Here is a 72,089-nt window from a genome sequence, read left to right on the forward strand (position 1 = left end):
TGAGATTAATTCTTTGTCAGTTGCTTCGTTTGCTATTATTTTCTCCCATTCTGAAGGCTGTCTTTTCACTTTGTTTATAGTTTCCTTCATTGTGCAAAAGCTTTTAAGTTTAATTAGGTCCCATCCATTTGTTTATTTTTGCTTTTATTTCCATTACTCTGGCAGGTGGATCATAGAGGATCCTGCTGTGATTTATGTCGGAGACTGTTTTGCCTATGTTTTCCTGTAGGAGTTTTATAGTTTCTGGTCTTTCCTTTAGATCTTTAATCCATTTTGAGTTTATTTTTGTGTATGGTGTTAGAAAGTGTTCTAGTTTCATTCTTTTACAAGTAGTTGACCAGTTTTCCCAGCACCACTTGTTAAAGAGATTGTCTTTTCTCCATTGTATATTCTCGTCTACTTTGTCAAAGATAGGGTGTCCATAGGTGCGTGGATTTATTTCTGGGCTTTCTATTTTTTTCCATTGATCTATATTTCTATCTTTGTGCCAGTACCATACTGTCTTGATGATTGTAACTTTGTAGTATAGTCTGAAGTCAGGCAAGTTGATTCCTCCAGTTCCATTCTTCTTTCTCAAGATTGGTTCAGCTATTCAATGTTTTTTGTATTTCCATACAAATTGTGAAATTATTTGTTCTAGTTCTCTGAAAAATACCATTGGTAGCTTGATAGGGATTGCATTGAATTTATAGATTGCATTGAATTTATAGTATATGCATTTTCACTATATTGATTCTTCCGATCTGTGAACATGGTATATTTCTCCCTCTATTTGTGTCCTCTTTGATTTCTTTCACCAGTGTTCTCTAGTTTTCAATATATAGGTCTTTTGTTTTGTTCAGTTCAGTTCAGTTCAGTTACTCAGTCGTGTCTGACTTTTTGCAACCCCATGAATTACAGCATGCCAGGCCTCCCTGTCCATCACCAACTCCTGGAGTCCACCTAAACCCATGTTCATTGAGTCAGTGATGTCATCCAATCATCTCATCCTCTGTTGTCCCTTTCTCCTCCTGCCCTCAATCTTTCCCAGCATCAGGGTCTTTTCAAATGAGTCAGCTCTTTGCATGAGGTGGCCAAAGTATTGGAGTTTCAGCTTCAATATCAGTCCTACCAATGAACACCCAGGACTGATCTCCTTTAGGATGGACTGGTTGGATCTCCTTGCAGTCCAAGGACTCGCAAGAGTCTTCTCCAACACTACAATTCAAAAGCATCAATTCTTTGGTGCTCAGCTTTCTTCATAGTCCAACTCTCACATCCATACATGACCACTGGAAAAACCGTAGCCTTGACTAGACAGACCTTTGTTGGCAAAATAATGTCTCTGCTTTTTAACATGCTGTCTAGATTGGTCATAACTTTCCTTCCAAGGAGTAAGCATCTTTTAATTTTATGGCTGCAATCACCATCAGCAGTGATTTTGGAGCTCAGAAAAATAAAGTCAGCCAGTGTTTCCACTGTTTCCCCATCTATTTGCCATGAAGTGATGGGACCGGATGCCCTGATTTTAGTTTTCTGAACTTTGAGCTTTAAGCCAATTTTTTCACTCTCCTCTTTCACTTTCATCAAGAGGCTCTTTAGGTCTTCTTCACTTTCTGCCATAAGGGTGGTGTCATCTGCATATCTGAGGTTATTGATATTTCTCCCGGCAATCTTAATTTCAGCTTGTGCTTCTTCCAGCCCAGTGTTTCCCATGATGTACTCTGCATGTTAGTTAAATAAGCAGGGTGACAATATACAGCCTTGACGTACTCCTTTCCCTATTTGGAACCAGTCTGTTGTTCTATGTCCAGTTCTAACTGTTGCTTCCTGACCTGCATACAGGTTTCTCAAGAGGCAGGTCAGGTGGTCTGGTATGCCCATCTCTTTCATAATTTTCCACAGTTTATTGTGATCCACGCAGTCAAAGGCTTTGGCGTAGTCAATAAAGCAGAAATAGATGTTTTTCTGGAACTCTCTTGCTTTTTCAATGATCCATTGGATGTTGGCAATTTGGTCTCTGGTTCCTATGCCTTTTCTAAAACCAGCTTGAACATCTGGAAGTTCATGGTTCATGTATTGCTGAAGTCTAGCTTGGAGAAATTTGAGCATTACTTTACTAGCGTGTGTGCTGTGCTGTGCTAAGTGGCTTCAGTCGTGTCCGACTCTGTGCGACCCCATAGACGGCAGCACACCAGGCTCCCCCATCCCTGGGATTCTCCAGGCAAGAACACTGGAGTGGGTTGCCATTTCCTTTTCCAATGCATCAAAGTGAAAAGTGAAAGTGAAGTCACTCAGTCGTGTCTGACTCTTAGCGACCCCATGGACTGCAGCCCACCAGGCTCCTCCGTCCATGGGACTTGCCAGGCAAGAGTACTGGAGTGGGGTGCCATTGCCTTCTCCGTACTAGTGTGTGAGATGAGGGCAATTGTGCAGTCATTTGAGCATTGTTTGGCATTGCCTTTCTTTGGGATTGGAATGAAAACTGACCTTTTCCAGTCCTGTGGCCACTGCTGAGTTTTCGAAATTTGCTGACATATTGAGTGCACCACTTTCACTGCATCATCTCTTAGGATTTGAAATAGCTCAACTGGAATTCCATCACCTCCACTAGCTTTGTTTGCAGTGATGCTTCCTAAGGCCCACTTGACTTCACATTCCAGGATGTCTGAGTCTAGGTGAGTGATCACACCATTTTGATTATCTGGATTGTGGAGATCTTTTTCGTACAGTTCTGTGTATTCTTGCCACCTCTTCTTAATATCTTCTGCTTTTTTTAGATCCATACCATTTCTGTCCTTTATTGAGCCCATCTTTGCATGAAATGTTCCCTTAGTATCTATAATTTTCTTGAAGCGATCTCTAGTCTTTCCCATTCTATTGTTTTCCTCTATTTCTTTACATTGGTCACTGAGGAAGGCTTTCTTATCTCTCCTTGCTATTCTTCGGAACTCTGCATTCAGATGTTTATATCCTTCCTTTTCTCCTTTGCTTTTTGTGTCTCTTCTTTTCACAGCTATTTGTAAGGCCTCCTCAGACACCCATTTTTCCTTTTTTGCATTTCTTCTTCTTGGGGGTGGTCTTGATCCCTGTCTCCTGTACAATGTCACGAACCTCCGTCCATAGTTCATCAGGCACTCTGTCTATCAGATCTAGTCCCCTTAAATCTATTTCTCACTTCCACTGTACAATCATAAAGGATTTGATTTAGGTCATACCTGAATGGTCTAGTGGTTTTCCCCGTTAAGGTAGATTTATTCCTAAGTATTTTATTCTTTTCGTTGCAATGGTGAATGGAATTGTTTCCTTAATTTCTGTTTCTATTTTCTCATTGTTAGTGTATAGGAGTGCAAGGGATTTCTGTGTGTTAATTTTATATCCTGCAACTTTACTGTATTCATTGATTAGCTCTAGTAATTTTCTGGTGGTGTCTTTAGGGTTTTCTATGTAGAGGATCATGTCATCTGCAAACAGTGAGAGTTTTACTTCTTCTTTTCCAATCTGAATTCCTTTTATTCCTTTTTATTTTGCTATCCAAAGCAGCTTAACATTATGGAAGATTTTGTATAAAACAAATAATTATTCCCACAGTATGAGAAAACTGAGAAACAGTAAGATTAATTGGTATATTATAGTTTCTAACAAATCTACTAAGCTAGGTATTTTAGTCTTCTAGTGGGGAAGGGCCATATTTCCCATTCATCATTTACCTCTATTTTCTTGGAAAAAGGAATTCTTGGTCATCCATGTGGCATTAAAATATCAGTTAAAAATATAAGATTTTGAGAATAGAGAGATGTCATAAACTGAAAGTAGATATTTGCAATGAATGTACTCAACAAAGGACCTAAAGAAAATACATACTGAGCATCTGTACCTCAACAAGTATGAGATGAATAAAATAGAATAGTTTACAAAAGACTTGAATAAGTACGATGTCCAAAACACAAGCCTTACTCATTAACTTTCAGGAAAATGAAGAATAAAAGCACAACGGTACACCACTTTACACCCAGCAGAATGACTAAATTCAAAACCAAACCAATCAACCAACAAAGAAAAAAATCCATACCTGACTATAAATATTAACAAGGACATGGCATATTCAGAATTGCCATATACCAGCAGTGAAAATGTAAAGTGGCCTGAACATTTTGGAAAATTCTATGTTAATATTTTCTAAAGCTGAATACATGACCCAAGTAATTCCAGTCCTAGGCATATGTCCAAAAGATATCCATACACCAGTTTCACAAAAGACATGAACTAGACTGTTTACAATGTTATAATGTGGCACAATGACAAAACTACCCAAATGCCCATCAGTCTTGGAAAAGATGAATAACTGATGATGTAGTAACACTGTACAACAATTCAAATGAGGGTACTATAACTACTAATACAAGCAATAGTATAGGTGAGTCTCACAAACACAATATTGAATGAAAGGAACCAGACACTAATGAGTAGGCACTGTGTGGTTCCATTTACATGAAGTTCAAAACAAGATGAAAAATGTTGTGTGGTGTTTGGAGTCACAATGATGGGTACCTTGAGGAATAGGGAAGGGGGCAAACCAAGAGATAAGATAAGCCTTCCCTGGTGGCTCGGTGGTAAAGAATCCTTCTGCCAATGTTGGAGATGCAGGTTTGATCCCTGGGTTGGGAAGATCCCATGGAGAAGGAAATGGCAACCCACTCCAGAATTCTTGCCTGTGAAATTCCATGGACAGAGGAGCCTGGCAGGCTACAGTCCTTGGGGTTGCAAAAGAGTTGGATACAACTTAGTTACTAAACAACAACAACAATAAGATAACAGTAAGGTGCAAGGAATATGTTATAATGTTGATCTTGGTTAACATTAAGAGTTGTATTGCCTTGTGAACATTCATGAGGCTGTACATTTATGATCAGGGAACTTTTATATATTGTTGTTTTATATATTGTTGCTAAGTTGTGTCTGACTCTTTGCGACCCCATGGACTGCAGCACGCCAGGCTTCCCTGTTCTTCACTATTTCCCAGAGTTTGCTCAAACTCATGTCTGTTTTGTTGATGATGCCATCAAACCATCTCATCCTCTGTCACCCCCTTCTCCTCTTTATACTTCAATTAAAATGTACTTAAGGTCAGATGTGCTTTTCCTTTCTAATAGAACCTTCTCAGACTTTTACAATTCCTTTAATCTGCCACCCATACAAAATACACCAAACAACCGTTAACCCTTAGATGAGGTATATTCAAGGAATGTAAGTGGGTTTAGACTGGTCAAACAAAATCTTAATTGGAAATTAATATGAGTCAGATATAAACAGTCTCAACATTATCACACCTTTGAGCCACTCTGTAAATATGAGTAACTGAGAGTTATCTATAACTTATTGTTGGAGAGATTTCTCAATTAATGTTTCTATTAAGTAGGCAGAAAAATTAATTTTGCTTGTAATAAAATACTGAGCCTGAGAATTTCTAGCCTATATAGTTAGATTATTCTTTATCCTCATTGTTCTATATTTCTCTTTTCTCTCTTTTTATCCACCGCAGAAAAACATTTCTGTTCACTTAATGAATTTCAGACCTTTAAAAAAAATTCAGATCCACCTGATATTTATCTTGATTTGGACGTCATTCAGAGTGTTTGCAATGCAAGAGATTTTCTATATGCCTTTCTAATATCTAGTGTCTGTCACTGCTGCTAGATTGGTATGCCTTTGGTTTTGTCTTGCCTTTTGATGAAACATTTCATGAGAATAACATCAGATACCTAAATGTGCATTTAAAAAATAATTTCAAATATTAGATTAAGCTGTTAGACTTAGAGACTAGGTTTATTTACCTAGATAGAAGTAATAGCCTGGTATAATTTTAAATATGATGATTTTTGTGTAACCATTTGAAAAGTGATACAGGTGGTAATTAAAGAAACCCATTTGTGATCTACATATTCATGCAAAATAAAATCCCAGAATCAAGCTACTACCCAGATGGGGTCTTCAAAGACTTTGATTTTGCTTTAGTGCATCTAGACCATTCAAATATACATGAAAACGTTTAATATTTGTTTTTGCTGATGATCAAAGAGATGGAGAATGGAAGAGGCAATTTTATGGGAGTATATGACTGTAGTGAAATATTGCTGGTAATTATAGTACCTATTTTGAAAGTAAAAGTGTTAGTTGCTCTATTGTGTCTGACTCTTTGCTACGCTATGGACTATAGCCCGTCATGATCATCTGTTCATAGACTTTGCCAGGTAAGAATACTTGAGTGGGTTACCATTTCCTTCTCCAGGGGATCTCCCCAACCTGGGGTTTGAACCAGGTCTCTTGTATTGCAGGCAGATTCTTTACCACTAAACCACCAGGGAAGCCCCAGTGTATATTTTACTCAAGTGTTGATTTTTTCCATTCTCCCCATGTCTGCCTCCAAACTCACCAATGTTTAACATTCTCTAGCCTAATTAATGGGCTTCCCAGATGGCTCAGTGGGTAAAAAATCTGCCTGAAATGCAGGAGATGCAGGAGACACAGATTCAATCCTTGGGTCTGGAAGATCCCCTGGAGGAGGAAATGGTAACACACTCCAGTATTCTTACCTGGAAAATCCCACGGACAGAGGAGCCTGGCAGGCTACAGTGCATGGGATCCCAAAGAGTCAGACATGACTGAGCGACTGTTCTCTACTGGCTGTAGAGAACATCCTGTGTGTTATCTGGTACACAGACCTCACTCCTCTTTCTCTGGCCTTCAAGTTAGTAGTTCTGGTTTTCCAAATATTTCTGTTAAGACTCTCTTCCACTTCTGGGTGCTTCAAATCACTCCTTCCACTCCTTTCATTGTCTAATATAGGACAAGAAAGATTGGTCTTAGTTTCATTGTCCTTTTCCAAACCAAGCCCTGAGGATCTCAGCATTGAAACCCTAGTGGCCTGTCAAGGTGTTTTGCCAAACAAAAGGCTGTCTACTCCAGAGAGGGATTATGCTTATTCTTTGGAGGTGAAGAGATTTCACTTAGTTCTATTGATTCTCTCATGTGTTACAAATATATGAACATGAAATGTCACAGAGGAATCTGTCATTCCCTTCTTGAGATATTGATATTACTAGTCATACACTCTGCCATTGCTTAACTGTGCTGATTTTTTTCTTCTGTTTACAAATTTGCCTGCTGACAGCTATCTCAAAGTGGGTTGTGGCCGACAGTCATTAGAAGGTGATACCTCCCACCACCTCTTGGTGCCAGGAAGCAGATCAGAAAAATGAAATGATCATAAATGTCTTGTGGAATAAAATATAATCAACTTCATGCCAATTTTTGAGAAAAATCACTGAATAAGATTTTTATTTTATATAACTGAACCATGGGACTATTTAATTAGTATCTGTGTTCAGTTTCTGAATGCTATTTATATTTGGCTCATACTTCTAAGTCAGTGATTCACAATGACTGAGTGGGATGAGATTAAGCTTCTCATGTGTACATGAGTGTGTGTGTATACATCATTTGTGTATGTGCATGTGTTCATCTTCTTGTGTGTGTATTTGAAAGAAGCCTTCCACCAAACTGCCCCCACCAACCACATTTTAATATATTCCTTTTCCCAGTCATCCTAAGAATAACTGCTAGATGCCAACCTTACAAAGTGGTTAGCTATGTGATCAACTTCTTTAACAATTATGTTCAGTGAATCAATTTGTCAATTTTGGCGCAAAATATTAATATTACTGTTGATGCTGGTTTTAATGCCTTGAATCATTATTTGAAAGCATGCCCTTAATTGACCACTCTTATTCTTTTTAATTTTTATTTGGCTGTGCAGTCTTAGTTGCAAAACGTGGGCTCTTTGATCTTCGTTACAGCATGTGGGATATTCTAAGTTGTGGCATTAAAACTCTCAGTTGTGGTATGTGAGATATATTTCCCGAACAGGGATTGAACCTGGGCCACCTCCATTGGGACCATGGAGTCTTAGCCACTGGACCACCAGGGAAGTCCCACCACTTTTATACTTTAAATCTGTCAGAAAGTCTAAAAAACAAACAAAAGGGGGAAAAAAGGGGGAAAAAACCCCAAACTAAACAACCCTACATTCTTTATCAGCTTCCCGAAAATTAACATTTTTTAAATTTATTTTCGAGCATATGGATAATGCATACAGAACAAAGTAAAAAATATAAGACTGTATAGGGAAGAAGTAAGTTTCCCTTCCATATCTGTCTCCAGCTACTCAGTCCCTTTCCTCACAGGAACAACTATTTTAGTTTCTTTTCTTCCATAAATTTTCTATACACATACAAGCATAAACATCTATCTAGCAATTGATCTATCATCTGTCTCTCAATTTATCACCTATTTACATTTCTGTCTATCATCTATATATCTTGTAAAACATTCCAAAGCAATGCTTTAAAAAATTGCTCAATAAATGTCATTTTATTTTATTATAAATTTCTTTAACCAGTCCACTACTGATAGACCTTTGATTTGTTTTCAGTCTTTGGCTCTGACTGACAGCAATGCAGTGAATATCTATTTATATATGTGGAAGTGTGGGATAAATTCCTAGAAGAGGAGTTGTTGGGTTTGCTGAATTGCTTTCCATAGTGGTTACACCAATAACAGTGTTATCCACAATGTAAACCTCATAAAATATGTGTACTCTAAGTTGTAATTATTATTATAATTTAATCATCACAGCTCTTTTATATGTATATATGTATGTTGTTGTTCAGTAGCTAAATTGTGTCCAACTCTTTGTGACCCCGTGGACTGCAGCATGCCAGGCTTCCCTGTCCTTCACGATCTCCTGTAGTTTGCTCAAATTCATGTCCATTGAGTCAGTGATGCCATCCAGCCATCTCATCCTTTGTTGCCCCATTCTTCTTTTGCCTTCAATCTTTCCCAGCATCAAGGTTTTTTCCAGTAAGTTAGCTCTTCATATAATAAGGTGGCCAAAGTATTAGAGCTTTAGCTTCAACATCAGTGCTTCCAATGACTACTGGAAAAGCCACAGCTTTAACTATACAGACCTTTGTTGGCAAAGTGATGTCTCTGCTTTGTCATATGCTGTCTAGATTTATCATAGCTTTCCTTCCAAGGAGTAAGCGTCCTTTAATTTCATGGCTGCAGTCACATCTGCTGTGATTTTTGAGCCCAGGAAAATAAAATCTGTTACTGTTTCCACTTTTTCCCCATCTACTTGCCATGAAGTGATGGGACTGGATGCTGTGATCTTAGTTTTTTGAAGGCTGAGTTTGAAGCCAGCTTTTTCACTCTCTTCTTTCACATATGTATTTATTTGCCTCCCAGGTGTCTCAGAATCTGCCTGTCAATGCAGGAAATATGGATTTGATCACTGGGTCAGGAAGATCCTCTGGAGGAGGAAATTGCAACCCACTTCAGTATTCTAGCCTGGGAAGTCCCACGGATGAGCCTGGTAGGGTGCAGTCCGTGGGGTGGCAGAGTTGGACATGATCTAATGATTGAGCGCACGCGCACACACATACACACACGTGCGTGCACACACACACATACAAATTTATTTTTTTAAAGATAAGATGAAGAAACTGTGACTTAGGCTGGTTAATGTCTTGCCTCAAATCCAACAAGCTCCTGAGTCAGAAGCACTTCCAAGATTGACTCTTCTTTCTTTCTTTTTTGATGACTATCTTTTCCCTATATCCTCACATGGCAGAAGGGAGAAGGGAGCTCTCTGGGTCTCTCTTTTTTTAAAAAAACTTTTTAATTAGTACTGGGATGTAAATGATTAAAAAACAATGTTGTGACAGTTTCAGGTGAATGACTAGTTTCTCTGTCTTTCAAAGATGTGAAAGAAAACGTCAGGTCAGCAGAATTGACAGAAGCCAGAAGGCAGCCCAAGGACCATCCCTGAGATATATACTGTAGCATTACTATGTCAAAGTAAACTGTCCCTTCTTCTCTGTTCCTTCCATGTACAGAGAAAGCATGCATGAATACATGCTTTATGGATATTAAAACACAAAAAAGAAACTTCTAGAGACTAACTGTGGAAGATCATTTCTGTCTCTTCATCTGTAAAATGAAAGATTGGATTAAATTATCTCTTAGAATTGTATTTTAAATATGAATTGTTCAATTGACATGAAGGCTCTGAATGAAAATTTTTTTTTAATTTTATTGAAAAACCCATATTTGGAGGGTTTAAGACAGAAAGGGATAATGACTAGATACCTTCTAGATTTGATAAGATTTGACATTGCTTTCTTTTTTTGGCAACTCAGTATAATTATTTTCTATTAAGGTCATATTATCTTCTTTTTCTTGGCATGTTAAGTGGGGTCACACCTGAGAGGGTAATTTAGAGAGAAGAGGGTATTTGACTGTCTGAGTTATCTGGGGATCACGGCATGCTTCCCATGATGTTGCTCTAAATGATATGCATTTATAGTGAATATATTTAATTGCCATGGCATATGAGCTTTAAAAAACCATGCTGATAATTTTGTGATTGGTTACTTTGCATGTTCCAGAAAAGGTTATAACCTGAATTTTATAAAGTACAGCCATGTTTCCACAGATTTTGCAAATATTGCTTCCACTTTGTCCTCTACCCAACTTTACATTTTTTTGCAAATTAGGGTTGAAAAATAAAAAAGCACTGGTTTTGAAAGAGAAGTGAAAGTAAAAGTTAGAAATGATTCTGTTTTGCTTGGTCTTAATTTTGAAATTGTTTATGAGAAGCACTTGCAGAAAAGGGTTTGAAAGCTAATCATTTCACTCTTCCTCCCTTCCAATAATGTGAAGTGAAGTAACTGTGTGGGTTTTACAGACTTAAGTTAGTAATGTAGTTTTTTGACAGTAAACACTTTTTATTTATCCATTACTTGTTTGTTTATTTATTTTCACAAATAAATAATTTTGTATTATTTTAGAAAAAACATGAATTAAAAAAAGTATCTTGGCCATTTGTTTAGATACTTGAAACACTTTACATATCTGCTGTGAAAACAAGTTTTTTTTTTATGTTGACTTAATTTCCTTAATCTTTGGACTCTGAATAAATTCAGGTCATTGGAGAAATTATAGGTGGAGAGAATCAAATCTAAGAGTCAAATAAATAAAAGCCCAACACACCCAGAAACCCAAATTGGAGATAAGAAGAGCAAGAATAATAACTAGAAAATATTTACTTTTTTCTCTTTTCTTTCTCATTTTCATTATCATTTTTGTCCTTTCTGTTGCCTTATTTAATCTAAACACAGACACACACACACACATACACACACGTATTTCCCCCTAAGTCTCTCCTAAATGGGAAACTGTGTTCAGAAAGAAAAAAAAATTAGCAGATTTACTTCCCTAGTATGCTCTATACATACTTTATGAAAAGTTGCTTATCTTAAAACATATTTCATATGCACAAAGAGAAACCAGTGACAAACTGATCACCACCTTTCCCCCATCTGATTTTACTATTATTTGTGGTAAATCCTGGACCCTAAGGAAAATCTGTGAGTTCAGAGACAAGGAAGAGAAAAAATCTGAGAAGAAGAAAAGCATGGCTGATCACGTCTCAGGATTGGGGCAGACAGAGGTGGTATCAGAGAAGCCTGAGCAGGATCCCAAGCTTGTAGCCACTGAGCCATAAGGATCACACCTCTCCCTCTCTGCCCAATCGAAAGCCAGGAGCTTCACCAGGGTCCAGCTATGAGAAGGGTACTCTTCACACCAGGAACCAGAAATACCTCAATTTGAAAGAGAAAAGATAATCAACAGATGTCAACACTGAGATGAAAAAAATATTGGAATTATTTTATAAAAGACTGTAAATGGCCATCCTAAAACTGCTTCAAGGAGCAATTATAAACAGGCTTTATGTTAATACAAATAAAAAAATAGAAAGTCTCAGTAGAGAAATAAAAGCTACAGAGACAAATTGAAATTTTAAAATTAAAAAGTATAGTAACACAAAGTGCCCAAACAAAACAAAAATCTTATGGGATGGGCTTAACATTAGGTTGAAGAGGACAAAAGAATCAGTGAATATGAAGATTAAAAAAAAAAAAAAAAAAGGAAGCTATTTGACCAGAATATCAGAGAGAAAATCAATGGGGAAAAAAAAATAGAGCCTCAAGTATATCTGACACTAACAAAAGATCTAATGTCTGTGTCATCAGAGTCTCAGGAGAGAGGAGGAAAAATGTAAGGCTAGAAAAATGTTAGAAGAAATAGTGGCTAAATGTTATCCAAATTTGGCATAAGATATAAACCTAGATGGGCTTCCCTGGTGGCTCAGATGGTAAAGAAACTGCCTGCAATGCGGGAGACCTGGGTTCGATCTCTGGGTCAGGAAGATACCCTGGAGAAGGTAATGGTTACCCACTCCAGTATTCTTGCCTAGAGAATCCCATGGACAGAGAAGCCTGGTGGGCTACAGTCCATGGGATCACAAAAAGTCAGACATTACTGACTGACACACTTTCATAAACTTAGATATTCAAGTTGAACAAACCCTAAACAGTGTAACCCAAAGAAATCTTGATCAAACTTTTGAAAACTAAAGATTAAGGAAAAGCTTTAAAAGAAGTAAGAGAGCAATGACATTTTTCCTATAGGGGAAAGCAATTCAAATGACAGAGAATTTCTCAGGAACCATGGAGATCAGCAGAAAGTGTGACATTTTTCAAGTGCTGAGAGAAAATGACTATCAACTAAGAATTCTATATCTGTTGAAAACATCCTCCAGGAAGAAAGAAAGATAAAGCCATTCTCAGATGAAGGAAAACCAAGAGAATTTGTTGCAAGAAGAACTACCATAAAATAATGGCTGAAAGCAGTTTTATAAACAGAAGGGAAATGATATAAGAAGGTATCTTAGAACATCAAAAAGGAAGAAAGGACAAGGGAAAGATTGAAAATATGGATATGTGGATCTGTGCAATTGATATTCCTTTTTCTCTTAGTTTTTTTTAAAAATTAGTTTATTTTTTCTTTTTTGTGTTATTGTTAATTTCCCCTTTCAAGGGGGAAATTAACAATAACACAATAATAGTGGGAGACTTTAATACCCCACTCACACCTATGGACAGATCAACTAAACAGAAAATTAACAAGGAAACACAAACTTTAAATGATACAATAGATCAGTTAGACCTAATTGATATCTATAGGTCATTTCACCCCAAAACAATGAATTTCTCTTAGTTTTATAAATTATTTTTGATGTGGCTCTTAATGTATATATAAGAAATATTTAAGACAATTATGAATGAGGGAGAGTTTATGGATTTAAAGAAAGACAAGCTTTCGATATGCCACTTGCACTGATAAAATATCAATGCTGGAAAGGCTGTGAAAATTATACATGTGAAAGAATGTCATACCTGAAACAACTACTGCAAAACTGCCTAGAGACACATCTCAATGTAGTATTTCATCTGTGGATAAATCAAGATAGAATTCTTTAAAAACTTCAGATACAAACCAGATGAATAAAGAGAGCCTCTGAAAATTATTCAAGGAACACTTGAGAAGATAAAAATATTTCACAAGTTAATGATAATGGTCAGTTATTTGTTTTCTTTCTAAAATCCAGTTGAGGAGCATTGCATAGAGTGAGTGAGTATTTTATCTAGGGTGGAAAAGGTAGTAGTCAGTTCAGGGTTTGGGCTTCTTGAAGACCGAGGACTTGCTTACAGGGACCTGTTGGGTGAGGTGCTTAGTGATGGTTGAGCATGATCCTAAGCACTGGAAAGACTGAGCCAGAGAAATTAGGAGATTGAAAAGAAGCACCAAAAGGAGGTTTAAGCAAGAAGAATTTTACTTATTTAAATTTTTTTTTTTTTTGCCTAGCATGAACTCTTCATCTAAGTTGGAAAGAAGCTTCATTTCCATTCCCTCTTGTACCACCTGTATTGTCACCCACATCTTCTATTTTCTAGACTTAAAAATTCCAGGGTATTATACATTACATTATATAATAGGCTAAGTAGGTTATTATGGAGAGAGCGTGAGCCTAGCAGTCATGAAAACATCACTTTTTTTTTTTTTTTTGACTAAATCAGTTTTGAGTTCTAAATAACAGATTTAGCACTTGTCTTTTGGATCAGCTCCTCTATGGTTGGGGAAATTTGGGTTCTGCTGAATCTCAGTCCTAATGATCAGAGAACAAATTTCTCATGAAATTTGTCATGAAAGTTGTCAGCAAGATTTGAGGAGCTAATTTTTTCAGCAGATTGTAGTGGAAAATTTAGCTACAGACACTTTTCAAATGCAGAGTCAGCAGCTTCAGGGTTCTATAATATATTAAAAGGAAAGCAAAATCTTGACCTTGGGATTCAGAGTTGGAGTGGAAGCCCCTTTGCACTCAGTGAAGGACACCCTTCTGTAGGCTAAATGTAAAGAGGGAATAGAAACACACACACACACATACACTTCTCATGGGGCCAATTATTCTTTTAAAATTATATTATCCACAAAGCATTTTTAGTTTGAGTAAAGTATACAATGACAGAAAACAAGGATCATTTTATTTCTTTCTCTCTTCCTCCCTTCCTTCCTTCTAAAAGAAAAAAGACAATATCATTCATCCAATCTGCTGTTTTAGATCTTGGGAACAGATTGTTTTTGAGTTAGTTAAAAAAGGACTGTGGACATATAGTATAGTATATTCATTTGTGTTGAAATCCACTTATTTCCCTGCTGTCATTAATGATTGGGTCTGTTGCTAAGTTGCTTCAGTTGTGTCTGACTCTTTGTGACCCCATGAACTGTAGCCCACAAGGCTTCTCTGTCCAAGGGATTCTCCAGGCTTCTCTGTCCAAGAGATTCTCATCTCCTGGAGAATAGTGGAGTGGGTTGCCATGCTCTCCTCCAGTGGATCTTCCCAACCCAGGGATCGAACCTGCCTCTCTTATATCCCCTACATTGGCAGGTAGGTTCTTTACCACTAGAGCTACCTGGGAAGCCCATGATTACTGTCCCATAAACTATAATTGTTTTAAACCTGAATAAGTTTTCAGATGACAGAAAACCTATGTAGCAAGATGATTATTTCTTCTCTATTTCAAACTGGGTTCTCTGCTTGAATTCCATAGTTCTAGAATGAAAAGTCATCATGTAAGAATAAAGTGCTTCCCAGGTGGCACAGTGGTAAAGAATCTGCCTGCCAATGCAGGAGACTCAAGAGATGAGGATTTGATCCCTAGGTCTGGAGGATCTCTTGGAGTAGGAAATGGCAAACTTATCCAGTTTTTTTGCCTGGAGAATCCCATGAACAGAGGAGCTGGTGGGCTACAGTCCATGAAGTCTCAAAGAGTTGGACATGATTGAGCACACACACACACACACACACACACACACACACACACACAAGAAAAAGTAGAATATAAAATATTATTATTCCTCATGGTTCTAGAGTCATTCAACAAAACACAAGTTTCAGATACATGATTACTGTGAAACTCCCTAAATGAATTTCTTTAGAAGGTAAACAATTCTTTTGTCTTGCGCATCTGAGAAGCCCAAATATGTAATTAGTCAGTCCTGTGTAGTTTCAAAATAGGAACCTTTCAACTTGAATAGAAGAGAGGCGTTTTCTTGAATAATGGGTGTGTGCAATTTTGGTTTCTTTCTGCAGATAAGAAGTCCCAGGGTGTATCACTGCATTTATAGTAATTAACTCCTTAGGCACTAGTGCCCTGTTGGCTCTAGATCAAATTGTGATTTGTTGGGCCAGACGTCTTTATGAGGAAGGCTTGGTCTTGTTTTGTACTGAATTAGCTAGAAATGAATTGTCCATCATATTCTTCAGTATATAGTCTGAATGCTCTTGGGCACTCAGGCCACAATGGTGACGGAGGGATGGGCAAGACATTCAAGTATTTAAAATTGATATTTTGTATGTGCATTTGGGATGGATAATAATTTTTATATATTTTGAATGAGTCTATTCAATTCACAATGACTAATCACTAAAGATGCTGCACAACTGAACACAGTTGACCTTTTGAGAAGTTCAGGGGTATTTATACAGGAGAAAATGATGGTGAGGGGGAGAGCTAGACTATGGAAATACTAGGAGAATAGTTAAAAAAAATGATAAATTATCACAATGCTGATTAGTGATTTTACTTAAAAGACATTTATGCATTTCAAATTGCATCTTTAAAAGGAGAAGTGTGTTGATGGCATTCTAATGGCTTCCATCAAAATAGAAGAAATGGGTAAAAAAAAAAATCTGTGTCCATTGCACAAGATTCTATACCTACTACATTACACATATGGAAGTTGTGTATTTGATTTTGCTTGTTGATGTGGAATAAAGTTTTGTAAGAACTGCTAGGAGGGGTTTTTCTTTCCTCATGCCAGTCATTGCAATCTACTGATAGCAATTTTTTCTTATTCAAACCCTACCTAATAAGATGTCATGTTGTGAATATGATATATGAATATGATTTGAGTACTTCCCAAATCAGATGGAGTGGATAACAAGTGAGTTCATGAGTCATGAAGAAGAATTCATTTGTCTATGATACTGTTTTCTATCTGAAGTCTTATATTTAACACGTTGAGATAACTTCAGCAGGACTCCGACCTTTGGCGGTAGCTGTTATGATAGCTGTGGCAGAATGGCTCTGACACACAGTGGCTGCTGAGTTAGCGGTCGCATAGCTACATCTCTGCTTATACCTCCTGAGCAGAGTGGAAATGCTCTGTTTCTCACACTTCACCTTCTCCTCCTGTTGTAGCAAGTTTTGCTTATATCTTCCAAAGTTAAGACATGACTCTTTTCCTGGGGGCCACCTCTTTGAGTGAGAAGTGTAGTTAGAAATGTGGCTATAGCTTCTTGGTTGGAAGGTGGTAGAAACAACCAGACATTCCTTTCTCTTCCTCACATAAGACTAAGTGTTCATTTAGTCTTTTAAAATAAAACCACAAGTGGTATTTGATTTTTTGACCATTACAACATGCATTAAATGAAATGGTAAAAATGTAAATATACTTGGAGCAGCAGTAACCTTTTAATTTGGTAATAATGGAATTTGTTTTACAGTTACTCCTTATGCAAAGAAATGGTTTGGATGAAGATATTTTACTCAAGATTTAGTTAACGTTCTGGTCATAATGCAAAATTATATAAGGTGTTGGTGCCTGTCTCATTTGGAATATGTAAAAGACCTGGAAAAAATCTAACGCAATTAAGCCGATTAAAATATGTCATCCTCCTTTAAGTTAAAACCATTTGTTCAAAGAAAAGAAATATTACCCTGTGAAGAGTATGGGTTTTAATAAATATTTATTGAACTGTAATGTCTCATTTGATAAGAGTATGTCTCCACCATGCTCAGCATTTTGAAGACTCTACTGGCAGCAGAATCACTTTGCTTCAGAAATGTAGCAGGTGAATTGTAATTGCCCAGCCAAAATTGGAATCAATTCAATAGGACTATCCTCCATGTCTATCCAATTGCAAGCAATGTCAAGAGGTGAGATGTTTGATGAAGGGGATATGATTTCTCATCTATGAAATGTTATTCTCATTTGTTCCTTTGGGGACTGTAGCTGTCAAAAGGAAAAAAATAGACAAGCCAAAAAAATAAAATCTTTATTTGAAGAGAACTATGGAAATGTCTATTTAATCCAGGTTTTAAAGAAAATTTTATAAATCTCGCTTAAAAAATACGAGCACTTTATCCTTTTTTAGTCAACCACATATAATAAAATATACTGTTGGAGTGGTCACCAGGCATTCTGTGATTAACAAGTCTGTGTTGATCCCTCCTTATGAGTGTAGTGGACTGAGGGCTTTTGGGGAGTCACATTTTATGGAAAACCATTGACTCCTACTTTTTTGCTATCTCCTATCTACAGAATTAGTCTCTCTGGTAGCCCTAGAGAGTCTTCTAGCTCTCTTAGCTTTCCAATTCTCACAAAATATTTTAGCTGTGTTCTCCCACAGGTAAAATATTTTATTTTACACAATTTTATGCTTTGAAAATGACACTTTACTGACAAGGTAAAAAAAAAAATGAAAATTTTATGTAGACCATTAATTTATTTAGTTTTACAATTAGCCAGAATCAAATGTACTTTGCATATGAGGTATAATTAATATTCAATGACACTGAAGGAGCACAGTTTTAATATCTAATGTAAAAAATGGATTCAGTATTCATTTGGAAAGCAGAGGCCTACCTAATTGTTTGTAGATAGGTTTTTAGAAAAAATTTTGTTAATGATATAAAAAACCGCCCAAGCTAATGTCTATTTATCTGGAGAACTTCTTGGCACTTGATTATAAATACACATTTAACGAACCAACAATCACATAGACAGATTAGAATTAAACTATAAAGGTTTTCAATTTTAATCATTTCCAACTAATAATACAATTAACAGTTTTGTTTCAATTCTTTGCTGAAATTTTGAAGATAAACTATGCTGGCAATGATGGTTAAGCATTTTAATGTTTTTTGTTTTGTTCAAAGAGTAACAGTATTAATTTTATCTTGAAATTTTGTGTGTGTGTGTGTGTGCGAGAAAGAGAGAGAGAGAATATGAAGCTATTCCTATCAGTTGCTTTTTGAATAGCACTTTATTCTAGCAATCACTGATAAAGGGGGAAAAAAAAAAATCAGTCTGTAGAATGCCAAAGGAGGAAGAAATATATTCCCTATTTTTAAGATTAAGTGTTCCAATAACATAGAACTACTAAGCAGTTAACAGTGATACTTTCTTATTTGTGTTTCTAAGACTACCTAGGTGCTTTAGTATTACATACTATACCCATAGCATTGAGTGTCCTCAGTCTCTACAACTCTTCCCTCATATTTCTATAGCCAAATTAAGCCACAAGGTCTAAACATACTTTAAAATAGCAAAATTAAAGACTGCCATTGAACTGTTTCTCCTGTATGCCCCCCTCCATAAATTTATAGATTGAATTGGGGCACTCAGTGAGCTTGATCCTTCAAATGGATGATCCACTCCAGAGAGAAACATGGGACTTCCGTTAAGTTGTAAATTTTTTTTTTTTTTAGTTTATGAACAAGCCTTGTTTAGGATAATGAAGCAGTGTTTTAATGAAACTTTCAAAATACCTTCTTGTAGGAACTGTCTATAGGTAATGCTTTAGGCAAATGATCAAACACACTACATATATTTCATCTCTTCCCACGAGGAGAGAATCCTAGGAAACATATACCAGGGATGTATCTCCTTATTCTCATTCTATAGTCAACTTTCAAGAACTGACTTTTTTAAAGTAATGCTTAGCATAGCCTTGAATTCTATGTGAGCCTTATAATTGGGAAAGGCTTTCAAGAAGAGGTGAGAAGTGAGGTGTGGGATATATACCTTACTGATGGGAGAAGCATGGGTATCAGGACAATGAGGATAAAACAGTTCTGCAGGGCATGGGGTTGGGAAGAGTTGAGAACTAATAGATGAACAAGTAACTCTCTGATAGTGTTAAAGGATTATATAAAAAGCATGGAACCCAGCTGTTCTATACTTTATGAAGGGCAGACAAGAAGGAATGAACTGAACTTGAAGTAAGAATTGACAAAGGAGGTTCTTCAGTACTGGAAACACATATGAAAGGAAGTTCTGTCCTTGTCGCTTGACACACACACATACTCAGCTGTTATTCTCAGTTGACAGAGACCAGGCTGCAAGACCTTTTGAGGCCCTTCACAGTTTTATAGAAATTTGAAAACCAACTGAATTGAATCATGTGACTCCAAGAACAAAAAATTCTGGTAAACTGTTCTGCCTTTCCAACCCAGGGTCTTAAAGTCCTCTCAAAACCATCAGGATATGCAAGCATCACTGGAAAGACAGTCTTCAGAGGCTTGTTACTTTCCTCTGTTGTGAGCCAAATAGAGAGTCTACAGTTCATAGGCAGACATCTGGTCATTTGCAATTAAGAGCAACAATTCTTTCATCCATTCTTTTATTCCTTTTCAACATTTTTTGAGTGGCTATTGAAGTGATAGAATCTGACTAATTTCAGTAAAAAAAATGAATAACTAACATTTTCCAAGCACATGCAATTAGGTATATGCACATATAATAAATTAAGATTATTGCCCTCATTTGTCCAGAGCTGAGCTTCCCATCTCAGTTAATGTAGGTAAGCCTGCAACAAAACAGATGAGCATTTAGGATTCTATTATATAGAAAGTTCAGTATTCTAATCTGCTAACATATTTTTTTAAAGCATTGTTTATTTCATCCAGCTGACATTAAAAACAAGATTTTCACTTGGTGGATACTAATTAATGCTTTCTTCCATATTAGAAATTAAGTTGCTTTCATTTTTTCACTGCAATGAATAGAAACTTGGAGAATTACTAAACCAAAAGGTAAGAACAATTTTAGTGCTTGTAATGCTGCCAGATTGCTATCCAGGAATTTCATCAAGAGTGTATGAGTATCTTTTCCATTGAACCTTAACTGGTATTGGCTGTTAACAGTACTCAAAGTTTAGAATATCATTAAATAATTTCTGATTTGAACAGGACTGATGAAATTATTCTTATGGAGACATGTTATCACAGACATGTGGGACTACTTCCCAATCTTTTAAATTAAATACATTCTTCAAAAATGCTTTTGACTTCATGTACTTACATTCATTCACTACTGTGACAGATATTACCTATGTATTCAATAAGCTCCTACTGTGTGCCAGGTTGTGATATCTATTACAAGAATGGATGGTAAAATTTCCATGTTCAAGTCACTATAATATCTTGCTTAATTTAATACACCAAATTTTCTCATATTTCCCTGGATCCCGTGTTCCTTTTTTGCTGACCATTGTGATGGTTAATTCTGTGTGTCAACTTAACTCAGCCATGCGGTGCCCAGAGATTTGGTCAAACATCACTCTGGTGTTTCTGAGAGAGGGTTTTTGGAAGCGATTAATGTTTAAATCAGTAGACTGAGTTGTTTGCTCTCAGTGTAGGTTGCTCTTCCTAGGTGGGTCAGGCTCATGCACTCAGTTGAAGGCCAGATAAGAATAAGCAGGCTGAGGCTCCTCTCCTCCTCCCTCCAGGTAAGAAAGAATTCCACCTGCCTTAGAACTAGAACCACACCACTGGCTCTCCTGGTTCTCAGGGTTTTAGACTCGGACTAAAACTACACCACCAGCTTTCCTGGGTCTCCAGTGTGCAGACAATAGACTGTGGGACTTCTTGGTCTTCATAGTCCGGTGAGCCCATTCCTTATAATCAATCTGTCTCTCTCCTTCTTGTTCTCTGTCTCTCTCTCTAGGAGATACGTGTGTCTCTCCTATTGGTTGTGTTTGTCTGGAGAACCATGACTAATACAATGACTATGGCTAGAGTAATCTCTCTGTAAAAATCTAGTAATTCTGCTTTCCTTCTTGGAATTACTTAGTGGTTGCCAACGGCTTGCAAATAAACCTCAAACTCTTTCACATGGCTTTATGATTTAGTCCCTGCTTTCTACATCTTTACTATCTCTCTCATTTCCTATATTCTCTCCATAGTTATTATATGCATATTTCTTTAAACACTCTGTGCTCTGTCATTGCTCTGAGCTACCTCTCACACTGTTCCAGCTTCTTAGTCATATTCTCATTGTCTCTCCTCTGCCTTATTTCTATCCATCCTTTAGTTCGTAGCTTAAACAGAATGTCTTCTAAGAATTTCTTTCAATCTCTTAAATCTAGCTAAAGTGCTCCAGCTACTTTCCTCATGTTAGCACTTACCATCTATCATTGTTGTCCATTTCCTTACCTGACATTCCCATTGACATTGAGAGTCCATGAAGGCAGCAATGTTTCTGCCCTTTTTGCCCTGGAACTCAGCTTCTAACACAGTGCTTGACATAGTCTAGGCTTTTAATGGACACCCATTGAATAAATAAAGGAAGGTGTTTCATGAGATTTGGGGATTTCCTTTATCTGCTATATGAAATTGTGGAGGTTGCAAATCAATTACTTTTTACTCAATGGGCCTGCTAACACTTTTAACAGATATGAGTCATGCAACTGCCGCTGATCACTATATTGTTGTTGCTTTTTAGTCGGTCAGTCATGTCCAACTCTTTTGCGACCCCATGGACTGTAGCCTCCCAGGCTCCTCTGTCCATGGGATTCTCCAGGCAAGAATACTGGAGTGGGTTGCCATTTCTTTCTCCAGGGGATCTTCCCCACCCAGAGATAAACTTAAGTCTCCTGCTTGGCAGGAGGATTCTTTACCACTGAGCCACCTGGGAAGCCCTAATCATTATATTAGACAAATGTAATTTCAGAAGATTAGCCCTGCATCCAGTAGGTAGATTGTTTAGGTACTGTGATCTAGTATAGGGGTCCCCAACCTCCAGGATCTAGCCTGATGACCTGAGGTGAGGTGGACGTAATAATAATAGAAATAAAGTGCACAATAAATATAGTGTGGCTGAATCATCCTGAAACCATCCCCCCTCTCTTAGTCCAGGAAAAAATTGTCTCCATGAAAATGATCCCTGGTGCCAAAAAAATTGGGACCCCTGATCTAGTGCATTGTGCCTTACTGATGATTACTTTCTTGTAACTATGCTCCATAGCAGTGAGTCTCAGCTGGGGACAATTTTATCCCCCAGAGGACATTTGGTAATATCTGGAGCAGTATTGATTGTTGTGCTTTGGGTTTGAACATGGAGATGCTGCTGGTCTCTAGTAAGTAGAGCCCAGGGATGCTGCTTAACAGTCAACATTGCACAGTGCAGCCCCTACAACAGAGACTCATCAGGCCCCAAATATCTATGGGGCTGAGGTTGAGAAACCCTAGTCTATATAAATCCAGAGAAAATTTGTGAACAGCAAACTGTCTCATGTGATGGTCATGCTTGATACCTCTGTTTGACATAGATTGTTGCATATTATCTGACCAGTTAAGGGAAAACACAAGAAGAGAATCAACCAGGCAGCCAAATGATACAGAGTGTTACTGCATGGGAGCTGTTTTGGTGCTGTATTTTAACTCATTAACATTTAAAAATTGTTATGCAGCAGAAAAATAATTATGTCCTTTTAACGTTGAAACAGAATCCATTTTTCCAAGCATACTTTTTTTAAGGGCATATTGCTAAAACACCAACTGTTTTACAAGCACAGTAATCACATTGCTGTTGAGTTTATTGTGCTTTGTTAGGACACACTTTACAGTGTGGAAAATGCATTTTAGAGTAATTCTTCTGAGTGCAGTTATGGAAAAGAACAAAGGTACGCTTTTTTTTTTTTTGGTAACTGAACAGTTAGCTGCATAGTGACCCCCTCTGGCAGGTGCAATGGTTTCTCCAGGTGGCTTCTGGAAAGTTCAGTATCTGAATCTTTGACCCTGTTTGTAGGAATGAGGAAACTAAAGGAACAAAATGGGAAATGGAGAAAACTTCAGGGGTATGAAGATGTCAGGCCTCTTTTGGAGAATCATTTATACTGTTCACGATCAGTAATTCTGTTGTGGCCCTTCATTTCCCACTTCTATCATCCTTTAAGGCAGCTGTCCCCAAACTTCTTGGCACCAGGTACTGGTTTCATGGAAGCAATTTTTCCACAGACCAGGGGAGGGGAATGGTTTTGGGATGATTCAAGCGCATTACATTTATTATGCCTCTGCTGATCTGACTGACAGGAGGCAGAGCTCAGGTGATCATACAAGCCATGGGGAGTGACTGTAAATATAGATGAAGCTTTGTTCGCTTGCTGCTGCACTCCTTCTGCTGCATGGCCCAGTTTTTAACAAGTTATGGACCGGTACCAGTCCATGACCCGGGAGTAAGGGACCCCTGTTTTAAAGCTTTGGTTCTTGATCTGGTTTCATGGACCTACATGTGGGATTTCAGGGGGTTTCTGAATCCAAAGAAATGTGTACAAGATTGATATATGTGCAAATTTAAGAGCTTTTCAATGAGAGGGGTTCACAGCTTTATCAGAATCTTGGAAGGATCATGACTGAAAAAGTTTGAGACAGTTCTTTCGAAAATTCATGCATCCTACTGTAGCAATTTGGACATTTGTGTGGCTTTACAAGAAGGTGTAATATCTTTAAAAGGGAGCTGCTTAATCACTAGTGGGGTAAATAGCAACTGCCCTGTTTGTAGACCTGGTGTGGGATGTTGGGGCATAAGATTTCCTTTGTCCTTTTATTCTATTGCTACACAAAAATGGGCTCCGAGGGTCACCATCTCTACACTGAGAGATGATTTTCAGATTTTTCACTTCTCTTGTTTGCCAAAGCTGAGTTGCAGCTCTCTTGATACATCCAGCTCTGCCTTTGTTTCAATTTTCCGCCTTAAAAAAACTTCATTTAAATTACACATATCTTTTTTTATATGGGATTTAATGTAGTTTGGGATTAAATATAAAGGAAATTTGTACGTAATGAAAAAAAGAGCAATGCGGCTTTTTTTTAAATGAGGGAATTCTGATCTGATCTTGATTACTCTGAAGGCTCATTTATATGCTCCTTGGGCTTCCCTGGTGGCTCAGATGGTAAAGAACCCACCTGCAATGGGGGAGACCTGGGTTCGATCCCCAGGTTGGGAAGAACGCCTGGAGGAGGGCATGGCAACCCACTCCAGTCTTCTTGCCTGGAGAATCGTCATGGACAGAGAGGCTGGGTGGGCTACAGTCCATAGAGTTGCAGAGAGTCAGAGACTGAGTGACTAAGTACAGCACAGCAATAAAGAGTTAAAGCTGGTCTCTTTTCAGGTGCACCGACATCTCTCTGCATTGTCAACCTATGTGTGGAACAGAAGGGCAGGGCGACAGTAGCTCCTGCAGTTTACTCCGGAAACATGCAAATTTGCTTTCTCCCATGACAAAATTACACAAGAACCGGACATAAACTAATCCTCGATTTCCCTTCCTTCAGAAGTTGCCAGTCATGTCTCTATTCTTGTGCAGTTTGAACAGTCACGTTCTCTAGACTGCTTGCCATGGGGGTTGGGCAAGGCAGAAGGGACTGCTGTGTTATTAATATAGTATTTTCTTACCCTCGACATTTCTGTGTTCTTGAGAGAGGATTATGTGATTTAAGTTTGTATAGTCACAATCCATCGAGGGCTCCTAGACTCATAAATAGGTAAACTTTGATCATCAGAATAATAAAAGGTAGTAAACTTATTTTAAAACAAACTGACTATGGACAAAGGCTGTAAGTAAATATATTTTGAAATGGATGCATTCTACTATGAGATATATTCATTGTGGATTGGAAGTACTTATTTGGTGCTACACTCAGGGAATTTTTTCTTTAGATTAGTTTCTGATTGTAAATCATGGATTTACAATGCTTGATCTGTGAAGAAATTGATGAATATGAATATTAAATGATGGTGCTTTAGTATAGCACTGTATTTTCCTCAATATCTTATTAAGGAAGTTTCTTCTAGGAGTATTGGAAGATCAAATACCACATCATACATTAACATGAAACAGAGTTCAGTGTGGGTCATCAGCATGCGAACCCAGATGCAATCTTTCTTTTTCAATTTAAATACCTTCAAAAACTCCTTTTAAAATTTTGGTTTATGAGGGCCATGATTCAGAATGCTTTATCGCTCATGTTAGGTATGAGAGGGCTTCCCTGGTGGTTCTGTGGTAATGAATCCTCCTCCCGATGGAGGAGACATGGGTTTGATCCCTGGGTTGGGAAGATCCTCTGGAGGAGGAAATGGCAATCCACTCCATTATTCTTGCCTGGAGAATCCAATGGACAGAGGAGCCTGGCAGCCTACAGTCCATGGGGTTGCAGAGTCAGACATGATTTAGCTACTAAACAACAACAACAAAGGTATGAGAAGACCTTTGATTTTAAAAATGACTTTACCTTGGACAATGTTGGAGCTCTGGAGAGAACTCAATCCAACATTTAAAAGTGAGGAAGCACTTGGGAGCAAAGGTTAATTTAGGTTTTAGCTGCATCAGCATCAGGTAACAGGTACTAAGGCTCTAACATCATCCTGGTTGTTCTGCTGGGCATTGCACCAAGTTGGTTAAACAATAGGAGCCACACCAAATTATCTATTTAAGGTCAGATCATGCCCTTTCGACATGATTTACAGCCATGAAAGTGGTATATCAATGAATATTAATATAATGTGTGTGTGCTAAGTTGCTTCAGTCATGTCCAACTCTTTCCAATCCTATGGACTGTGTAGCCTGCCAGGCTCCTCTATCCATGGGATTCTCCTGGCAAGAGTACTGGAGTGGGTTGCCATGCCCTCCTCCAGGGGATCTTCCCGATCCAGGGATCAAACCCACAGCTCCTGCATTGCAGGTGGATTCTTTACTGCTGAACCACCAGGGAAGCCCATTAATAACATTAATAACTATTAATAGAATAAGTTGTAGCAATAATATTCATAATCCTTAGTTGGGGTTCAAATGAATTTAAGAATATATTCTTTTAAGTTGTATTATTCTTAAACGACATCAGTGTGAGGAATTGTGTATTCTTTAATGTTTTAATTTCAATAAATTCTTTAAGTATTTATTGAGTGCTCACTCCATGTATATGTTACATAGACTACGTAGCACATAAAACCTGCTCACAACTTAAAAAGTAATTGGGAAGAAAAAATATATACCATGAAAAACTAAAGAGTAGCATTGAAACATATATGAATATATTATCATATGTAAAATTAAATAGCCAGTGGAAATTTGCTGTATGATGCAGGGAGCTCAAATCCAGTGCTCTGTGACAACCTAGAGGGCTGGGATGGGTGGGAAGTGGGAGGGAGATTCAAGAAGGAAGGGACATACATATACCTGTCAGGTGAGTGTATGGTCCTCAGTTCTGTCTCATCACAACAAAGATTTGGAGCGACGGACGTTAAAGCCCTCAGCACGTCACAGCTCTTGGGTCTTAGACCATGTTATAGCTCTCAGGTCTTGAACGGACCGTGTTATAGCTCTTAGACAAATCAGTGTTACAGCTCCGTGTTACAGCTCTATTTTATTTAGATAATAGCAGGAAAATCTATCCTCGAGGCGTGAAGGCATGTCGACCCAAAGATGCAAAGAACGCCCCAGCGTGCAGGAAAGAGACAGAGAGAGAGAGCGCGCTTTGGCTCCTCTTTTTATATGTTTTTTTCCTCCCCCTGGGCCTGCCCTATGTAAATTGGGTTAGCCAGGAGTGTTGTTTGTTCTACCTGAAGTCCTCACTCTGGTCCTTGGACCTTCCTTTGTCCTTCCTTTGTTCTATTTTTGCAAGCTTTTCCCTTCCTTGTGTTTTAGACACCACCATTTTGGACTCCTCTTTCCTATTCTGAATACCTAACATACCTATGGCTGATTCATGTTGATATATGGCAGAAACCAACACAGTATTGTAAAGCAATTATCCTCCAATGAAAAATAAATTTTAAAAAGTACATTTAAAAAATTTAATTATTAAATATTAAATAATATTAAATATTAAATAATATTAAATATTATTTAATGTCATCGTTAAGGTGACAAAGCAAGAAATGTGACAAAGTAAGACATGCTTAATAATGATAGGGTTTCAGAAGACAGATAGAGAGAGTACTTCAGGCTTTGGTGGAGATTTTATTGATGTGAGGTGATAGGATTTAAGTTTACTTTTGAAGAATGTGTGGATTCTCAATAGGTGAGGTAGAGAAGAGTGGCCTTTCTATTTCAGAACAGCTTGAGCAAATGACATTGTGCTGTCTTGTTGGAGGACAGTGAAAAAAGAAATTCAATAGTGGTGAAAAATTTGTGAAGCTAATTCAGCCAAAGTAGGTTGGATTCTGACTGTAGAAGACCTTGAATGACAAACGAAGGAGTTTTTGCATTTAGCTTCTATTCAATTCTGAGCTGCTGAAGATTATTCAGATTTTCTATGCCTACTTGTGTTCTTTTGGTAACCTATGCATGTCAATGTCTCCTTTTCCTATTGGAATGCAGGCTCAGAGAAAGTACAAAAATCACTCAGTTAAATTAAGCTAGGATTCTATGTCAGCAAGAAACAACAATGAAATTACTTTTTCCTAATCTAAAACCCTGATAGCTTATCCTTCTCAGGAATGAGCCAACCATGGGTACCCTGTTCTCAAGCAATCATTGTCTAAACACACCACTCCATTCACCAAGGTGTCTTGTGTACACAGTGCTGGCTGCGGTGTTTGTTTTATTCCACAGCTAATTGCGCATTATGCCAGCCATCAATCACCAGTCAGAGGTGTGTCTCTTAATTGCCATTTAAAGGTCCTGTGAAAGTGACACATATATTATTGTTCTCTTTCTTCTACAGATGAGTCCTTGTTCAGCGCTACAAAAGGATGCTGACTATGGACTATTACACTCTTTTTAAAGTTGCCCCCTCATTCAAGAGTCAAGAATTGTTGGTGTTGCTCAGGATAATGCTTTCATTTGTAAGACTTGCAATATATTGCCTCAAAATAGGAGAATCAGTGCTTTTCTTACGGCAGGGATCAGATGATTTCATTACCCAATGTCTGACTTTTCTAAAACAAGAAGGCAAATCCTATAGATTATAATCTGTTGACTATGAGGTTATTTCTAAGCAAAATTCTAGAGTGATTTATTCAACCATAATTTTGTGTTTAGAAAATGAACGCTTGATCACTTTAAGCTAATTTACTGGAAATATCTCAAACTGAACTTGTAGCCTGTTTTCCTTTATTTAAGTCTTCTTTCTAAAATCCATGTATTTACTTAACACATATTTATTAAGTCCAGCTCCACAACAGGCATAATACTAAGATATGTATATATATATATATATATGTATATGTTGTTGCACAAGAAGCATGTTTCCTGGCCTGATGGGGTTTATGTTCATGAGGAACAATGCACCCAAACAAAACTGAAAACAATGAGTGCAACCTGCAGAAGTAAACACATGACATGAAAAAAGAATTTTAAAATGTCAATATATCCATGAAAAAGCAAAAAAAAGGGATAAAGATTGATAGAGACCTGTAGATGTTGGTGGTCAAGGTCATTTATATATGGAAATGGTTTATGTTATTTAGCCTCCTTATTAGGGTAGACTGATTTTTGGTAACAAATGGACTTAAAATGTCTTAGGTTCAACACAGTTGGCATTGATATCTGCTCTACTAATGGTCCTGGGCACCATTCAGGCAGGTAGGGTAGCACTGCGCTATGTAGTTGCTCAAAGACCCTGGACTTATTCAACACTGTAGCTCCATCATACCATAGAATGGGGGTCTTCTCAGCCTTCACATTGTTTATTTGAGGGGCTGTCTTGTGCTCATGGGATGTTTAGTAGTATCTCTGGTCTCTAATCACTAGAAACCAGTCGCACTTTCCCTGTTACCCCTTGTGACAATCAAAAATGTCTCTAGTCAATGTTAGATGTTCTTGAGTAGACAAAATATTCACTGCTCAAGGGCCTTGTTGCCATTTGTCTTCAGCAAGTAGAGGTGAAAGTCACAGCACAGAGAAGGCAAACTCCTTCTCTTTAAGTTCAGGTTCAGAAATGAGAGGCATCTCTTCCACTTTTCTTTCGGAGAGACCTAAGTTATGTAGCCACATCTAAGTTCAAGGAGGGGCTGGGAAATAGGATCTAATCATGTGCCCAGGACCAGGCGCACGGTCAACCCTTTCTGGATGTTGTGATAGGAAAGAGTGTAGCCATCTTCCAGCTGCTTGTCTGCAGAAATGAGTCTCTACTGATCAGGGGGATGCCTTCCTTATCCTGTACCTTGGCCTTCACATTCTTGATGATGTCACTGTGCTCCACCTTCAGGGTGACGATCTTGCTGGTCAGTTTTCACAAAGATTTGCATTTTGATCTGTGAGCAAATGTGAAGATACTATGAGAATTCAATCACGCATAGTCATCTCCAAGGCAATGCACCACCACTTGACCATGCCAGTCATCTCTTTTGTTCTTATGAAAGGAAAATCTACCAGATTTTGATGGATTACTAGTGGTCCCTGCCACACATTTCAATGAATTAAAAGTTATAATTTTCTTATAGTTCAAGAATCGATGAACTCTCACTGTCAGCTTGTTATACCTGTGGAAAAAACTGTCTTGTCCTTGGAGCAGCTTCTGCTTCTGTTTCTTCTCAGAGTTCAGTGCAGAGTCACCTGTAGGCTACAGGCTTACAGAAAGTCACTGCAGTCCTGAGACAGCTCTCGAAAGTGAATAATTATGGCACTTTCACATTGATTACAATTTTACTTTGGTTTTGGGCTTCCCAGGTGGCGCTAGTGGTAAAGAACCCGCCTGCCAGTGAAGGAGATGTAAGAGATATGGGTTTGATCTCTGGGTCAGGAAGGTTCACTGGAGGAAGGCCTGGCAACCCACTTCAGTATTCTTGCCTGGACAATCCCTTGGGCAGAGGAGCCTGGGGGGTTACAGTCCATAGGATTGCAAAGAGGTGGAAATGACTGAAACGACTTGCACAGCACAGCATGTCTGGTTTTAACTACTGCCTTCTAAAGGTATGTTGAGAAGACACTACTAGCCTAGAGGAAAACAGCAAAAACCATTTCAGAAAAAGGAAATAGGCTCTCCAAAGCAGATGAAAGATCTTTGGGTATTTAGCTAGTAAATATCTTTTGCTATATAAAGGAGTTTTAGTTTTTTAAAGGTGAGGATGTAACATTATTTCCCATGTAAAACTAAACTATAACACTTATGTTACTATTAGAGTGGATATTAATTTATTTATTTTGGCTGTGCTGGGTCTGCGCTGCTGCACGCTCCTTTTCTCTAGTTTCGGGGAGCAGGGGCTACTCTCTAGTTGCAGTGCTTGGGCTTCTCGTTGTGCTAGCTTCTCTTGTTGTGGAGCACAGGCTCTAGGGCAGGCAGGCTTCAGGAGTTGTGGTTTTTCGGCTCTAGAGCACAGGCTCAATGGTTGGAGCACACAGGCTTAGCTTCTCCATGGCATCTGGGATCTTTGGGACCAGGTATTGAACCTGTGACTCCTGCATTGGCAGGCAGTGTTTACCACTGAGCCGTCAGGGAGGCTCCCTAGAGTGGATACTTTTAAAAATTAAGTTTGAATGAAAAATTTACATATTGTGGCAATAAAAACTTGAGTGGATTATCTCTGAGAAAAAATGGTGAAAGCAGAAGAAGAAGAAAAAGAAGAGGTGGGTAGGGGGCACAGAGAAGAGAGAGAAATATAGCACACATATTGTGACTTGTATTTGAGTTAAGCTAATATCTCCATTCTGACCGTGGTAATCACTCCAGGAAATTAGTGCCTTTGAGAAAAGAGGTGCTGGCTAGCCCTAACTATCCTGAGGGATTTAATATAGTTCCTATGCTTTCCAGTTAGGTTACTTGGAACAAGATTTCTCCTTATTCCTGTCCAGAAATATGTATATAGTTTTTTCTTTTGGCATCAGTGGAATCTTCTCATTCTGGGTATTTTTGTCAGGTAAGTAATAGAATGTACTTTTAACTAAACAGTTGGTGTCTTTTTAATATTAAAGACTTAAATTGTGGCTAAAGTGATTTCATTGTACATTTCCAAAGATAGATTTCAAATCACACATGCTCATATAGTCATGCGCCGGAACTTCAAAATCCACCTCTATTCCATTTTTAACTTAAAATGTTCTCTTTGGCAATTTGCATGCTCTAGAAGCCTACTTCCTAGATCTGCTCTTTCATCTGGAACTAAAATTCTTATTAAGAAACTGTGCCACAGACCCACCATTGGAAAACATCCCTCTTTAGGGCGTAACTTGGCACTTAGAGACTCCTGCAGAGCAACAGGATGTGACAATTTAGGGCAAGAAAACAATGGTATATATTGTACTACAATAGAGTCTGACATGCTAGAAGCAATTTGAAGGGGCCAAATGTAACTTGCTAAGGCACTTGGTCTCTGAGAAGTCAGCACTGATTTTCCTGATACACTGGTAGTGTGTTTATTAATAAATAAAGCAAGAAATGAAGATGCTGAATTTTTCCTTTACTTTAAAATGTAGCAACTGGTTAGAGTTTTCAATTTTTTAACTTGTAGAAGAAGAACAGACCCAAGTTAGTCTATGCTTATAGAATATACATGTCAGTGGGTTAGCTTATGACCCAGAATGTTAATTATCCAATGATTCTGAAAGCAAACCAGGCTCTTCATTGAATGAAGGAAACGCATGGGGAAAATGTCTTCCTAATGGTGAGAATATATGAAAAAAAGCACAGAGTTACAGTGATTGCTTATAGTCTCTCCATTTCCCATAACACATATTTCAAACCTTTTCACTTATTTCAAGATCTCAGCCTGTGTTCTCTGCTTTGCCCAACTCTATTTCCTCTACAAATTATATCAGACACTCCATCTCTAGCTCCCTCAATTTTGCACTCTTGAAATTTGTGTGAACTTTCCTCCTGCTCTTTCTTGACTCTGAAAACCAATGTTCTCCCCCCTCCCCCTTAATTGTATCTTCAATGCCATATTGAGTGCATCTGCCAGGGCACTGGCACTTTTACCTTCTGTTTTCAGTCATTTTCCCTCAAACTTCTTCAAGCTAAAAGTGAAAGTGAAGGTTACTCACTCATGTCTGACTCTTTCAGACCCCATGGACTATACAGTCCGTGAAATTCTCCGGGCCGGAATACTGGAGTGGGTAGCCTTTCGCCTCTCCAAGGGATCTTCCCAACCCAGGGATCGAACCCAGGTCTCCCGCATTGCGGGCGGATTCTTTACCAGGTGAGCCACAAGGGAAGCCCAAGAATACTGGTGTGGGCAGCCTATCCTTTCTCTAGTGGATCTTCCTGGCCCAGGAATGGAACCGGAGTCTCCTGCATTGCAGGCGGATTCTTTACCAACTGAGCTATGAAGGAACCCACTTTGTCTTTTTTCTCACTCTTTTCTTGAAGTTTTCAGCCTCCAGTACCTCATCATTCAAACATTCTTTACTTTTCTGCAAATAAAGTTTCACAGGGTACCATCCTATGTTTTTCTGGAGAAGGCAATGGCACCCCACTCCGGTACTCTTGCCTGGAGAATCCCATGGATGGAGGAGCCTGGTAGGCTGCAGTCCATGGGGTCGCTATGAGTCGGACACCACTGAGTGACTTCACTTTCACTTTTCACTTTCGTGCATTGGAGAAGGAAATGGCAACCCACTCCAGTGTTCTTGCCTGGAGAATCCCAGGGACGGGGGAGCCTGGTGGGCTGCCGTCTATGGGGTCGCACAGGTTGGACACAACTGAAGCCACTTAGCAACAGCAGCAGCAGCATCCTAGGTTTTTCACATACCTGTTAACTATTCTGTTTCGTCCATTTTCTTCTTCTTCCAAAAGCAGATGTTTTCCAAGGTTTAGTCCTTAATCATCACCAGTCTCCTTACTTCATATTGGCAATAATCTGGTACACTCAACTCTTACCGCAAGGTGCATCATTAGTAACAGTGTTATTGCCACACTTTATATCTTACTGAAGATTCTGCCCTATGCTGTCAGCTGCCTGCTGCAAATCTCTAAATAGAGCATGTTTCAAACAAAAATGCAATTTCTTCTCTATCTTCCCAAACTTCTCATATTCTTGACACCCTCAGTTTCTATATGCAATCATTTGCTAAGCTCTCAATAGTTTCACTGCCTCTCTCCCATCATCTTCTTCCACTCTTGGTGCATTTTTAATTAAAATTGGAACTATTTTACTAGTTTGCTAAATTATCTTTCTACCTTCTGTATTCTTTTCCTTCTAATTTAATTTTTTACTCTAATCAAATTAGATCCCTAAATTATTGTTTCACATTAAAAGTTCTGATGGACTTTTGTTACACAATGAGAGTAACTGAAAACCCTTTAGCTTGGCATCAAAGTTGTCCTTTCTTGCTGGAGTGGGCGAGAATAATACTTCCTAAGTGTCCTTGGGAGATTAACTGACCCACCATGAAATCAGGAAAACAAAATGAGTTGCCTGGAAGTATTTGCTCTCTTCATTTATATGCCATGTTTGTCATAATTCTACTTTGAAATACTTAATGAAACCTCTGGTTATAGTTTCATTTACAATTGATGTCAGTTTGGTAGAAATCTTCACTGTTTATCAGCATAGTTGGCAAGTTTTCTTATTATTTGCCCTCAACCACAGCTGTATTTTATTGCTATGGTAACTATTTGAATTCCCTTTTAAGTATAAAAGCAGAATATCCTTTGCTCTAGTGGGATGGTTGTCTTCATGCAAAATGAAAACTATAGCTGAGATGATTATTTTTTTTCCAGGAGAATTAACAATGAGAAAGTCATAGATTACAATCAGCTAATTTTTCTGCAAGTTATAATAAATTATGGTTTTGTTAACTGCCATATTGGATTTAATAATCTGCTAATTCAAAAGATAGAAAATGTTTATAGACACATACAGCCTTTACTCCTTGTTTATTTAGAAAACAAGTGCCTATGAAGTTTGCTTAGAAAAGACAACAATCACTGTTACTTCAACAGGTTGTGCACTCCCTTACCCACTAACTTTCCTAACCAGACAAACTAGAAATATAACCAGGAAAGGAAGGCTTTTCTAAACCAATTTCCATGAAGTAGGTAATTCAGTATGCTTTTTGGTCAATGGGTTGGAATATTTGCCTCGAGCCGTCACTCTTTGAAAATGTACTTGTCCCAGACAAGGTTACTGATGTCACAGCGAGGAGTTCACATCCTGGGAGAGGTTTACTGTTGAAGCGGAGGTGTATCTGATTCAGCCCCGAGGCAGAAAAACTGGCCAAAGCAGTTTTTCCCCCTTCCCTTTTATAGAGTGTGTGATTTATGCAACAGCCCTGGCTTGGCAAATAGGGAAGTGTCAGAGCTAAATCAGCTTTACTCTAAGGGCACAGAGTGCCTGTGTTTCTTAACTCAGTGATACCCAAACCCAGGACCATTTTGCTTCAAGTGGAATACACACACAGAGCAAACATTCTCAAGGTCAGTGTACATGCTCTTTAGTTTTCCACCACAAGAACCATTTTTCTTGTTCAGACAGAGGCATAGAACTCATTCATGCTTCAGAACAGTAAACTCCATGGAAAAAAATGTTCAAAACCACTTCTTTTTAAAGAGAGGGTATTACGCAATCAGTATTTGTGGAACAATCAACTATAGGGGGTGGCAGACTAGGCTTACCTTCCTGAGCACACGGCTGGCAGTCTATTTGTGGGATGGTCAGATTCCTATGGCACAAGGAAGTGAAAAATTGAAGCATGTAACTATATACTTCAAGCAATATTCCATGACTTCCTTCAGTTACAGTGTTTCAAGCAGTAGTAGGGTTGAGGACTTAGTCATTTAGATTAAATTTTCTTTTGGTGGATTAAGTAACAGTTGGATGATGTGCTTTTTTGGGGGGTGTGTGTGTCTATCATTGTTATTGTTATTATTATTTTGCAGTTCAATAGAGCTTGTTTTTGTGTAAACAGGTTCGGGCGACTTGATCAAGGAGACCTGAATTGTCCAGATGCCTGTTGCTGAATGGAGCGGTGTGGATTTTTCGTTTTATAATTGTGACTGTTAGAGACAGTCACAATTACCAATGGATAGGTCTTTTATAGCACAGGTTTGGGAAAAACCCCTGGGTTCCCCTCCACTTCTCAGTAATGAATGCTGCCCTATTGTTTTCCTTTCAGGTTGTGATGCTTCTCATCTCCTACCTTTCCCCACTTTGTTTTATGTAAATTTTGCATGGATAATGGAATGAAATGGTTTCCATGGAGCTGACCAAATATAGGTCATAATGTAAGGAACTCTTCCCCTCTTGAAGTACACAGGTGAATTTGCATATAATTTTAATTATTCGATTTTATAAGTAAGACTGAAACCGTGAACAAGTTGAGCTTCCAGTGAGTTAAACTTTCACTTTTGCCCATAAAATATGTATGTACAGGTATAATAAAAAAGGGCTTCCTAGGTGGTGCGATGTTAAAGAATCCACCTGTTAATGCAGAAGACACAGGGGACGTGGGTTTGATCCCTCGGTTGGGAAGATCCCCTGGAGAAGGAAATGACAACCCACTCCAGTATCTTGCCTAGGAAATCCCATGGACAGAGGAGCCTGGTGGGCTATAGTCCATGGTCGCAGAGAGTTAGACACGACTGAGCACTACTCACACACAGGTATAATAAAAACTCAAACTACACAAAACAAGTAGAAGCTAGTAGAGGGAGAATTCAGATGGGAAATCTATATTTTTAAACCTGTTTTTTAGTACCCACTAGCTGAGTGACTTTTTACTCAGGTTTACCTTTTAGTGCATCAGTTTGAAACCTTTAAGCCTCCCATACATCTAGGTTACTCTCCTTCATTTATTTACACATTAATTCATTCATTCAGTAAATACATAAGCTTTGAATCCACACAGACCTGAAGTTGAATTCTAGTTCCACTCCATACTAACTTTTATTTAGGAAGAAAGTTAGTGAACCTTGCTGAATATTAATTTCTTCATGGGTGAAGATGGGATGATTATACAACCTTACAAGGTTGCTGTGATGCAGAAAGATATGCACATAAACTACTTGATATGAGGCCTGGTGCATGATGGGTGCTATATTGGCTCTGGGCAGGTGACTTTCAGACCTCCAGCTTCAGGGAGTATGACCAACCAAGGACATCAATTTCTGCGATCTGAAATCTACCAAAGCACTGGCAACCAAGGCTTGTGTAGGCTGTTCCTAGCAGGTGACTGGGTGCATCAGGGAAAAGTCATGAAGGTTCATTCCTGGAAGACAGGGGCCTCCTCAGCATGGTCACTTTGGCTCAAGGACAAGGCTTGATGGCCTTGTCCTGGCTGAGCCTTCCTTACTCTGCAGGGCAGTCTAAGACTCTTCCTTGCTTCCTTCTCTTTCACTTGTATTGTGGTCTGAAGGCTCTCCCAGCCTTTCCTGGCTCCCTCCTCATGTTCTCCACAGATGTTTCTCCTAATAAAATCCTTGCATCTTGGTGTCTGCTTCTTGGAGAACTCATTGAATACAGATGTTCATTAATAATAGTTGTTTCAAAGACTATATTTATTACCTATTTGTGAAAAGCACTTTCTGGATTTAGTGCATGATGGAAAGCTGAAAAAGCATATTATTTCAAAGACATGGGAGCATGATACTGATGTATGGTATCATAAGACCAAAAGATACAATATTGAAGACTTTTACCCCTTAGATAAAAAGTGTCATAAGAATTAATGATTGACAAAATAAAATTAAAGGGCACCTTTTAAAATAATATCATTTAGAAGTGTAATGCCAATGCATCTCTAGTCTCCTAATACAACTTTTCTCTAGCATAATTCTTCAGGCAAATGTTTGTGAAGGAAATTTGCAATGAGAGAGTTACAACAGGGGTTTAATTTACTCTAACATATCCTATGCATTTTGATCACTTCAGTCGCTCAATCGTGTCTGACTATTTGCAACCCCATGGATTGCAGCACACCAGACTTCCCTGTCCATCACCAACTCCCAGAGCTTGCTCAAATTCATGTCCATCAAGTTGGTGATGCCATCCAACCATCTCATCCTCTGTTATCCTCTTCTCCTTCTGCTTTCAATCTTTCCTAGCATCAGGGTCTTTTCCAAGGAGTCTGTTCTTTGTATCAGGTGGCAAAAGAATTGGAGTTTCAACTTCAGCATCCATCCTTCCAATGAATATTCAGGAGTGATTTCCTTTTGGATTGATTGGTTTGATCACATGCAGTCCGAGGAACTCTCAAGAGTCTTCGCCAACACCACAGTTCAAAAGCATCAATTCTTCGGTGCTCAGCTTTCTTTATGGTCCAACTCTCACATCCATACACGACTACTGGAAAAATCATAGCTTTGACTAGACAGACCTTTGTCGGCAAAGTAATGTCTCTGTTTTTTAATATGCTGTCTAGGGTGGTCACAGCTTTTCTTCCAAGGAGCAAGAGTCTTTTAATTTCACGGCTGCAGTCACCATCTGCAGTGATTTTGGAGCCCAAGAAAATAAAGTCTCTCACTGTTTCCATTGTTTCCCCATCTATTTGCCATGAAGTGATGGGGCCAGATGCCATGATCTTAGTTTTCTGAATGTTGAGTTTTAAGTCAACTTTTTCACTCTCCTCTTTCACTTTGATCAAGAGGCTCTTTAGTTCTTCATTTTCTGCCATAAGGGTGGTGTCATCTGTGTTTTGATAATCATTTTTCATTTTGATAATCATAGTGATATCAGAGCTATGAGAAGGTTATTTGTGGAAAGAGAAAGAGGATTGGATTAAACTGATTTCTCCTATTTACTGTGACCTTGGGTCATCTGTAGGATCCTTATACTTTTTATTTGTCAAGTTAAGTTTGAACTAGAAGAGCAAAAAGACCTGTAACCTCTGAACTTCTGAGTTTGAAAGTTCTACATCCTTTCAGATAGATTGATAGGGTGGTGATTACAATAACAAGATATCTCATTTTCAGTAACTAAACTAACCATCTCCATTGCTCAACTTTGGAGAGGGGTTTCTGGAAGGAAAGCTATCTTTCCTCTTTCTGTTCTTGCTATCTTACCAAAGGAAAAGTTATGAACATATGTTTATGTATATGGCCATGGGTTTGTATATATTTTGTGGAAATTAGTTTTTAGTTTAAGAGAAAAGAATCATTGCATACTGCTCTTAAGCTTTGGTGATGCTTTAATTTTTTTATTAAACTATAGTTGATTTACAATATTGTTTTAATTTCAGGTACACAGTGAAGTCAGCAAAGTGATTCAGTTATATATATATATATATACATATATATATATATACATACATATATACATATATATATATATACACACACACACACACATAGATATAAGTATATTTTCAGATTATTTTCCATTGGAGCTTATTACAAGATATTGACTATAGTTCCTTGTGCTATATGGTAAATTCTTGTTGTTTATCTTTTTATAAATAGTGGTGTGTGTATCTGTCAACCTTAAAATTCTAATTTATCCTTCCCCTCCTATTTCCTGTTTCATAACTGTAAGTTTCTTTCTTTTTTTTTTTGTAAGTTTCTTTCTATATCTGTGAAACTGTTTCTCTTTTGTAAATTCATTTGTGTTGTTTTAAAAATTTCATATGTAAGTGATATCATACAATATTTCTCTTTGACTTGCTTTACTTAGTATGATAATCTTTTGGTCTATCTGTGATGTTTTAAATTTTAAGAATTATTTTAAGAAAACTTATAGAGCACTGTAGACTTAACCCATTAATTTTCACTCCTCCAGGCAATGTAAGAGGGAAGCTTATGCTATTATTACAATTTTATAGGTTAGGACCTTAAGAAATCCAAAGTTTAGTGGCTTTTTCAGCTTCAGAAATAGACCTGATACATGCTGATACCCAATTTCCATTTGACTCTACAGATATTTCCTGTAATTGAGGAAAATTGTATTAACAAGTCCAAATATCTTAAATTTTTGCCTTTCATCACAACTCTGTATACCAGAAAAGGTTATTAGTAGCTTGACTGTGTAATACACATACTAAAGGGGCAGATTAATAAGAATTATCATCCTTGATGTAAAATAATTCAGTTGTTTCAATCAACAATGATTATTCTTTTTAAGCATCAAAGTTTATAAATAGACTTTTAGTAAATTCATATTTGTAGCATAAACTTTCCAATTTTCATAAGTTTTCTATCTTTCCTTGCAACTCCAAGGTAATACTGTACATCAAACCTGAGACTGCTCTTGGTACTTTGGTTACTGAAGAGAGTGAGGACTGTTGAGTCCGAGACTTGAGTATATTTCAGCCTCATCTTCCCTATTCCCCCTCTGACCACAACTTAAGGCCCTAGACTGACTGTCTGCTTCTGTCTTCCCTCATCATCTTTATAGACTATATTTGGTATACAAAAAAGTATCCAATTTTTTTACACTAAGTATTAACCTTTTGTATCCCCCAAGTTCTCCTCCTACTTTTGCTGGCCATGCAGTCATACAAAGTATCTACAGGTTGACCTTAACCCCACAGCACTTACCTTTAGGAGAATCTTCCTCTCAACAAATCTTTTGTGTAAACCTGAGTTCTTCTTAAATATGTCATTAAAAGTTTTTTCTTCTCCCAATGAATATATAAAACCAGAACTACCTCTCAAGTACTATCAGCCTAATTCTGGAATGAAATTATGTCCCTTATTCTTTAAGCCTATAATATCATTTCAGAACTTTTGTACATATCTCCCCTAAAGTTCTTAGCTCTTATATTTACCTTAAACTTTCTAGCATCGTTGTTGTCATGCTCAACAAACCCCTAGACTTTTGTCCCATAAATATGGAAGCAGAAAAGTGATGTCTGTACTTTCTCAATTTTATGTTTCCTTCTATAAATTTTTCTTAAACCTGTGTCAACTGCTCTTACTTGAATCTGTGTGAGATGAGGTCTGGTTTTGAGCAAAATTGCACTAGTTATTCTAAGTTTAATGTCTAAACACTTACTGGTGTTACACATGACTTTGGGGGCTCTGCTGTCGGAAGGGGGAAGGCTTCTTAAGTGAAGAAGTAAAGATGTCTGGACATTTATTCACGTTACAGACTTGACATCTTTCTCTGAATATACACAGATCCGCTTTGGGGTATTCTGGGGGAAAGGAATCTTCCATGGCCAGATCATTTTAGGAAGTGCTGCATGTTTGAACTCTTCATGTCTTTGTTCTTCAGGTGGAGCTTCTCCTAAATCTTGATCAGAAAAAATTGTCCATAGCCTGTTTTCTACAATTTGGAGAGAGAAGTTCCCATGGGCTCTTTCTGTAAAAATGTCTTTATAGCTTTTCTAAGATGTTTTCTAAGGCTTTTTTCTAAGTTATTTCAGTATCTTAGAAAATTTGTTGGCCAGAAATTCTAACATCTAATCTAAACATCTCTTGTTTTAGAATCTATTGCTGACTCCAATTTGCCACTGATTAAATGCATCTTTATGTAACTGTGTGATACATTGACATATATTAAGTGAAGTGAAGTGAAAATCGCTCACTCATGTCCGACTCTTTGTGACCCCATGGACTATATGGTCCATGGAATTCTCCAGGACAGAATACTAGAGTGGATAGCCTTTCCCTTCTCCAGGGGATCTTCCCAACCCAGGGATCGAACCCAGGTCTCCCGCATTGCAGGCAGATTCTTTACCAGCTGAGACACAAAGGAAGTCCAAGAATACTGGAGTGGGTAGCCTATCCCTTCTCCAGTGGATCCTCCTGACCCAGGAATCGAACTGGGGTCTTCTGCATTGCAGGTGGATTGTCTACCAAATGAGCTATGAGGGAAGCCCTGTGAGAGTAATAGTAGTATTTCTTTTAAATACATTGATGTGAACCAAATAAGAAGTAAAATATTTTTGTTGTATATAGAGTTGCCTGGATAATAGGAAAGACCCTATCAGTGTGGCAGTTCTTAATCTTGGCTGTATTAATATAAGAGAATTACTTAGAGTGCTTCAAAAGAATTGTGATGCCCTGGTGTTACCCCAAACTAATTAAATCAGTCTCTGAGAAGTTGGGAGTATAAGGGGACCCAGGCATCAGCATTAAAATTCGTCAAGAATTCTAATGTGCAGCCAGAGCTGAGAGCCACTAGTTAGAAAAATATGAACTTAGCTCTAATGATTTTCTTTATGAGTGTAAGTTGGTGCCAAATATTTCTGCTAGCAGGGCATCTCTTGAGGAACAGCTATGGGCTCCTGGTACTTCAGTTCCACAAGACACACCTTGGGGTATGAAATGACCTATGTATGCTGCCGAAGAACTGACCTGACCAGTTAGTTAAGGCAATTCGTGGGCAAACAGAAATCTGTGATTACCCCAAGGGAACTGTTTTCTAGCTTCAGGTTCCCAGGAATGGAGTGAAATCAGTTTGGACTCCCACAAGTTTTAGTGTCAGAACAGAGTCAAGAGAAAAGAATCTGTAGGTCAGTTCCTCCCCTTCTTATGCAATCCTGCAGATATCTCTTTCTATAACCCCAGGGTCCAGGACATCTTGTATTTCTCAAGGAGCCTCTGTGGCAGTTAAGTTTGACCAACATCAGTTGGTCAGTTGGTCAGGTGTGGCCAATATAAATTATTAACAATATAATGAGTTTACATGCAAAAAAAAAAAAAAAGGAAAAAGCCAAACCAAACCAAAACTTTCGCAATTCATTAACACCTGAGTAGTATACATTTGGATGAATAAGAAGGAGGTTAGTTCACATCAGAATCACTCCTTGTAAAATTATTGCCTTTCCCTTCCCCTATGCTGTTGATTCCTTTCTCAGGGCCAGAGCTTGGTTTTGAACCGTGGGTCCTGCCTATTTTAGTCTGGTCACTGGGGCCTGTCAGTGTCCTGTACTCCCCATGCTCCCAAAGGCAAACATCTAGGTCACAAGGCAGAGGGGACTGAATGGTGAGATAAGATTTTGATCTCAGTCCCCAGGAAGGCTGGTTGTCCTTGCAGTGGCAGATGCCAGAGGGCAGACTCCTCTGAGACCTCAGAAAACAGTGAAAGTGAAAGTTGCTCAGTCATGTCCGACTCTTTGCAACCCCGTGGACTATACAGTCTATGGAATTCTCCAGGCCAGAATACTGGAGTGGGTAGCCTTTCCTTTCTCCAGGGAATCTTCCCAACCTAGGGATTGAACCGAGGTCTCCTGCATTGCAGGCAGATTCTTTACCAGCTGAGCCACAAGGGTACCTCAGTGTTTACTACAAATATGATCTCTTTCTATGTGTCCCATGACATGAAACAGTTTGGAAGAAGTATGTTTTCATGTCCAAAACTGTATTATTTTCCACATAGTAAATTCTATTTATTAGAAAACAAATCTCTATATTTTATTTTATTTTATCATTTAAACCTTGACATGCATGGGCCCATAATGAGACTTGATTTCCATGAAGGAGTTCCTTTCCAACAGGTCTCAGGAAACTTATGTTTCTAAAAATCGTGAATCTGTTACTGACCCTTTCCAGTTGGACCCCCAACAAAAGGTCCTGCTGCCCAGTGTCACTCATGCCAACAGAAGGAGACAGAGTTCAGTTGAGAAACAAAGGAAGGAGACAGAGTTCGATTCTTTCACCAAAGAATGGAGAGGTGGGAGCTCCTTCTCTAGATAGGTGCTCTCCCTGGGCTGTTTTTAGGGTTCTGGCCAGCGGGAAAGGTGGTGGGGTGCTCACTGGTTTGTGCAGGTGCAGTTGTGCCAGTCTCGGCTGGGCACCACATCACAGTGCTGGTGGCCCACTGCTGTCATCGGGAATTAAGGTGTTATGAGCAGCGCCTCTGCACATGGTCCAGTGAGCTGAGGTGATGCGAGCAGCCATTTGGCACCAAGAACTCTGTTGTGAAGGACCAGGTGTGAGACCTCTTCACGTGCGCCCCCCCAGGAAGAAGTGTGGCTAGACTAAGCACAGAGGGGAAAAAAATGTTAGACTTCATTTTATTACCCAGATTCCATTTTTATTTCCCAGGAATTGTTAATGGACTTTTCCAGGACAAATCCTCAGAAAAAATCAGTTTGGAATACAGGAAAATGAGAAAAAGCATTATAACTTTTCCATGAGAATGACAGCTTAATAATCAAGAAGCTTCTTGGTTTGAAGGAATCCACTGCAAGAGCAGGAAATACTGATATGGGAAATGAAGGCTTCAGCAACTAACTTGGAACAAGGAGGAGCAAAGTAGTCACCATTTCATCAGTCTTACTTGTAGTTGTTGCCCAGTTATAAGTGTGTGTTTGTTGCTCTATTGCTGACATAAGATTTTTTTTGCAAATAAAACAAATATTAATAAGCTTGTGCACAGAGTATATTTTATACAATTTCTATGTGTGCTTGCTGGGATAATAAGCTTTGGAAGAAAAGAACTTTTTAAATTGGAAATTTTGAAGTATGAGTCTACGTAGTGCTAATTTTGCTGCATGATTCAAGTGTTACCTTATTTGATTACTACCCAATAATGTGCCTGGAGTTTTCCAGTGTTTGAATATTCGATGAAGACTACAGTTTTTTGAAAATACTTTGATAGAAAAAATACAAAGAAGAAGTGCATTCAACACTCAAGACAATTTAAAAACAAATCTAAAATTATATTAGCAAAATAGTATTAATTTCAAGAGCAAAACCAAACTCAGAGCAAGCAGACATATCAGACAAAATATTTTCAATTGTTCATATGAAGCAATTTGCACCCAAACACCTAGCTTGAATATGTTTTTGAATGCATTCTGAGCAAAGCAAAATGAAAGGAACTTTTCAACATCTGGAATATTTGTCATAGAACAAAGGTTAAGACTATTTGATAGGATCATTAATGCTTTATGTGCTTAAAATTTCATTTAAAGTATAACAGCTTTTAAATATTACATCTTTATGGTATTATCTTTTAATTTTTAGGATGATTTTTAATTTGCTTTTTTGTACTGATTCCTTCTAATGTTTTCAATTATCAAATGTTTCTATCATGTAGAGATTTTTTTTATGAATTATAAATATATATTGCTTCTAATATTAACAAATCATGAGTTTATTATTTATTCTTTGCTGTTTTACCAAAAAACCTGTGAAAGTTTAATAGAAAAATCTCTATCAGAAAAATGATTTGCTGTGTATTATTATGGTCATTCATTTTTATTTAAAAATATAAAATGTTACAAGCAATGCAGAATGCTTTGATTCCGGGAATTCCAGAGAGTTTCTTGTGTCCTAATTATGAAGATTAATATTAGGAATCCACAAGGCTAAAATATAAACCAGAGATATGCTGGGGGCCAGTATCAGGGAAAGAGATCAACATGAAGCCTGGAGGCAGGAGAGGAGTTGGAGGGTTAAGCCAAGTTCAATTACAGGGTGTCAGGACAAAAGACACTAGGAGCAGAATGGCATGGGTACCAGAATTGGAATCCTGAAGACAGATCAAAGTCAGGAAACATCAGAGGCAAATGAGGGGGCAGAAGAAGGGGAGTTAAAAAGGAAACTAATTCCAGGGGTCAACATCTTCTGGAATCAAGATTGCTTTAAAATGGTTGAGCATGGATCTCTGTGGTCCTTGAGGCAAGAGATTTTAAAGGAACAGCTTATTGTCAAGTGTTGCCTCCTTCAGAGTTTCAGGATTTAAGAATGTATGTTTGATAAATTCTCCTTTTGGTAATAGACCAGTGGGAAACCGTGATAGGGAAGAAATTTATTTCTGTAATCAGAACTTTTCTTATACTTCTATGGGTTATGTATGCATAACTCATGTTCCCTTTTCCTAATTTATAAGCTGAAGACTTGGGGGGTGGGGCACAGGAAGATAGAGAAGAGAAAGGGCTGCGGGGACAGAGGAGATATGTAGAAGAGGAGTCGTTTGTTAATCTAGGGAGGGGAGAGAGTTGAGGCTTTTATTACCCCTTTCTTAGCATAGGAGAGGGAAGGGAAGTATTCTTCATCCAAGTTAAACGAGAGACCTTCAATATAATTATTTGTAGAAATTGATGGTCCCTGCAAGAAACAAAGAGTGACATCCTGGTCTTTATTTAGACTTCTGCTAATCTGATCTCTGTGACTACTTGGGCAGGAGAAGAGAGCTAGAGAGAAATGTCAGGCAGAGAGAAGAGAAGCGCAGAAACTGCAGCTTGGTGTGGCACTGACATGGTTTGTTCCTATGGGTTCCTGCAGTCTGTACAGAGTGGCCAGACCTGATACAGTCAGCTGAAAACCCACCTAAGAGGACTGGATGAACGATCCTGCTGCAAGAAGCAAGGAGGAAGGTCTATTACCAAAAGGAGTTAGAAGGGACTGAGTCAGAACAAGCTCCACATCAGGTATTGTTGAAGTAGGGATGGGCTGCACCCCAGCTATCCAGGGAGCACGAGGTTTGTACACAGGCCATTCATAAAGCTTCATGTAGCAAAATCAGCAGCATTGAGTCCAGTTGCCCATCTAGGGTCTTTCCTCTTTCAAAAAATATTTCTCCTAGGTAGTCATAATCTGTGGATATTTCATTGTCACTTCAGCTGTATCAGTTGCTCTGATCTTTTGCAGTTCTTTTACTACGCCACATTCCCTTTTGTTTCTGGACTCTTACATATGCTGTTCCATCTGCTCAAAACACCTTTCCTCCTGCTCAATGACTTGTTGACTCCTATTAATTCTTTCAAATGTTCAGCTTAATGTTGCTTCTTTAGGGAAATCTTCCTTGAATCCCCAGTGGTTTTGTCCTCTCTAATGTGCTTTCTTATTCTGAAATTCTCCCTTCTAAAAATATTTCAGGAATCAAATCTATCTTATTCAAAATTGTACTCCAGAACCAACCACTGAGCTTAGTGGCATAGGGATAAATAATGTATATTCCTTGTCTGAACAAATGAAGGGAAGTAACTATAGCCACCACTGGAAGAATGAAGAAAGTAGACTTATATTGTGCATAGCATCAGTTGTGGACTATAGGACTATAGATTTATACTTTGGAAGCATTACTATGGTCAAATAAAAAGTTAGTCTTGTCTCTAGCCATTTACCCACAGGCAGTCACGATTCATATATTAACACTGACAATATTGATTTTGACCATCTTATTATTTTTGGCATGGCTCAGGGTTAGGTAAGCAGCTGTGGTTGTACCCAGGTAGGCCTTTCACAGAGATGGAGCTGGTGTGATTTGCATGAGGTGGTCTGAAGAATCTTTTTTTTTTTTTTTTTTAATATTTATTCCTCTGCTCTGGCTCTTAGCTGTGGCATGTGGGATCTTCAGTTGTGACATGCGAGATTCAGTTCCCTGACCAGGGATTCAATGTGGGCTCCCTGCTTTGAGAGCATGGAGTCTTAGCCACTGGACCACCAGGGAAACCCCTGAAGAATCTTGAGGTATCACTTAACTTAAAGATTGCTACCCTACTCGCCTATACGGTGCCAGAATTCCCATAATGATATTAAATACTCCTTTGAAAGTGAAGGTACACTAAGAAGAGATGCATTCTGGGAGTGTGAAGATGAATACGGATGATGAAACAGCTCTCCTTTGGTCACCTTGGGTTCACATGTCTGTTGTCTTCTATTGAAGGTCTATATCTCCTCCTCCAGTCAGGTATGTCTTGCTTGGTGACTACAAAAGGGGACCGGAGAAGCACTTGGGGAGTCCTTAGCCTTGTTGGCGGGAAAGGAGGAGCATCACACAGCTCATTTCCAAGTTTCCTATTAGCTTTGGCAACCCATGGTTTCATCTAAAATAAGGCTTTTTTTTTTTGGTAATGAAACAGCACTGGACTAGGAGTTAAAGGATCAGGTGTTTTGTGTTAACAATCTCAGACGTCAGTTAAGTTCTCCGAGTTTCAGTTTCTTCCTCTGGAAATTAAGTGTTATAATTTATGATCTGTTAGGCCTTTCCCAACCTTAACATTTAATAAATATTGATAATTATTCTCAATAATGGAGAGTATGGAAGAATAAACTTTGAAAATTCTCTTTTGTCATAATGTAATAATTCTGTCTATTCACTAAAATGATGGGAAATAGGTAATAAATATATTAAAAGGAGAGAGACGTTTATCTAGAACTCATCCAAATATATTAAAGAAAAAATATCCTGAACGTGAATTTTTATTGAAATGTTCATCTTTCCTCCTAGGAAATTGAAGGAAGCACCAAACACTTGAGAAAGATGATCCAAATAGCAAAGTCTCTGGCAGGTTAAGGAAAGGGGGTGTGAGAACAAGATTACCTTTATGAAACACATTTAAGGGAGAAATTCTAGATGACCTTGGCTTTGGCAAAAATCTTCCCAGGCATTAAAGGTCATACGAATTTCTCCAATGTATCTGTGAATGGATTGATGTGTCACTGTATTTCTATTACTCCCTGAGTGAACCTCACAAACTCTAGGTTCTTTGCTTCCATATTATGAGTTGAAAGGGATAAGAGGGATTAAGAAAAAGTAAGATTCCCATTTACTCTTTTGTAAGAATTTCAAACCAAGTTTGCTTCCACCATGTACAAAGAGGTATTAGGTGAGGGGCTTATTCTTTGTGTGAGAAGTTGCTGCATGCTGCAGAAATCTGTGGCTGGGCTCTCAAGATGGCCTATTTAAGGCCAGAGGTCCCCTTTCTCCTGAAATTCAAAAGTCTGGCTGTAGGAGAGAAGCATGCAGGGAAGACTCCTCCATAAAAGGTGGGAGTTGGCCCCTCCTCTGAGACAGATACCATCACGGGGCAACAGGGAGTCTCAAGATCAGTGGGCTGAATTTCCTGCCTCTCTTTAGGGGCCTTCAAACTTACAAAAATTAATCCTTTTGATTGACTCTGTCACCTAATCTTGAAGATAAGCTCAGAACATTTACCAGTTTTCAGCACTGCTTACCAGGCCAAGTCTCAGCACCAAATTATGAATTTTGTCATCAGTGACCTTTCCAATCTTCCCTTTTTACCTGCCCACTTGGTAGCTCAAGTCCTCCTCCTTCCTCCTCTGTCAAAGTGTTTGGGATTGTTAAGGATTTAAAGAGATCAAATCATTCAGTCTTTTCATTTTCAGAAGAGAAAACCAAGATCTGAAGAGGTTAGATGACTTCCCTAAAAATATACTTTAAATCCTCTTGATGACTTCACTATAAGGCATCTGAGTTAGTTATCGATGTTGGGGAATCATTATTAAATGATTTCACAGGTAGGTCACAAAATCTTAATTTGGTACCTCCTATCATTTCCAGATATTCAAGTGTCAATGAGGTTGTGTTTCATGATAATTTAAATATCTTTAAATTTATAAATCATCTCCTATCTTTCATTTTTAAAACTTATTAACAAAAAGATTTTGGGATGTGAGTTATTTGCTATAATTTTGACAGTTTTAAACTATGAAAATAAAAATGGCTTCTGCTTAAGGAGTATAGATCTAATAAGAAGTAAATACAAAATAAGTTTGTGAGCTAACACTGAGAACTTAGTGATTTATGTACTATAGAATATGAACACAAGCATCAGGTGGACTTTTGAAAAATCAAGTTTACTTGCTTCTTGGGCTAAGGGTGTAGGTAAGTCTTCTCCGGGTCAGCATGCAAAGATGAACAGACTGGAAGGCAGAGGCATTTGGCCTTGAATCCTAAAGTGCTATCAGTCTTACTCAAGGCAGCTATTACCATCTTCAACACATTTTTGTAACCCTGTTTGATGCAAAACGGTTCCCACGAGGCTTCTACCTGCCAAATGAACTTTAGCTTTTCTGTAGAACCACTGACATGGGAAATCTTACAAACAGACAACCTCAGTGGAATCTTTTATCATTAACACACTGACATCACCTCGTCCTTGTTCCCACTGTAAAGGTTTCACTACCTGCTGAATTGGTCTCCTCAAATTTATTTTGTCAACTTTTCCAGGGAGAGTTATGATAGGTTTTCAGCGTGGATAAGAAATTGTTAGTCTTTTAGATAGATGATGAATCATTGGATATATTAAAATTTCCCTGTAAAATAATTTAGTGCTAAAATAAATGATCTAATTTTTGTGATGTTATTACTTTTCCTCCTAGATGTCAAGTTACCAATTTTATTAAAACAACATGAAAACATTTTCTATAAGTAGTTTAAAACATATTCTTAACATAATGAGAAATAACACTGAATAAAATATTAAACATTAGCAGAGCATGTGATTTTTAAAAATAATTTAATAAATATTTTATACTTATTTTTAATATTCCTTTTTTAAAGACCAGCATATAAATTGCTGGCTAATGTTACAATCCTTAGTAAGAGAACCAGACCACTCAGTGCTCTTGCTTTTGCCGTATTTTCTCTGAGTGTACATTTCTCTTCCCAAGTACAGTGATTTAGAAAACATAACTTCACAGAAGAACCCCTTCTACTTGCTATGCCCCTATCTGCCATTTATATCATTTAAATAATCAGGAACTCATTTTCAGAAGTCTTCTTTAATATATCCTTTTTATGGAAAGGATAATATGTGAAAAGACAAATGCATACAATGAGAATAAAAATTTTAAAACCTGTCAAAAGTGAATCGCCAGTCCAGGTTCGATGCACGATACAGGGCACTCGGGGCTGGTGCACCGGGGTGACCCGGAGGGATGGGATGGGGAGGAAGGTGGGAGGGGGGTTCTGGAAGGGCAACACATGTACACCCATGGTGGATTCTTGTCAATGTATGGCAAAACAAATACAATATTGTAAAGTTAAAAAATAGTTAAATAAACTAATTAAAAAAAAAAAACTGTCGAATAAGGTCATGGACTTTCTGCTTTAGATCCATATCTGTGAAGAAGGACTCTCACCTCTTTCCATTCTTGCCAGTAGTGATATGTTCTTGTATTACTGGTATTTATATTACTTTCCTTAAAGTCATCTTTTTATTAGGTATCTTAGACAATGTATGGAACCATGCTAGGCCTACTGCTGCGGATTAGCTGCTACACAAAAACCTTGCTGTGCACTACTGAGAGTGTGAAGACAGCATACTGTGTGCATCCATTACTGAAGATAACAGAAAGTTAGTCTTCTCTTCCACAGTGAATTGAAATGTCAATCCATGGAGAGGAGGTTTCCAAACTTGGAAGACCAAATTCTACCATCTAAGATTGGAAAAACTGAACATGTTTTCATTTCTAATTGACCTCGATGATGCCGAGTCTCCATTGAAAGGCTAATGGTGAGGCTTTCAAAAATCTTGGTTCATTTGGGAGAACAAGATGCCAGTGTGGATGAAATCAATAACTTAGACTTGTTCCTTTTTATTCAGAAACATGTGCAGTGGTACATTTAGATAAGTTCTTATGCCACAGTCCACACCCAGAACTCTAAATATGAAAGATGAGATAGGCTTAGGGACAAGGCTTCAAAATCCTGCTGTATTGCTGGCTGTGTCACGCTCATCAACCCCTCTTGTGTACTGGTGTGTGTTGGTGTGTGTGTATTTCTGTTCCTCTGAAATTAGCCTCTGTAGCATTATTTTTTGTGTAGTGCTTGGAGACATCACAAAGAAAGAAAACTAAAAACTTTAAATAATTAGAATTTGTCTTTGTATTGTATGCACATTCTAGCAATACAGAAACACTCACTATATGCAAAATGCTAAGCTAAGCCATAGGTGGGGTTCAAAATAGAATAGGATACCCTAGTCCATGGAGTTGCAAAGAGTCGAACACGACTGAGCAACTTCACTTTCACTTTCATGCATTGGAGAAGGAAATGGCAACCCACTTCAGTGTTCCTGCCTGGAGAATCCCAGGGACGGGGGAGTCGGACACGACTGAAGTGACTTAGCAGCAGCAGCTACCCCAGCCTTTGTGGGATATTATAAGCTGGGATGGTGAAATAGGTAAATCTAAAAGTATATCTTATGCAGGGTAGATCAGGCTGAACAGTCCAGTACAAGTAAGGTTCAGTGTTGAAAGCATGGGCTCTGGTTTCAGATTGTCAGGAAATTCAGTTCTTATAGCTTAACATGTATGTGATCTTGGGAAAGTTATTTAATCTCTGGAAGCCTCAGTTTCCTCATTTGAGAAATTGCAGTTAAAATGGAACCTACCTCATGGAGCTGTTGAGCAGATTAAACATGATAATTTATGTTAAAATTCCTTTTTGTTTACTATTTTATTTTATTTTTATTGAAATATGGTTGACACAGAGTATTATATTAGTTTCAAGTGTACTATACTCAATTTGACATATACACATGTTATGAAATGGTCACTGAAGTAAGTTTAGTAACCCTCTCTCCCCATACAAAGTTATTACCATATATCTAGCATATTCTTCATGCTATGTTCCATCCCCATGGCTTATTCATTTTATACCTGTACGTTTGTACCTCCTCATCCCCTTCACCTATTCACCCAAACTCCTACCCTCATCCCCCCTGGAAGCCACCCTTTTGTCCCACCCATGAGTCTGCATTCATTTCATTTTCTTTGGTTCATTTTGGTTTTTAGGTCCCATATATAAGTGAGATCATTTGGTATTTGTCTTTCTCTGTCTGAATTATTTTACTTAGTAAGACACCCTCTAGATCCATCCATGTTGTTGCAAATGACAAGATTTAATTTTTTATGGCTGGGTAATATTCCATTGTATTTTATGCCACATCTTTATCTGTTTATCTATTGATACACACTCAGGTTGCTTCCATATCTTGGCTATTGTAAATAATTACAATAATTTATGTTAAAGTTTCTTTCTTTAAACATAGTGCCAGCCACATAACACATCTTATAGATCAATAAATATTAGCTATTATTATAAACAAAGCCCATGGGGTGATAAGATACATGTACCATTAAATAAACAGAATGAAATAATGTAAGAGCAAAATAAATCTGCCTCCATAAAGGACTATAGTTTAAGGTTACCTGCTGCTGCTGCTAAGTCGCTTCAGTCGTGTGCGACTCTGTGCGACCCCCTAGATGGCAGCCCACCGGGCTCCTCTGTCCCTGGGATTCTCGAGGTGAGAATACTGCAGTGGGTTGCCATTTCCCTCTCCAATGCATGCATGCATGCTAAGTCGCTTCAGTTGTGGCCGACTCTGTGTGACCCTATGGACAGCAGCCCACCAGGGTTCTCTGTCCACGGGATTCTCTAGGCAAGAACACTAGAGTGGGTTGCCGTTTCCTTTTCCATTAAGGCTACCTAGAGGTGGCTTTAACTTACACATACAGGTTAGTTATGCAGTTTTCACACATTGCTGAGTATGTTATTCAATGACAAAATATGTACTTACAATGGCATTAACAGAACTTAATGTATCACTGTAATATATCACAGAATACCTTTGTAAGGAAACATAGTTGCTATAGATAATTTTAGATAGTTATGATTTTATGAATATTTTAAGAAGTAAAAAAAAAGCAGTATAGTGTGGTGACAGTATTTTTAAGCACAGATCTCAGAAATCTAAAATTGTGTTGTGGAAGAACTCTAAAAAGCTCCTTTAATAAAGGAAGATGCTTCTCCCTGCATGAAAAGATTTACCTTTGCCTACGCTGATAACTGAATGAAAGAAATTTTGTAACATTTTTAAAAATTACATATTAAGCATTGGCTTCCATATTGTTTAGAAATAAATTTGCAGATGTTTGCTTTTTTGTACATAAATATTATAGTCAGGTCAAAAGCACAGAACAATAGGCAATTTTGAGATGATATTAATAAATATCTGTTTTCTTAAAGTTTGTCCAGGGAGAAGTCAAAAAGGAGCTCTGAAAGTTCTGTGGACTCTATCACAACAAAAATTACTAGTCATAGAAGACATGATGAGAAGTAGGTTTGTTCTCAGTTGTGGTTGAAACAGAGAAACTCACCTTCCTCAGAAATTAATGGAGGCTTTCAATCTTGCTGGCATTGCTACTTTATCATTCATATGACTAAACAGACAATCAATTTAGTGGCAATGTATGGGAATGAAGGGAAGGAACAAATAAGCTATGAATGATGAGAACAGAAACATCAAAACCCCCTCCGTTACTCTTTTTTAATGGCTGATACCAACAGGGACAAGACCAGTAAAAAGAGGTTAATGAATTGCAAAGATCCTTTAGGAAGTGATTGACTAGTATTGAAGCACAGTCAAATCAGTCATAAATATTTACTTTTATTAGCAACAGTGGGTTGCCTGTTATTTTCAATTGATTTTTAAGGCTGGCAAAAATCTACCACTGTGAGTATTATCAAATGTTCCCAATTTTGTCAATATTTCTCTGCTCTAAACAATTCCAGGACTCACACAGCCTCCTAAGCCCTATTTCAAATGTACTTTTTCAGCACAATTTCCAAATGATTACAAATGACAAATTAAAGTGAGGTTCCCTATATCATTAAGAATAATTATAATCTTTTCATTTTGACATTTGTTCAAATGGATTGAATGGCAGCAATTTTGGGATTAATGTTCTCTGATAATCTATATTCCACTGCCATTGACTTGCTAACCTAAAGTTGTGTTATTTGTTTTACTAAGTGAGAATGAACCATAATAGAGACCTCTTTTTTTTTTTTTTTGATCCAGTCGTTGTAGCAGTGAGTAGAAGAACTACAAGAGTTAACAGGACAACATCGTTCCAGTTTCTGAACAGTGTGTAATAGTGCTGTTTACATCATTGGCTAAAATGCTGCTTTATTTTGTAAAATCCAATCCAACATAAGGACATTTTCCTGAAACTTGCTGTCTAGACCATCAAAATGATGGAAATTGCTTTTAACACAGCGTTTGTAACATTAAGATCCAATAATTCAATTCAAAGGAACATAACAAAAGGAATTTCCTACAGATAACAACAAAGAGTTAATATTTCCCAGGGCAGACAAGTTTCCAATTCAATTAGTTTTAATGAACCTTCTGCTCACTGGTTACTGAACTAGAAAGAACAGCAATAAATGCCCAGAGGAAAGAGAGAGAGGATATTAAAGGAGGGTTAGTGTATAGTATATAAATTTCCAAGTTGACTAAAAGAGTAGCCTTGATGTAGTTTTGGGAGCTAAAGACACAGAAGACAGATACAGATCTGTCTTCTGAATTTAGTGTATAGGAACAGCAAATCTCAGCCAGTAGTTCTGTGTGATGAAACTAAGACATTTAGTTTCGTCCCTGCTGTCTGATAGGGAAATACATAATAGAATAGAAAATACAGTCATATAGATCCTTAAAAGATCTATACATATTCTATAAGGAAAACATAAACAAATTTTCTACTAATAGCAAACCAGATTTGTTGGTTTATACACATGTATAGACGTTTATATGTATATATGTATGATAAATGTGTATTTATCTTTCAATAATTTTTTCAAAAAATTAGGATAGATTTTTTTTTTTCAGTTCACATATAACAAATTTTCACTCACACAGACAGCAGCGTAGACATAAAATTAGGAAAGTAAAAGGCTGCTGTATACAAGCAATTTTTAATTTGAGATCCAGAGAATGAGTTTTAACCTAAGAATTTAATGGATTTCATATTTTTATTTGATTCCAATGGTCACCTTAAACCTGTAGTATAGCACAGCACACTTGTATTTCCAGGATCAATCTGCAAGTCATACTGTGGTTAAATATGACTACTCTCACAAATATGATTATATAAGCATACAAATCCCCTCCAGTTAAATATTTGAAATAAATAATAGAGTCCAGCAAGAGCCTCCATGTCTATTATTGTTTCAAGTAAGCATTGTCAGGAATTTTTCAATTTCTTGAATTTCTAAAAAAATTCAGTCCTAGTTACACTTTCATTATGCTGAACTATCCCTTCTATTCTTAGTTACAACCTAGTTCCTACCAATGTTTTGGAAATCATTTTTTGGATACTGAATATGAAAAGTTCTGAATTCATGGTATTAGAAGGAATTGATATTTTCTATACTGCATAAGGATTCTTATAACCCCAGAGATACCTATTTTTTCCTGCAAAAGTGTTGAAAGAATACAGATACATTTTAAAATAACCTGCAGCTTGCATCATTCTGTTTAATAAGGATCATACTTAAGAATATGGCTGCAAGTTTGATCAGCAGCTATAGCATTTCAATGATGCATATTTTTCTTGCAGATGCTTTTCTTTGATTGAGTTTAAAGTTAAGCTTGTGCTTGTGGATGGCTGCTTTGTCAGTGAAAATTTGGATTTTGAAAAGGCAGCACCTGGGTTGATTTTAAGAGAAAAATGCTTTCAGCTTCATAATCACACATTTGACCACAGCCATAACAAAATGAGGGTGAAACTGAACCAAATCGAATGCACAGTTTTAGTTTAATGGTTCAATGTCTCTTAAATAATCTCTAAAGAAAACTGCCAAATAATTAACAAAAGGGGTCAACTTCAGTGTAAAATGCTATGGAATCTGTGTTCTACTGTCCACTTGAAGCAAAGGCTACTGTAATACCTTAAAAGTAATTTAAATTTTGATGTTATCAATGGTTTTCTTTTCTTTTTAGTACTATATTTTTATTATGAAGAGAAAATATCCACTCATTGTATAGTTCCTAAGACATGATTGCTTTAAGTAGGATGGAATGAAAAAGAATAGGAAATAAAATGAAATATAGCGCAGTAATTTCTAGCACAAATCTTTTGTCTTGCAATTATCTCTGTTCTGACCACATAGAAAATTACTACAAATAATCTGCAATACACAAGAGATCTTGCTCTAGTTTAAAAATAGAATATGATAGGGCTAAATATATTTATATTAGCCAAAAGGTTATTTCCAGGGATGGAGTTTAAAAATTCTTTTTCAATTTAGTCACATGTTTTACTTTGTCTTAAATTCATCTGAGGTTCTTGTGTATAAGCGATCGGGTAGATTTTTAGGGTTTCCAAAGGAAAGGGTTAGGGAATGCAAAATTCACATTTGTCCTCTTGGCAGCGGTATAGGAAATGAAACTTCAGGAAAAGGGTACATTTTTTTTTTGTCAAATTGCAACTTAGAATATGACATGTGATTATGAACACATCTGTGGAAAAATGACCTTTCTTACCAGGAGGTGTGCCTCAAGGTGATAAAATTAAGGCTCGTATTGTTGGATGGTAGAATGAAAGCAGAGGGACTACTCCCATAGAACAATAGAGACACATGAATAAGCAGAGGTAGGCAGAAAAGGAAATATCTTAGTCTAAGGCATTTAATAGCAAAATGAGAACACAAATGTGCAAAGTACTAGAGACCTCTGATGCTTAGTTTTCTTAAATAGCAAGAGAAACTCTAGAACTTTGCCTCCAAGGTATTACAAGAACTTTGTCAAGTTGCACATGAGAAAATAGAGCCCACAGCCATATAGTAAGCAAAAAAAAATTCTGTTTGAGTATTGACATGACAGTTTTTGAAAGTTCAAGCAGAAAACCAATTATAATGAGCACTGGAAAGCCCGGAGCCCTGCTGTTCAATAAATAAAAAGTACAACAAACTATTTTCCAAAAAGGTTCTAGAGAGTTTCTTCTTGTCCCACTACTTACAATCTGATTACATAAATAGTCTCTATTTGCTGTTGAATTGCCAGGCAGCTGTATTAAAGTACAAATCAAATCAAGTCAGGATTAGAAAGTAAAAGAGCATGGTTTAAAGTAATCTATCCCCCAGGAACTGTGCTCAGATTCATCAAACAGAGCTTAAAGTACAGTATATCTTATACCCTCGTGTTTCCATGCTGCATTGCTGCAAAACCAGTTATTATTTTTGATATTCAGAGAATGTTGCTTATTGCTGGGGAAGGCTCACTTGCTTATTTAAAGGTACTATTCATACGAGCCACTTATTTATTACTTCTTTTGGTTAAGATTCATGGGAAGGACGTAAGTACTAAAGACTAGTAGGCTTTTTATTGATCATATCCTATGTGTCCCAGCTATGAATTGTCATGAATATTTCTTATAGAAGAGTGACTAATTTATTCCAGATTTTGGGTGATACACCATTATGATGATATTAAAGAAGACTAGGAGTCCTTAGACGCTATTGGCTAATAAAGAATTATGCACATCTGTCCTTGCAAATCCTGCTCCATCCAGTTATTAGCAAAGAAGAAGGCGAGTTAGTCATTTCAACCTGTAATTGTTTTTGAGGGAAAGCTCTATATGTAGTTGTCAATGTGCTCATCCTAGGCATCAGTTTTTGGTACTTACAAAATTGCTGTCACCTTAAAGTAGAATGAACAGGATTTTGATAATTATGGTAGTTTTATCAAAGACGATTTTTTTTCTATTACAGAAAAAACTTACTTAAATCTACAAATATAAGCTTATATTTGATCAAATTCTTTGCATTTCTTATAATAGCTAAGTATCTATTCAGAGATGTTATAGCGGCTTCAGTTATCACATTCTATATTTATCTCCAAAGGGCATAAATGTAGCCTGTGAAGATAGCTAGATATTGATTTATAGTGATAAATATATATTTTATGTGTAACATGGAGGGGAAAACAGGCAAAAGTGTTATTTCTGTGAGCTGAATAGCTTCCAGAAAGTGTGTAATGTGTGTTGTAACCAGGCAGTCCAATGATCATTTTTCTTCCTACATCCCTGAGCTAGGGAAGAAAAAGTCGACGGTTGCCATTAGTTAACATCTCTCATGTAAGTAGCTCTACTTGAAAACGATGCCACATTAAAACAAGCAATCAGTGTCATCATTGTGCACCAGGATGTTTGAGACGCTGGCACCTCTCCATTGCAGTCTGAGGCTTTTCAGCCCAATTTAAAGTTTAGTTCTCTGCACTTTGCGAACTTGATCATTAACACTGCCGCAGATCACCTGTAGTGCAGTGTAGCCAGGTGACTTGGCAGCAGTGGAAAGAGACCTGAATGAATGCAGGTCCCTTGGAGCTTTCTCTGTGTGGGGATTGAGATTCCTGTCTGAATTGTTGAAAAAAGTGGGAGGCTAAATAACCTCCCCTTCATCATCCTCTTCTAGATTTATGATGGAAAGGTCAAAATTGGAGTTTGTTATTTATAGCCTCTCTGCACCACATGTTATGAGGAAGGACCTTGCCAATTTACCAGGGAGGTAACTGCAGACCAAGATCCTTCACACAAGGTATTGGAAATGAGTGGTGTTCATGGAGACATTTACTTGCAGATTCAGGCAAGATGTTTGCTTATGAGGAATGGCCACCAAATTGGTCTAGCTCTGTGTTTGAAACAAACAATTTTTGAAAATCTTTTAATGAAATATTGATTTTTATCAAGCACATCAAACTAAAGGCAAACACACCATAGTGTCATGATTAAAAAATAACAATGTATTACAGGTAAACTAAGATAAATGAGTTAAGTGCTCAGTTTGCAGTGCAAATTGAAACCATATATCACAACCTTTCATTATATTACATTACTGCAAGAGTACAGAATACAGAAGCTGATTGAATGGTAATATCAAATTAGTAGGAGATTTACCCTGCTTTTGTTGATGGTGGAATATGGAGCTAAAAGAGGAGCATTTCTGTAATAACATAAGTTTAAAAACAATTTTTTTAAAGTGAATGCGACTGATAATCAGGGAGATGATGGCACCCTGCAATTGCCTTCCCAGATCTCTCATGAAGAAATGAAGGGATCTGTATTAATTTTAAACCTCCCTTTGATTGGGTGAACCGGTCTCCGTTTTGTATGACATTGTTGCCACAGGTCATTGCCTGGTGCGGTGTACCATGAAACAAACAAATAGAAAAAGGCACCTTCTGGCACTTTAAGTCTCACTACCATCTGACTACTACCCTAGTGGTTCAAAATGATGAAAAGCAGAGGCTGGGAGAAATCTTCCTATGGTTAGATTGGGAAAAATGAGCATGATGATCACATGTGCTGGGAAGGGCAGGAGAGACAGCTGAAGTCATCTCAGAACTCAAGAGAAAAGAAGACAAGAGGTCACAATTATATTCTAGTATCACACTCCCTTTCACAGAAATCAGTTTGTTCTTGTATGGTGCTTAGGGAAGTTCTAATTAAGGGAAGAAAGAATTTTGACACATGTGAAGCAGAGATCAATATTTAGCACTATAATCAGCAATTCCTGATGGTTTGACAATGTCACTATACACATTGTAACTATCCATTATTTTCTCAGAGAGGAGAGCCAGGCAGAGGCTAACAGGCTTACGGCAAGCTATCATGAATCACATAAAGCAGTGTCTCCTTCGCTTCTATTTGTCTTGCTTTTCATCTTCATTCATCCTTATAAAGAAGGCTGTACTGCCACCAGCACTGAAACGCCACCCTGCCTCTGCACTGCAACAACAAAAAGTAAAGACAGTTTCTAAAAATGTCTACCATATAAAGTAAAATAGCTACTTTCCAGAGCGGGGGGAAAAAAGGTAGTGTTGGCTGTTTACCCTCTGAAAGCATACATGGTAGATTCCCTTTACATTTAACCTAAAGGGACTCTATTAGCCACTAGAAAAATATTAATTTAAAACACTTTGGGGGGAGGTTATGTTTATAATAAGTTACAGGTTTAGAATATATTGATCTCATTTTTCACCCAGACTAAACAGTGGCGGCTGCATAACAAAGAAAATCCCACTGTCACAAAGCTGAGCAAAAACCTGTACAGAATTTTGGTTTTGGCTATAGAGATGAAATTGTAGTAAAATATCAGAATAGTTAGTCATTTAACTTTAGGGGTGCAAGTAGGTGATAGGGCTCCGTGTTCAGGTTTTCATCCTGCAAGAGATGTGTTAAGATGTAATCATTTTAGCACATTTAATGCCAATGTAAAATAAAACACAAAATAAAATAAGAAAGGCTGTTGTTTTCATGATTTTAAGTTAATTGCATTCTATTGCTCCTTTTAAGTATAAAACTATTCTTTGTTTTTTAATATTGAAAATTATGTCAGGTCTAGTTAATTTTTGAAAATTAATTTTCAGAAAATTGTTTTCAAGATTTATCATTTTTGCACATCAGATTTTGATTGGAGAACATGTTCCTGTATAACTTAAAGAAATAAACACCCTGTAAAAAGTGATGGAATAATTTGAGTCCAATTTACATACAGAACATTATTTCTAACATTTTTCATAACGTTCCCAGGCATGCAGCATGCAATGTATGACTGTAGGTGGAAGTGGAAGACCTGGTGTCTTGCATTTCAAACTGTCAGCTGATTCTCACTGCTCTATTCCTGTTTAAGTGAGATGCTGACACAAGCTCACACACTGACTATCCCAAGTAGCACTAATTAAGGGCTGTCCAACTGTGCTTTCTGTTGAGCAGTTTGCTCCAGTGGGTGACAGGAAACAGCCTGAGCTCTGTCTGCAGAATGACATAACAAAGAAGGTTTAAAAAAAAAAGAACACAGATCTGGGGGGCTGGATAAAAACACCTAAGAGAGATCTAACTTGCCTATTTGTTGCTATGAATATATAATTTTAGACTAAGAAAACTTGCTAAGTCACTGTTTATCATCAGTTTTTTAGGGTACCTTTGATTAAAATCAGTCCTAATTATATGAGAAGATTGTGAATTAATAGGGAACTTGGGGACCAAGCATTATTTCTAGTCATGAGGTTATAAACAAATATCTTTTTAAAAAGATGGTGGTCAAATGTTGTCATTATGGTGTAATGGCATTATCTGTAACTCGGAGAATTTAGCTTAAAAAGCAGACTTAAAGGGAATGATTCCTTTACTCTAGAAGTTAATTTATTAGCAACCAGGTTGATTAAGAAAGTGTTATCAAAAAAAAAAAAAAGAAAGAAAAACAAAACCAAAACCAAAATTCCCACAAATAAGGAAGGAATTAGAGTAGTGTTAACCTTATGTTCCTTTCCTGCACTTGTTTTCCTTAAATTCCAGTGAATTCTGAATCTGAGATTTAGAGTTTTTCTCCACTCCCTCTAAAAATAACCCCATGTAGAGTCTTAGGAAAAAATATATATAAATGAGCCAACTTCTCCCCAGGGTATAATATCATTACTTGGAAGTATAATAGATCAGCATGAATAGCTGGCCAAACTGAAAAGGAGGAAAAACACCAAACTGTGTTCTCAAGGTGTTGCTGTGTATTCTAATGAGGATATCATCACCATCCTCTTCATCTACTAGAAGACACGGAGCTAGAACCGAATGCAGAGTGGATTTCTTGACAGCACTAAGCCATAACGCCTCCTGGCTGCTGTGGCGTGCTTGAGAAATTGACTGGCCCACTACTGTCCTTTTACAATGGTTTCATTTAATTGTAATCCAAAGATCAAAGGTCTGTAACTCTTTAACCAAATTCCAATGTCTGCCAAATTCAATAGCTGTCATTCTTATAGAAAAAGGCAGTGTAATATGTGTGTCCTGATCTAATTTTATAGAAAAAGACACAATTTACATACTGTTTATTTAGTTAAGTCCCTAAAATCAATACCTTTGTCTGTACCTCTTTTGTTTAAGATACATCATGACATGGCAAACGGCTATATAAATGAATTTTTCTAAACCACACGCATTGTTAATGTTTCTCTATTGCACACTCAAAAAAGAATAGTTGAAATCATAGCATTTTATAGATCAACCTAAATGTATTTTAATATTGGATTACTAAAGAATGTTAAGTTTTACATTTCTAAAATTATAAATTTTGTTTGAAAAGGTCAGTCATTTTCCTGAGCCACATTTACCAACAGGAGAACATATTTCAGCTATTGAAATGAAAGGAAAAGTGATTATGTTCACTATTAAGAGAAAATAATTCTTAAAAATGTGTCTCTGTAGCAAACAGATGAAAACCCAAACAACAGTGAGCTCTGGGAAAAGTTTCAGGATGAAATAGCAGTATTCTCAAGAAAAAAAAATCCACTTAGGGTGAATAAGATATAAATCCATTCAAATAGTTATGTTATAGATTAACCTGTAATTCATTTCATCTAAGGAAGAAAATCATGCTTTGGCTCTTACAGTCACAGACATCTCTTTACTGACATGTCTATGGTCACAGCAGTGTTTCTTTGAAATATGAAGCAAATGACTATCTTTAGAACAATTTTTTTTCCAACTCTGAGAATAGCTCTTTATGCGTTAATTTTGCATTTTTAATGACATGTGGCTTTTATATTTTGATTAGCTCTTTAGAATAATTTCCTTCCTCCATTGTCTCTGGTATGTAACTATAATTAGTTAGCAAGATTAAGCAGGATGGATCTTAGTGACACATACACCATAGTTAGAGGTGACAGTGACATGGTTAGACCATGTGACAGTGAATGTAAAAATGTATGTGTGTGTAAAAACCCACACAGTCACTGTTTTAGTAAAATTTCATGATTTTATACTTTATAAAAGCTAAAGTTTATTGTTCCCATTTCAATTCATCAGACTTAAGTGGCTAGTGTATGTATATATGTTCTCCTTTCACATAAGATATTGAACATTTAGTTTCCTGTTAATTTTTCTAGGAAGAATTTTTCCAAGCTGAAATGATAACAAATCTTTAAAGAAATGAAATCTTAACCATTATTCTCCACATAAAGACAATCATTGCACCTAAATACCCCATTTATCTCATGAGAGGGAGAAGAACTTGGTGACTCTTAAAAGCAAGGGCATTAGGGTCTCAAATCAGAGGTCTTAATGCTTTTATTTATCCTTTAAATTTTTAACTGCATTGCATGCATGCTCAGTCACTTCAGTTGTGTGCAACACCCTCAACCCTATGGACTGTAGCCCCCCAGGCTCCTCTGTCCATGGGATTCTCCAGGCAAGAATACTGGAGTGGATTGCCATGCCCTCCTCCAGGGGATCTTCTGACCCAGGGATCGAACCCGCATCTCCTGCATCTAACGTTTTGAAGACAAATTCTTTACCCACTGAGCCACATGAGAAGTTCATTAACTGTATTACTTTGCACTTAGTGTTGACAAAACTGCTCTGCTACTTTTTAGCTCATTTTCAAACACTGTACACTTTCACCATACTCTAGTTTTTTTCATTTTAGGTGCTTTAGGTTCTGGTATTTAAGTTTGTAATCTGGCCCTAAGGTATTTTTGTAGGTGAGTCTGGACATCAGAAAACTCTCCATTTTCCAATAAGGAAAATCTTTTAGAAATTTTCATTCTTCAAGAAAGAAAGTGCATGGGAAATTAAGAATGTAAGTTATTTCTCTTAATTATAGAATATTTCTAAGTCCCTGCCATTACCACACCTCCTCTACGAAAATCTACTTATCCATTCATCTTCCTACCCATCCATTCATCTAACATATATTGTATATCTTCTATATGCCAGGCGGCATACCCAGAGTTACAAAACCAAATATTACTATATCAAAGTGCAGCTCTGAAGGGCTTCCCAGGTGGCGCTAGTGGTAAAGAACCTGCCTGCCAATGCAGGGGATACAAGAGACGTGGGTTCTATCCCTGGTTGGGAAAGATCCCCTGGAGGAGGGCATGGCAATCCACTCCAGTATTGTGTGTAGAATTCTATGGACAGAGGAGCCTGGTGGATTACAGTCCATAGGGACACAAAGAATTAGACTGACTGACTTCGAATTGAACGACAACTGAATGACAAAGAATGACTGAAGCGACTTAGCACGCTCTCATGCATGCATCTCTGAAGGGATTTTTGCTATAGCAAAGGAGACAGTCACATTAAAAAAAATCACCTCCCCCAACCTAAAGCTACATTCTTATGTACTTAAAGAAATGCTTTGTATTTTTTTGTAGCCTGAAGCTCAAAGTAGTCTGAAAATCTGGTGCATATACTTCCTTTCCTAAATCTGAAGGATTGAGTGATACTAATGTGGAGAAAAGGGTACTGATTGTTCATCCTGGCTTTTTAGCTGATTTGGGGAAATGAATATCTCGTGGTAACTTGAATAGAAACAATTGCTTCTGAAAAGCCCAACTGGTAGCTATTTTCTCCAGCCTCACATTGGAGAAAAATTACCCTAATACTGAATAGCCCTGGTGTTTATAATTTGCCTTCACTTTATCATTTGCCATTTGTGGTTTGCATGTCACTCTTCAGAGAAACAATAAGCCCAGTGCCCTCGTCTTTGTCCTCACCTGGCTGCCTCATCAGGGCACCGTGCACTCCCCTGCTGCCCTGCTGCCCAGCACACCATGTCCAAGGGCAGGAAGGGATAGTCTTCTGAAGTCCAACTTTCCTGTGACTGTCGGGTAATATGTAGTACCCTCCAATTTTCAACCAACTACTTTCTATTCCTGTATTGCTACAGGGTCTGGGATCTGGGACCTACTTTGTTTCTTTGTTATTTAAGACTTTGTTTAAAGAAAATTAGTATTTCTCAAACGTTAAAAATTTCCCTGGACAAACACATTGTCCAACTACATGAACAACTGACAAGACTTTGTTGCTCAATGATGTTCTAGGCATCATGCATTGTCTCTGGTTTTTACATTTGACATTCGTATACTTTGTTTAAAACATTGTGCTAGGAAATCTGTCAGATCACAACATTGCAAAAGGGTTAGTTCTTGCCCACTGGGTTCTCAGGCAATGGCAACCTACTCCAGTACTCTTGGCTGGAAAATCCCATGGGCGGAGGAGCCTGGTAGGCATGCAGTCCATGGGGTCACTAAGAGTCGAACACGACTGAACGACTTGACTTTCACTTTTTACTTTCACGCATTGGAGAAGGAAATGACAACCCACTCCAGTGTTCTTGCCTGGAGAAGCCCAGGGACAGGGAAGCCTGGTGGGCTGCCGTCTATGGGGTTGCACAGAGTCGGACACGACTGAAGCGACTTAGCAGCAGCAGCAGCAGCATCTAGTGAGTAGTAAAGAAAAGTGCTTCCAAAACAAGGCAGCTGATGAAAATGCAGATGACTTGAGAACAGTTTTTTAAATTCCCAGTAGTCAATAACAATAAATAATATAATTTAAAATATTATTTCTTTGGAAATTAATTATATAGACAATTTTGTCCTTTACTTTGATATAATGCTATCATTATTTGAAGCTTGACTTAATACTTGATATGGGCAGTAGAAAATTGGGGTTTACTGATATGTGCTAAGTCACTTCAGTCATGTCTGACTCTTTGCAATCCTATGGACTGAGCCTGCCAGGCTCCTCTCTCTGTGGGATTCTCCAGGCAAGAATACTGGAGTAAGTTGCCATGCCCTCCTCCAGGGGATCTTTCCAAACCGGGGATAGAACCTGCATCTCCTGTAGCTCCTGCCTTGTGGATTCTTTACCGCTGAGCCACCAGGGAAGCCCTTACAAAGAAGAATTTTTTTTTGTCACCATTAATTCAAAAAAGAGGGCCATGTTAAATGAGAAGACACCTCTTTGAGGGTAGAAGAAGGAAATTTTGGGCTCTAGTGTTCCCACCTGGAAACTCTTTCAAATATAAAGTCTGTAGGCTTTGCAGATTATAGCTCATATTCAAGATAGAAAGAATGTTTTAATCTATATCAAAGATGCTAGCACACAGCTATTGCACTATGATTATATACTACAGTATTTTAAAAGAAAGAAAGGAATAAAGGAAAGTAGGAAGGACAGAGGTAAGGGAGAAAGGAAGGACAGGTCTGCTATTGGGCTGGACATTTCACAGACATTATTTCTATGTAAAGTAGATATTATTATAGTCACTTCACAGATGAAGAAAGAAAAGCTAGATAATTTAAGTCTTTATCCCAGATTGCACATACAATAAAAGCTGAACTTCGCTTTAAACTCAGGTTTGTCTGACTGTAGTTTGCATACTCTTTCTTTTGTACAGGATTCTTGAGTAAATGCTTTGAGAGGTCTGATAAATGAAGCAGGCATGTGAAGTACTCAGTCCAAATGTAAGACTCCGGTAAATTGCAGAATTCTGAATAAAGACCTTCAGTTTCAGAAAATTTTTTAAAATCCCGTGCAGGCCAATAATAAAATTCAGATAACAACAACAGCAGCAAGACAAAAATCATTTGTGGGACCTGTTATCTACATCTGGAGTGTCCCGTGATTTATGTTAATCTCTCTCTCTTTAAATGATTACCCTGTTTCCTAGATCCTTATCTCAGAAACTCATAGTTGGAGGCATACTATTATATTTCAATAATATTTTATCTTTATTGCTGTGTAATTTTCTATGTGTAAGTGCAGTTGGAAAGGAGAGAGAGATGACTTGAGACATGTGGGAATTCATTGATGTAGAGGGAGGGACAAATGGCAGATGTGGCCATTAAAGAAAGAAGGATTATTTCTTCTTCCATCTACATAATGCCTTATTAACACTTATGCTTTTGATTTTGGCTTACATGTAACTTCCCTGAAGAACCATTCTTTGATCCTGCTAGGTTTGTATACTTCTGTAGCACCTGGTACTTACCCTTTCATAGAACGTTGTTCTGTATTCAATTGCCTATATGTGTGGGTTAGTCACTCAGTCATGTCCGACTCTTTGCGACCCCACAAACTGTAGCCCATCAGGCTCCTCTATCCACGGGCTTCTCCAGGCAAGAATACTGGAATAGATTGCCATTCCCTTCTCCAGAGGATCTTCCTGACCCAGGGATCGGACCCAGGTCTCCTGAATTGCAGGCAGATTCTTTACCATCTGAGCTATAGGGAAGATCTCACATATGTCCCTTTATTTTCCTCTAGCAACTCTATGTTGGAAGGAATCACATCTAGCCTGCTTATCACTGAATTTCTAACAGTGTGTATTGCATTTATGACTGAGTTGGTATTCAATAAATACTTGTTGACTTAATAAGGGAATAAGTAAATATTAAATGTTTTATGCACATTTATCTATGTTGCTTTGGAAAATGCATAACTTTCTTCATAACTCCTAATTGTATTAATAAGAACCTTATGATGTTTTTGGAAATAAAATATTTTATATTCATTTTAAGTAAGTTGCAAGATATTTAGAACTTGGTATTAGTCAAGGTTTGGTCAAGAAAACAGAAAGCACTCTAGGTGTTTCAAACAGAAGGGGTTTATTTGTTAAAAAGCTATTTTAAAGGGAAGGTTAAATTTAAGAAGTTAAAAATCAATTGGAAGAACTGAGGATGTGGTGGAACTCATGGAAGGCAGTTGCTTGGTTTCAGAAAATCAGATTTGCAGGAATTGTAGATGCCCACTGCCAATGGATTCAGTTGCCTTCAGAATGACAAGGGATGAGATATAGGAGAAATCCTGGGAGCTTCCTCCAGATTCTCTGAGCCTGCACATTACTGCTGGAAGAATAATAATGGTTTGGGTTCTCTTCCATCTTCCAAATTTCATGTTCATGTTTCTAACAAAGAGAGGTTGACAATTTACTGTGGCTGCTGTGACAAATTATCAAGCGTGCGAAGGATTAAAGCAATGTACACTATTCTCTCATAATTCTGGTGGCAGGTAGTCTAAAATGGGCTTCCCTGGGCTGAAATCAATGTGTTGGCAGGGCCACACTTCTTCCAGGGATTCTAGGGATAAATGCATTTTCTTGACTTCTCCAGCTTCTGGAGAATATTCCTATTCCTTGGTTCACTACATCATATCATCTTTTTTCTCTTCCTGTTCCTTTGATCAAACTGCCTTTTTCTCCTTGTGTTTCAAATGTTCCTCTGCCTCCCTCTTATAAGGATATATATGATAATATTTAGGATCAACCTGGATAATCCAGGATTATCTCTCCATCTTAATATTCTTAACTTAATAACATCTGCGAAGTCTCTGTTATATAAAGTAACACTCACAGGTACCAGGGATTAGGAGCTGGGTATCTGGAGGTGAGGGAATGGAAGGTGGGAGGAGGGGGTACTATTCAGCAATATAAGGGAGAACATATGAAGAACTGAAACTAAATAAGGGCTATGAAGTAATTGGTATCCAGCACAGATTCAGTAACACTAAGTTGTCAATAAAGTTGATGGATTTTGACTTTCGGGCATTAACAGAAGATATGTGTCCTAAAAAAGGAAACCATATTTCTGTTGTAGTTTATATTCATTGGAACACTTAAGAGATCAGTGGTTTTAATTCTAAGTATAACACTTCAAAATTTCTTTTATTCCTGAGTCATTCTAAGGTAGGCTAGAAGTAACCAGTACTTTTAGTTCAAATGCAAGAAGAACTTTCTAACCTTGAGTCATTTTGTAATGGATTATGCTGCCTTATGAATAATACAGACATAGATGAACATGAAATTAAGAGGACATGTGATTACTACTGTCTATGATGTCTTTATATTTCTGTTAATACCAGTTTCATTTAAAGGTTCTGTAATTCATAATTAAGGAAAATGCTTTCTGATTCATTTAGATTTTCAGATTTACCACTTCTTGAGCTTCTAATTGGAGAAGGAAATGTCACCCACTCCAGTATTCCTGCCTGGAGAATTCCATGGACAGAGGAGCCTGGTGGGCTAAGCTCTTTATATTTAGTATTTACTGGAGGTAAGTGAAATTTCTTTTTATTTTACTCTAAATTTAATGGGCTTGAATTTCAATGGCTATCCTTTGCCCTATTATTTCTGAATTATACAGAAATCCTGACCACCATCTAGTCTCTTATAGCTGTTCATAGCTCTCCTTTCTTATGTTGTACACACTATTTTCAACAAACCCTACAGTTTCCACTTAATAAGTCTAAATTTATTTTTATCTTTATGTATTTTATGAGTTAACAGATTTTATTAGTGCATTCCTTTAGTCACCCCTAATCTAAACACAAATATATAACTCTTTTAGTTTGATTTCGCTATAGACTTATTGTTTGTACACCCTACCTTCACCTCAAATTCAAATGTTGAAACCTAATTCCCACTCTGATGGTGATGGAGGTGAGGCCTTTGACAAATGAATAAGTCATAAAAGTGAGGCTCTTATTAATGGAATTAGTGCCCTATTAAAAACACCTGAGAGATCTCTCTTGTCCCTTCTGTCATGTGAGGACACGGTGAGAAGATAGCCATCTATGAACCAGGAAGTGGATCTCTCCACACACTTAATCTCCTGGCACCTTGATCTTGTACTTCCAAGACTCTAGAATTGTGAAAAATAAATTTCTGTTGTATATAACCTACCCACTATATGGTATTCTGTCATAACCATCTGAATAGACTAAAACATATTTCTTTCCCACGCTTCAATTTGTGCTTTAATTGGTTTCTGAAAATATTCTGGTTCCACAACATCATTCTTGAGGTGAAAAGATAGTGTTCTAGAAGAATATTCAGTATAACTGAATTATTTTAAATGTTTGTGTTTTATTTTAGTATGCTGGGTAGGATTGGGGGCAGGAGGAGAAGGGGACAACAGAGGATGAGATGGTTGGATGGCATCACTGACTCGATGGACATGGGTTTGGGTAGACTCCGGGAGTTGGTGATGGACAGAGAGGTCTGGCGTGCTGCAATTCATGTGGTTGCAAAGAGTCGGACACGACTGAGCGACTGAACTGAACTGAACTGATGCCTACTGGTCAGTTGATCAAAGTGTAGCACAGTAGATACTCCACTATGTTTTAGATTGTAGCAGAGGAAGTTTTCATCATTGGGATTTTTTTTTTTTGGTTAAATATTTACAGGTCTTGTACAAAAAATAGCCTGAAACTCTTATTTGAAATAAACTTGTGAAATAGTGTTGGTTGTACTTTGCATTATTATTTCAAAACTTTTCAGATAAAGAATATTTCCCCAAGTCTTTTTTTCTTTCAATGCTTCCTATTTCTGTATAAAATTTAAATACAGATCCGGTCACAGTGATTGCTCTAGATATGTGCATGACACCTAGTCAGAGGCAGGCAGACAATGAATCATTTCTTGAAAATGCTAGGAAAGGGTCTCTTGTTTTTTTCCTATTAAAATTAAACACTTTGTGATACCAAAGGCATAGACAACAGATAGCAAAAGAAAAAAATGACAAATATGATTTCATAAAAATTTTAAAATTTTGTACATTAAAAGACACTATCAACAGAATGAAAAGGCAACCCACAGAATGGGAAAAAATGTTTGGAAATCATATACTGATCAGGGATTAGTATCCAGAATATAGGACTCTTAAAACTCAATAACAACAAAAACAACCAACCTGATTTAAATATGGGCAAAGGATTTCAATAGACATTTCTCCAAAGAAGGTATATAGATGACCAACAGGCACATGAAAAAATGTGTAACATCACTAATCATTAGAGGAATGAAAATCAAAACAACGAGATACCTACAACACCCTTTAGGATGGTTACTATCAAGAACAAACAGAAAACAAGTGTTGGTGAGAACATGGAGGAATTGGAACTCTTGTGAACTGTTGGTGGAAATGCAAAACTGTAAAATAGTACAACTGCTATGTAAAACAGTTTATTTTCCTTCAAAAAATAAAAAAAAATAGATATATAATTATCATATGATCCAGCAATTCCACTTTGGGGTATAGACCCAAAAGAATTGAAAGGGATATCTTGAAGTGATATTTGTGTACTTATGTTCATAGCAGCATTTTCACAATAAGTAAAATGTGGAAACAACCCAAGTCATTCATGGATAAATAGATAAGCAAAATGTGGTTTATATGTACATATAAATATAATGGAATACTGTTTAGCCTTGAAAAGGAAAAATCCTGTTATGTACTACAGCATGAATGAACACTGAGAACATTATGCCAAATGTGGACCAGTCACACAGAGCTATACTGCATTATTTCACTTAGATAGGTACTAAGAGTATTTCTGGGTTTCCCTTCTCTCAGTAAAGAATCTGCCTGCAGTGCAGGAGACCGGGGTTTGATTCCTGGGTCAGGAAGAACCCCTGGAGAAGGAAATGGCAACCCACTCCAGTATTCTTGCCTGGAGAATCCCAGGGACAGAGGAGCCTGGTAGGCTGCAGTCCATGGGGTCGCAAGAGTCAGACACGGCTTAGCGACTAAACCACCACCAAGAGTGTTTAAATCCATAGAGACAGAAAATATAGTGGTGGTTACCAGGGGCTGGGGAAAAGGAAGAAAGGGAGATTATAGTTTATTGGGTGTAGAATTTAAGTTTTACAAGGTGAAAGGATTTTGGAGATGGATGGTGGTGATGATAGTGCAACATCATATATTTAACAACTCTGAGTCTGTACACATAGTGAAGATTGTAAATTTTATGTGTATTTTACTACAATTAAAAAGCATTGGAAAAGATGAAGTCAAATGAGAATATTAAATTAAGTACTGTAATAAAGGCAAAAAACTGAAAAACAAATTAAATATCTTACTATCACAAGATAGCAATTTGAAGCTGTCAGTAGTCACATGTTGTGCCTAGTTATTAAGGTGAGCAAGCAAGAGGCAAAGAAAAGAGAAAAAACTGGTTTCAATGACATCGTTTGAACTTCTACTGTGCCTGAAGCCCAGAATACTTATTAGAACTTTTGGTTACATGAATCAGTAAATAATTTTTGGTAATAAAGTTTAAATCGAGTTTTGTAAATAAAAAGACTCAATGGATATATCCTGGTAGATATCTAAATCACTGTATATAGAGCAAGTAAATGTCACAAGTCCATCTTAACTTATTCTTTCTTTCTTCATTTCTTGCCTCTCTGGACTGTCTTCCCCAGGACTAGCGAGTCCTTTATTCCCTTCCTCCCCAGGACATTTCTGCAGTTGGCACCCTAGTCCTCTGCATCGTTCTCTATCCAGCCATGCTCTCACAGCATCTTTTCCTTTATGACATCTCCCCACTAGAAATAAGCAAAGAATGAGTACCATTTTCAAAATTTATGTCTGCCATTTTTTTCTTCGGATATCAAGTGTTCTTGCTTAAATGCTGAGAAGGGGGTTCATAGAACATTTGAAG

The 72,089-nt window shown here is 37.6% G+C and overlaps 2 long non-coding RNA genes across 2 annotated transcripts; one reads left to right on the forward strand and one right to left on the reverse strand.

Annotated features, from left to right (window-relative positions):
* Positions 1–17,238: 17,238 nt before the first annotated feature.
* Positions 17,239–35,190, reverse strand: LOC145542211 (uncharacterized). Its single transcript, XR_014079669.1, has 2 exons — positions 35,064–35,190; positions 17,239–17,520 (listed from the first exon to the last, which is right to left on the reverse strand). It is a non-coding gene; the product is annotated as an uncharacterized LOC145542211 (long non-coding RNA).
* A 503-nt stretch (positions 35,191–35,693) lies between these two features.
* On the forward strand, positions 35,694–44,419 carry LOC145542212 (uncharacterized). Its single transcript, XR_014079670.1, has 2 exons — positions 35,694–35,776; positions 43,374–44,419. It is a non-coding gene; the product is annotated as an uncharacterized LOC145542212 (long non-coding RNA).
* The last annotated feature ends 27,670 nt before the right edge of the window (positions 44,420–72,089 follow it).

This window comes from Giraffa tippelskirchi, chromosome 3 (genome assembly GCF_054371585.1).
Source record: "Giraffa tippelskirchi isolate mGirTip1 chromosome 3, T2T-mGirTip1v1.2.pri, whole genome shotgun sequence".
Classification (NCBI taxonomy): Eukaryota; Metazoa; Chordata; class Mammalia; order Artiodactyla; family Giraffidae; genus Giraffa; species Giraffa tippelskirchi.